General features: G+C 41.1%; 3 protein-coding genes across 4 annotated transcripts in view; 2 read left to right on the top strand and 1 right to left on the bottom strand.

The window, feature by feature from the left end:
* Nucleotides 1–9056, top strand: part of dedd (death effector domain containing) — a 14736-nt gene extending 5680 nt beyond the window's left edge. The window contains exons 3-5 of one of the 2 annotated variants that reach the window (XM_053317053.1): nucleotides 3992–4096; nucleotides 4376–4513; nucleotides 6731–9056. In XM_053317053.1, the coding sequence (XP_053173028.1) occupies nucleotides 3992–4096; nucleotides 4376–4513; nucleotides 6731–7137 (650 nt within the window). In that variant the 3' untranslated portion in view covers nucleotides 7138–9056. The remainder of the gene's footprint in view (nucleotides 1–3991; nucleotides 4097–4375; nucleotides 4514–6730) is intronic. The other variant, XM_053317054.1, reaches the window with a different exon arrangement.
* A 7802-nt stretch (nucleotides 9057–16858) lies between these two features.
* LOC128356880 (voltage-gated potassium channel subunit beta-2-like) lies at nucleotides 16859–36882 on the bottom strand. The gene is made up of 15 exons (XM_053317056.1): nucleotides 36832–36882; nucleotides 30702–31042; nucleotides 28565–28608; nucleotides 27969–28006; nucleotides 27729–27808; nucleotides 27041–27085; nucleotides 26422–26466; nucleotides 25380–25423; nucleotides 25131–25217; nucleotides 24415–24500; nucleotides 24165–24285; nucleotides 23359–23453; nucleotides 22954–23074; nucleotides 22492–22580; nucleotides 16859–16948 (listed from the first exon to the last, which is right to left on the bottom strand). Exons 1-15 carry the CDS (start codon nucleotides 36880–36882, stop codon nucleotides 16859–16861), a joined length of 1377 nt encoding a protein of 458 aa, XP_053173031.1.
* Nucleotides 36883–38593: 1711 nt separating this feature from the next.
* On the top strand, nucleotides 38594–63360 carry rtel1 (regulator of telomere elongation helicase 1). Its single transcript, XM_053317040.1, has 33 exons — nucleotides 38594–38709; nucleotides 39908–40106; nucleotides 41620–41713; nucleotides 43348–43429; nucleotides 43566–43626; nucleotides 43914–43989; nucleotides 44651–44735; nucleotides 46864–46929; nucleotides 47240–47396; nucleotides 47529–47567; nucleotides 47668–47743; nucleotides 48609–48706; nucleotides 49425–49480; nucleotides 49604–49675; nucleotides 49784–49865; nucleotides 50029–50161; nucleotides 51249–51362; nucleotides 51657–51697; nucleotides 51856–51941; nucleotides 52488–52565; nucleotides 53054–53131; nucleotides 53860–54006; nucleotides 54681–54796; nucleotides 55138–55261; nucleotides 55469–55634; nucleotides 55716–55870; nucleotides 56353–56448; nucleotides 58122–58332; nucleotides 60350–60487; nucleotides 61110–61247; nucleotides 61933–62121; nucleotides 62213–62332; nucleotides 63214–63360. The coding sequence occupies exons 1-33, from the start codon at nucleotides 38605–38607 to the stop codon at nucleotides 63270–63272; spliced, it is 3537 nt and encodes a 1178-aa protein (XP_053173015.1). The 5' UTR covers nucleotides 38594–38604; the 3' UTR covers nucleotides 63273–63360.
* Nucleotides 63361–72089: the final 8729 nt, after the last annotated feature.

Raw genomic sequence — 72089 nt, 5'->3', positions numbered from 1 at the left:
ATTCAAATCACAATGTAGAGTAAAAACTAATCAGAATCAAAGTCTTAACTTAGCTGACCACATTTTAGGTAGGAGTAGTTTGTCAAAGAATGGGGCCTATAACTTCATGATTGAGTATTGGCCTGTATACATCTTCAGACTCCTGTTAAACATGTCAAAGTTGAAAAAGATGTGATGATATTGGAAACATTACAATAGTTTCTTTTTTCATGTTCATCAAAATTTGCTGCGTTGCCACTGCAATAAGATAAGAAGTACTTTATTAATCCCTTAGAGGCGAAATTGAATGTCACCTTGTCACAAAAACAGCCAACATAGAGCAAGGAAACATACAGACTCAGGCAGTACAACATCAACCCAACAATCCACAACACTTAGCAGTCAACAGCAAAGTTCATTAAAAAAGCTCACTGCAGCAGGTATAAAGGAGCTTCTAAATCTTTGCGTAGAGCAGCTTGACATCACTAATCTGGCACTAAAGGAGCTCTTCAGTTCACTAAAAACACCAAACAATGGGTGGTCCTTATTGTGCAGGGTACTACTGAGTTTCCTGCCTCCTCTCTTCTCCATGACAACCTCTAGTGAGTCAGAAGGCAAACCAATGATGGATCCTGTCTTTTTTATTCATTTGTTGATCCTATTTCTGTCCTCTCTCTGTCCTTCAACCCCCACCCCAAGATACTTGTAGTAGGGGAACAACCTCAACAGCCACATCATTGATGAGTACAGGAGTCACTGGTGTCTTTTTCTTTCTAAAATCAATGATAAGTTCTGTTGTCTTATTTAGGTGTAAAATGAGGTGGTTTTTATCACACTACTTGACAAAGCTGTTGGTTTCCTTTTAAGTAGGATAAATGGTTGTCACCCGTGATGCAATCAACAAATGCAGAGTTGTCAGAAAATTTCTGTAAGTGGCAGTTAGAGACCAAACTTGACCTCCAGTCCGACGGTTTGCCTCATCAGGACAAAATCCACCATCCTGTACCTTAGCAGAGGTTGGGCCATAGCTTGTCATTCATTTCATGCTGTTCCATAAACTTCTTGAGTCTCCCTGCTGTAGTTTGCCCTCTACTTTATCCTTATAATTTCTCTTCCCCTGTCTGATGACATGTTTCAGGTCTTTATGTGCTGATTTGATCTCATCTTTATCACTCTTTATATGAAGGCTCTTTTCTTATTATTAATGGCAGTTTTAATTTCTTTAGTTAGCCAAGGCTTGTTATTAGGGAAGCTTTTAATTGATTTACACGGAATAATTAAATGAACACAGAAATAAATATATTCAGTGACACAATCAGCAATGGTGCTCAATGACAAATCACAAGCATAACAATGTAGCATTATGAACTGTTAGGCAGAGATTGTAATGGTGCAGCACCTGTAACTTCCTCAGACTCAATCATTGCATATAATTGACATGTCTTTGCTGCAGGTTTATGTATGAATTGCTTGTATTGTCTTCTTACTGCCTTCTTTTAAGTCTTGATAGAGACACAGATAAGGAAATCTGGGCCTGACACTACCAATCATTACCTATATTTTTTTACATTCTCACTCTTTCATGGGGAGATATGTGGATGCACCCTGAACGAGTCATCACCATAATAACAGTATGCAGTGTTCTTCACAACATCTGTGTCACCAAGAGGATCCCCTCCCCAGGCAACAGCATCAGCCAGTGCAGCAGGAAGACGTTCAGACTGTGGTCCCTGCAGTGCATGAGGACGTCAGTGGACAAACCTCATAAGTTCAGACAGTTCTCTCTTAAGCCCAATTTCCATCGGGTCCGTCAACAGCGCGGTCACTCTCCACGCCGCAGCACTATCAATCCGCAGCATTTCTATTTTTGACGGAGCTGTTTGTAACTCGCGACAAGCTCAACAGAGCAGATTGCACCAGACAGGAAGTCAGACAGAGAATCGGCATAATAAAACTTCCGTCTTTCAAAATAAAACAACCCGTGCAGCCTCCCGATCGTGTTTCAGCAACAAACAGGAATAAAACAGACAGATCTAGCTACGTAGCTACTGACACATGACATAAGCACAAAAATCAAAGAAAGTTAGTTAACAAAACCGGGCCATTTAGTTGTGCTGCTACTACAGTAATTACTGTAGACTAAAGGCACTCATTCGGATTTGCTTGGCCTGCCGTAATTACTGTATTAACAGTGCAACTTCATTTTAAAAGGCAGCTTTCTCTACCAGAGCTCTGCTGCTGTAACGGTATGAGTTAACACCGAGCAGAGGATGGAACTAAACCATAGCGCAGCTGTTCCGCGCCGCTAACGGACCCGGTGGAAATGCCCGGTTACTGTTTCAACACATCAGAGGTCTTTATAAAGAGAGAGGAGCCACAGTTTAGAGAGAGAAAGCAGCAGACTATTAGAGAAATGACTAATGACCCATCAGCTGGTCTTCATCATTTTTAGGTGCCAGGTACTATCCACAACTTTTGCCTAATGGAAAACCAAAAAAAAGTGAGTAGAGTTGAGTGGTGGAAAAGGACTTATAGTCTATGTAATGTCCCCAAAAGTGACCTAGGTCAACATGTGTGTATCTGTGTAGCTCAGCTCAGCCCTTGTGCAAACAGGCACAGAGACAGAGAGGCAAAGCTCTGACTCACTCACAGTTCCATAGTGGCATGTGGTTTGCATTCATTGTGGGTATTATGTACATTGTGAAGTATAAGCAGTGGTTCAACATTTAGGTGCAGCACTGTTGAAAGCATATCAAAATTATATGAAGGAGCCGTCTATAATCAGTACTGGTACTTGGTTTAATAAGAAGCTCTCAGACACTCTGTGCTGCTGTTGCTATTTTAGTGTCATTCCCTTCATTTGTCTAACATACCTGCTAATTATTTCTACCTCTGTGTTCAGGCTTCCTCAGCAAATTGTGAATTGCCAATCATCAGAGGGAGAGAGAGACACAATTCTCTGACAAAGTCAACATGCTGATTATCTTGACTGATTAGATGTTTACTCTTTGGTAGAGAGACAAAATTATTTAGTGAAGATAAGTTGTTTTCCCGTTTGCATCTCTTTGCTCTGTTTTAAATTAAACCATTTCTACCAAACTTTTAAAAATAAATTCCTGTGTCTTATAAAATCATAGAGAATAATAGATACTGGTGTTGGAAAACACCTAACAATATCTATCCTTAATCAAAAGAGATAAGGAACAGCTCATGAGTCAAAGTATAGCACCTCATCTGTCCAAACAGTGCTTCTGTTAGATGTATGGCTGCTAATGAACGTGACACAGTGTCATTTCACTGAGGTAAGCAGTACAGGAGCATTCAGCAAGAACTACAAAGCTAACCATACAGCCACAAAAAAAAGAGGTGGAATATGCTCTATGAATCCATTCCAGGACAAGACTAAATACAGAGAGTCCAGGACAACTCAGATCTGAAGGTGTCTGCTGTGAAGTTCTGACTGAACATCACCAGAGAACATAGAAAGTCATGCAAAGGATTTTCCTCAAAATATTAAATATTAAATACGTTTGATCCCTTAAACTTTTGACAATGTGTTCAAAGGGTGTCATCACACACACACACAGACACAGACAGACACACACACACGCACACACACACAGAGTTCTTTCTACTCAATTTAAAGCTGAAACTTTAATGTTGTATCCATTATTTTATACAGGCTGCTATTTTGGCTCTGTCTGATCAACATTTTATGCAACAATAACAATGATATAAATATACACCATACATAATAATAAACATGTTGATGTGTATTATACCAGTCATACGTTTGGACATGTTCTCATTCAAGTCAATGTGAGGGTGTGTCCAAATGTTTGCCTGGTACTGTATTTTGACTGAGGTTACATTCATGTATGACTGCTGGCAGTGCACATACACTAGCTGCTGCATCATGTGTGCTTGCTGTGTGAGGTATTCCACATGTTTGAATGTGATGATTGAAACTGGAATTGAAAGTAACATCAGACATCACCTGTCTGTTTTTCAGTGTGTCCAGACCCTGTTGACAAGTATCTGGAAGAGACATCAGTACGTTACATTTCACCCAGAGGAGCAGTACAGAGCAGGGACGCAGCGCCTCACAGAAGGACTGGTGGGTGTTTGTGTGTGTGTGTGTTTGTGCCTGTGTGTTTGTGCCTGTGTGTGTGTGTGTGTGTGTGTGTGTGTGTGTGTGTGTGTGTGTGTGTGTGTGTGTGTGTGTGTGTGTGTGTGTTTTTTCTCTAAACTAATTCTCATTTCTATAATCAGCAAGAAGAAGAATAGTAATACATGCAGCCAATTGAACATGCTCATAACTAGTTAATTGTGACGTATTGTGTGCTGTGATGCAGAAGCTTGATTAACATTTTAAATGAACGTGTCACACTTGCAGGTCCTCAGCCAGTCATTTGCTGTTCCTCGTCAGGACCTCATGTTGGCCCACCCAGAACAAAGCCAGCTACTCCTGTATCCAACCGCAAACGGAAGAGAAGTCATTCCTCAGCTGACTGCAGAGAGAAGCAAACATGTGGTAAAAAGAACAACAACATAGAGAGTAGGGATGGGCATGATTAATCGATGGTCGATAATCCATCGTTAAGAATTTTGTCGATCACGTGACCTTTTTATCGATCAAACGCTGGTTGGAGGTTGTTTTTTGCGCATCGTGAGTCTTGAAGCAATGCAATGAATTTCATTATGTGGCAGCAATGAGACATCTTACCAAGGGGGCGGGGTTGATATTTGACAGAGAAAACAGCTCAGCTACCTACCAGCTGCTGTAGATATCAAACGTAAACATGAAGAGGTCATGGCTAAGTTTGGCGTGGGACCTTTTCAAACTAAAAATGACAGAGTTCATTGTAAACCCTGCACCTTGATCAGGTTCCTCAGGCTAGCGCGACACTGCCTCTGCATCCCGGCTACTTCAGCTGCTGGACTGACTGATCCCTGAGCATGCGAACATGCTAACGTACTAATCTTCCTCAACAAGAATCAGTAGGCTGGAGTTACTTTACTTTCTTTATGAGTGGTCTGTCAGCACTGCTGCAGCCTTTAGGTGAGTCACTTGCGTATTGTTTTTGTTAAACAGTTGAACTTTAACTGCCTTATCGAAGAGGATTGTTGTTGGAATAAAGATTTAATTGAGGAGAAACACTGTATTTTGTATATTCATGGCATTTTTTATTACAAAATCGATAATTGATCATTAATTTTCCTTATGATCGATTAAAAATGTATTCAAATGCCCATCCCTAATAGAGAGTAGAGATGTCAGCGGTTAACCACAGAGGATCTTTTGAACCAGTTACACATTGATCTATAGGTTATTTGCAGCAGCTAGACAGTGCAGTATAAACCAGTTCATTTATGTATTCCCTGTAGTCAGTCAACTCCACTCCTGCTCAGAAAGTCTTCCTGTTCTCAAGGACTTTTGACTATTTATAGCACATCTGGAACATCTGACATCTGGCTTCCTGCACCGAGGACACGGAGTCCTTTCTTTGCTTGATGTCCAATTCTTTGGACACCAAAGTCCTGTTTCCATTAAGGAAGTTAAAATTTAGGAGGTGGGAACTTTACAGGGAGGTCCTCTCACTCAGTCCTCTCAGCTGTTGTGTCTCCATTGCAGAGTAGGACCTTGATAAGACCCACCAGACTCTGGAGGTGACCTAATCATTCTGCAACAGTTTAAATCGTCATGTAATCGTTGTGTGACAGTTTTGACCGTGACGTCACCGAGGCAATGCACCATAAGCATAACAATACCCAATCAGCACCAAGTCAACATCAAGCCCCACCCAGGAATTTTTTCAGGTCCACATGGAGTACATACGCCCAGACAGGGGCTCATTTTTGGTGCTTTTCCACTATACAGTTTAACACTACTCGACTCAGCTCGGTATGGTTCCAGGAACGACATTTTCATTACAAAAAATGATACCTACTCAATGTGGGCGGGGTCGTCATAGCACAGCTCCGCGAAACTGCTGTGACTTTGTAAATACGCAACACAGAATGCTTAAACAATGGACATTGAGGCAGTGGTGTACTTGCTGCTGTATGTGGCTTTCTATCACATACAAAGCGAGACAACAGAAATTAATCGCTGTAACACTGTTGCCGGTATTTAAAAATGCCGGGTTTGACTCACGTGGGACGGCTCATGACTCTTCCAGCGACAACTCTTCTGACCAATCAGTGGCCGGCAATCTGTTGATGTCACATTTAGTATTGGCTTGGCTCGCTTGGAACCTCAGCAGAGCAGGTACTAAAAACCAGGTAGCAGGTGCTATCCCTAGTGGAAACGCAAAAAAAACAGAGTCGGGCGTGCTGGAGTTGTGTAGTAGAAAAGCGTATTTTGCCCCCGTAAAAGTTCTGGGAAATTGTACTTCAGGGGCGGTTCCTGCTATGGAGACATGCGCCAACGGTCATTGCCCTGTAAAATTACCCCCAAGTTCCTGCAGTGGAAACGGGAAAAGTTGTTTTGGGACACCCAACAAAACCTTCTCTGAATTTGAGCAGGTCAAAGATTTATTATAACACTTGGAGTCATGGTTAGAGAACAGGTAGGAGGAACTAGTTCATTTCGAGCATACCTCAGGCAAGCTAAGATTGGGATGTTATTTCATAATGTAAAATGCTGTTATTTGTGGGGTGATGAGTGCCAGTTTTACTTTCTAATTCACTCTGTTTTGACTCTGTTCTGCCTCGATACTTCTGACTCTTACCTTGTGCTCCTCCTCAGATATTCGCCTACGGGTTCGTGCTGAATACTGCCAGCATGAATCTGCGCTTCAGGGCAATGTCTTCTCCAACAAGCAGGAGGCAGTGGAGCGGCAGTTCGAGCGCTTCAACCAGGCCAACACTATCCTTAAATCCCGAGACTTGGGCTCCATCATCTGTGACATCAAATTCTCCGAGCTTACCTACTTGGATGCCTTCTGGAGGGACTACATTAACGGATCATTGCTAGAGGCCCTTAAAGGGGTCTTCATTACAGATTCCCTAAAACAGGCTGTGGGCCACGAGGCTATAAAACTGTTGGTCAATGTAGACGAGGAGGACTACCAGGCGGGTCGACGCAAACTGCTCCGTAATTTGGTCACAAGTGGAGGGGCTCTCCCAGGAAGTAGCAAAGACTGTGTGTCTTAGATGCACTCTCCAGCTGATGGCATTGGGGAGGAACACTGCTGTGCTTCCCTGGCAGGGGGATAGAGTGAGATGTGGTGGTGTCGTTTGAGGTGCCTGAAGTGCGTGCCTAAAAGAAACTCAACAATTTCCAGCCAGTCCATTGATTCCTTGAGAGCTAAGATGGGAGGATATGTAGTTGTCACCCCTAAGCGTAGCATGCGAGGTGATCGGGAACTATGTCAGCAAACAGTAGGCAATGCATCTAGGTTGACGTCATTTTGAAAATGAAGCTGTTCATTTTTCTTCAAAGGAGGAAGATGCTGATCTCACGTGCATTACATTTAAAGAGGACTTTGTTATTTCTGGTATATTAGCTCATTGAAACACATTTGTTGACTCCCATGATGCTCTTTAACTCGTTGAAAAGCAGTTATTACAGAAAACGTGCTTAAAGCTGACAAGTTACTCCCAGTGGGAGCTGTACTTAATTGTCAAAATGGTTCATTTTTGGTGAAAATTTTTCAGTTTTTTCAAGGTACATTTACAGATTGATTGGATTAACCCAATCAGAAAGTGTTCTGTGTGTTATAGAAAGGCACAGACTGTAGTAAGACTTACACTTAGTTTTCTCTGTTTCTGTCATCTTATTATCCTACTTTCCCAAACATTTTAACACTTTCCTTGTCTGTAAAGATGGACCCTTTTTAGAGTATTTTTTATTGGCCCATATTTGGTCACTGGACATCATTTGCTGTGTCTGAAATCACTCCCTGTATACTAAACAGTGCACTATATTTACCTTCTGCCATTTTTTCTGAGTGTCTGAGTGTGTAGATGTATCCACAATAAATATAGTGTCCTCAAACTTTCTACAATGGAATGAAACAGTACTTTCTGCTAACAATGCCACAATGCAGTGTAGCGCATTTAATAGATGCAAACATTACTTTTGTGACCTAACAGCTGATACTAACAATGGTAAGTGTCTAATATCTCAACTTACTGCTCGATATTGAATAAATGACTGGGTGTGTTTTATAAAGGGAGGAGTGAACGAGTGATTTCTGACACAGCCGGTGTGTCTTGGCTTTCTTTTAACAAAATCTCACGAAAGTCTCTAATTACCTTTTGTTGGGCGATATATTGTCCCAGAAATAATCGCGGTAAACAATATTATTGTCATTTTAAGACCATTTTATGCCACAGTTGCAGTTAACTTGGTAACACTTGTTTGAAATGCCATATGTACCCCCCTACCTTCACTTACAGCATACCTGCAGCCTGCCTACATATCGCACACACCCCATTATTTTTGGGTTTCTAGAATTGTCAGGATATCAGGTTTTTATTTGTCGGGGCGAGTGTCATGCTCACACCAAAAAAAAAGAAAAAAAGGGATTTTATGAGTTAAATGTAAACACACCTGAGTCCTTTTCTGTTTTGTCTTAAAAAAAAAAGAAAGAGACAGATTTCCAACCACCACATTAGTATTGTTCAGATTGTACATTTCACGTGCTGTTATGCTCTTCTCTTGTCAGTAGGTGGTAGTGTTTAGCCGTGATTCCTCGAGGGACCGGAGTTTGAGGGTCCTGTTCCAAATCCTAAAGCAAACACAACATATTCCTTCTCACTACTGTTTACAACTTTTTCCAGGTTTGTAGGGATGCATAGTCTCTCAGAAATCAACATGAAACAATTTAGTCATGTTCCCTCAGAGTACAATGATGTTTTGTTAAATGATATTAATTAAAAACAAGCAGTGAATTGCCCGTCTCATGTATCCTAAGGTGCCATCTATGTACTGGGTTTTTTCCTCAGCTGTGGTTAGATTATCCTCCTGTAAACATACACGCATTTAAACACAATGGGCAATATAGAGGTTGGCAAAAATGATGGAGGTCCATATTTCATCCAGTAAATTGATAATGTAATGATTGTGACAGGCCTAATCTCAAATGTTAACAGCTGTGATTCTGGTCAGATTTTAATTTCAGTTGTCCAGTTACTGCCAATATTTCAAACTATGTGGATCTTTTTCAATGTGTTGAGTTTTTTTCAATCAAACATGAAGTCAATCACTGTGTCACTTCCCGGTGTTTGAGATTAGTTTGGATGGTAAATCAGTGCTAGTTTCATTGTCAGCCTGTATCTCTGAACCTCTGCTCACTTCACCTCAAAACCCCTGTTCACTCATTATATAAGACTGTTACAAGACTGAAGTTTTATTTCTTTTTTTTATTTGAAAGGACCTGGTGAAAATCACAGCCAGAATGGGTTTGATTGATTGTAGTTGTCATGACAGTAAGACTACAGAACAGAAATAATCCAGATAGAAAACACTCCACGGGTTTTTGGGAAGTTAAAGATACTTTAACCATGTGTAGTTGACGTGGCAGGTAAACCTTCAGCTGCCTGCACTGCACTGATGATGAGGTCATTGAGTCCACAAGCTCAAAAGGAGGTATGAGCAGGTGTTGCAATCACTTCCTCACCCAATCTCCAGATCAGACATCTCCACATGCATTCACAAAGCCAAACTACTAAGGCATAAGGTCCATCCTCTTCAGTGTAGTGTGTGGAATGATGTAGATGAACAGGGGGCATTAGGTTGGCTGGGTGCCTGTGACAAGCATGTGTTAACAGTATTATCACTCTCATTTTAAGCAGATACACCTGAACAGTACTGTTAGTACTCTATTTAGATGGTTTTGTCCAGTCCTACAAGATTTCAATAAGGCTGCTAAATTCAATCCATGTTTTCAGAAGATCAGTGTGTTGGTGTCACAATGTCAGAAATTGTGCACATGAAATGTTCCCGACAACAGCAGAGAGAGTTCTGTTGAGGCCTGTGTGTACTTGATGCAGTTTAAAAGGTGTCAGTCAAAGAGCTTTCTGTCTGTTAAACTCAGTCTAACATTTAGTTCAGTTTATCTTGTTTTTTCCACTGCTCTGTTTTCTTCACAACATGACAGGCTGACACTTGAAGTGCAAATCTCTCCATCCACTCACTTTGTTATTCTCTGTATACTGAGCATAAGTGTCTCATCAGATTAAGGACGGACAGTGGGGGTGAAGATGGTGGGCTGCTTTTTTTTTTCTTTTCTTTTTTTTATGTTCATCTTTTCATGACACTTCGTGAATTAGGAGTACAGACTGCTTCCGTCTGGATGTGAGTCAAACCTACCACCAGACAAAAATGTCAGTAGCAAAACCTCCAGAGCACATTTAATGGCAACATATTGAAAAGTGTTGCTTCTTTAGTATCTCATCGTGGTATCTATGGTATAGTTGCCGTATTTAGAGAAAGATTGCTGTTACGTTTAATTTAAAAAAAGAAAATGTCAGTTGGACACCTGCGCTGAACATTGGCGTATGACCTAAACTTGTTGAGGCAATCTCAATTGACATCAATCAATCTTTATTTATATAGCGTCAAATCACAACAGAAGTCATCTCAAGGCACTTTACACATTGAGCAGGTCTAGACTGTACTCTTTAATTTAATTTAAAGAGACTCAACATGGACACAGTTTCGATGGGCTGCTTTCATCATACATTCTCATACATCATGGCTTTAAAAAAAAAGGAAAGACGTAGCAGGATTGACTTTAACTCAATGCAAACTATAATCAGAAAATGAACAAAACCACTGATCTCTATCAAAGACATGGCAGTATAAAGCAGTTTTGTGATGAGATTATTTGAATCCTGTAACAGAGGTAGATTAGAGACTGACTGTTATTGTAGTAGGAACTGACTGAGTCTCTAATGCCAACATGTTACTTTTCTGTTAAGTGCACATAGCCAAACTGCTGACATAACAAATTCTACTAGTGAGCTCACACTCTCAAACAGTGTAGCTCCAAATGTGTACTTAGTCAGCAAATTATGGTTTGATTCAGTTTTTCAAAATAAATAACAGGCTCCTGAAGCAGGATTGTGAAACTAAAGCTTCTATGTATCATATTAATTAAGGACGCCCAACGAAACTCGGCTCTGAATTGGAGCATCAGTGTTTTGATTTCCCCATCCTGAATATGTGTCCTTGTTGCATTATCATTCTTTTTTTTTTGCCAAATTTTTTGTAATCAGATTCTGCCTGTTTTAGTTAAGTGTGAGCTGAAATTCAGCATTTTATTTTGACGTATCATATTCAAAAATTTAATGTATGATTTAACTATATATACATTTCCTGCTAAAAGAAAAAAAAAGCCCTTTCTTATCTGTGTTGTCATAACATCCATGGGTACATATCAAAACACACGAGTCATGATTGGAAGGCCACTAATACTGTGAATTCTATAAAGTAGGCCTACATTTTATATTTTTACCCCCAGTGGAATTTCATATAAGGTTGAAAGTTAGTATCTATTATATAGGTTGGTGTATGTTCTGTTGATTGTATGTTCTGTTCTGTTAGTTGTTAAATGCAGCTGTCTTTTACGCAAAAATTGCATGTAACCTTCATGATCTGATCCCCACAACTGTCATAGACACTCACAGTGCTAACATTTTGTAAATAACTTTATTGGATGTCAGGAGTTTTTTTCTTACATTTGCATTTCTTTTCCAAAAAAACAGACACATAGGACTGTTAATAAATGAAGTGGATGGGTTTTATTTTGAAGTCCCAATCCTAATTTTTTTATGTCACATGGCACATATTTAAAAAAAAAAAAGAAAAAAAAAAGAATCTTGTTGGTGGAAAATAATGTACAAATTCCAGATCTGACTGTAAAAGAAAAATATAGAAGACATATTTAAACAAAACGCTTCCTGATAGATCTAATGCTTCTGAGTTGTGGAATAATCATCACATGTAAATGTTTCAACTGTGTACCAACATTTCCATCAGACTGGGCCTTGTGCATCTCACGTCTCTCATACACGTGTCCTCATTCCTTTCACTCGTCTCTCGCTTTCTCAAATCCGGGGCGACACTCTTTTTTTTTGACAAACTAGGCAACAACGAGTTTTGTTTGAGCTATGAATGTTCTCGCAGAGACTTGAATGTAATGTATGTCAGTATGAACCAAACACTCTACCGGTTATGATGGTATGGCTTTCAACACATGTAAGTGAAATGATAAGAAAAGTTGGTGGTTAGTTCTGTGTAACTTTTGACCAATAAAAATAAGCCTTGCCATTTTCTGTATGCCATGGATACTCCGCAATCAGTTAATTTATTGATCATCAAACTTTGAGCTTTGACTAACCGCCGTGACAGCAGGTCTGCTAGCTGTCAGTCAGTATGATCCAACTTTGTACAAAATAGATTAAACAAATTTCTGAAAATACGTCGGCTAGTCCTGTGTTCTTGTTTACATACAGTGTTTCCATAGAGAGACTGAAATCAGTGATGTCATTCATAATGTGATCTACCATCCAGACAGAAAGTATGCGGAGAGTTACACATGTTTTGGATGTTTGGATACTACATTAAAGACGAAGTCTCAGTTTGAATTTTAAGTTTACATCCATATAGAAAGAATGATGTCTTCCTTATCTTCATCATCCTCCACTTCATCAAGAAGAGAGAAAAAGCAAAGACGGGGGGAAAAGAGAAGAAAAGGAAAGATAGATGCTTTGTAAGGAGAGGTAAGTAGATTCTAAAAACCTGTTTATCCCCACTAAGTAACTGCAAATACATACCATAAGTGTGTGTTCAGCATCTATTCTTGATCTATGTATAGGCTACCTCTTGGTCCAAAAAATGACATTTCTGTGTTTAATGGATGAGTGAGTGCTCTGTCTGTGTCTGTATGTAAGCATGTTTAGTAGAGCAGCAGGTAAAGGTAAAGTATGAAGAACTCCTAAAAGAGAGAGAGAGAGAGCAAAAGATGAAGCTCTTCATCATGAAGTATGGGTTTTTCTTTTTCCAAAGCAGGAAGAAACTACACTATGTGTCATAATGTCATACAATGTTATCTAAGGTCAGGTTTTGTTTTGCAATTCAGCAAATGTTGGTTGTTAATTGTTGGAAAAATAACATGAGCAGTTGTGGTGATTGTTTAAAGAATACTGATACTGCTCATATCTGAATATATCAGGCTGTACATTTAGAAAAGTGTTTAATTTTGCAACATGTAAATGTTTTAGTTAGCATTATTGTAATACATCTTTGGTCACTTTTAAGCATCATTTGAATGTAGACTGCTTTCCAATGTATTAGTCTATATGAAAAATAATGTATACATCCATCCATCCATTCATCCTCTTCCGCTTATCCGGGGTCGGGTCGCGGGAGCAGCAGCCTAAGCAGGGAAGCCCAGACTTCCCTCTCCCCAGCCACTTCGTCCAGCTCTTCCCGGGGGATCCCGAGGCGTTCCCAGGCCAGCCGAGAGACATAGTCTCTCCAGCGTGTCCTGGGTCTCCTACCGGTGGGACAGGCCCTGAACACCTCACCAGGTAGGCATCCTGACTAGATGCCCGAGCCACCTCATCTGGCTCCTCTCGACGCGGAGGAGCAGCGGGTCTACTCCGAGCTCCCTCCGGATAACTGAGCTTCTCACCCTATCTCTAAGGGAGAGCCCAGCCACCCTACGGATTTGGAGGTGCTGATTCTCATCCCGGCCGCTTCACACTCGGCTGCGAACCGATCCAGTGAGAGCTGGAGGTCACGGTCTGATGAAGCCAACAGGACCACATCATCTGCAAAAAGCAGTGACCCGATCCTGAGGTCACCAAACCGGACCCCCTCCACACCCTGGCTGCGCCTAGAAATCCTGTCCATAAAAATTATGAACAGGATCGGTGACAAAGGGCAGCCCTGGCGGAGTCCAACCCTTATTGCCGGCAATGCGGACCAAGCTCTGACACCGGTCATACAGGGAACGGACGGCCCTTATCAGGGGGTCCGATACCCCGTATTCCCGGAGAACCCCCCACAGGATTCCCCGAGGGACACGGTCGAATGCCTTCTCCAAGTCCACAAAACACATGTGGACTGGTTGGGCAAACTCCCATGCACCCTCAAGGATCCTGCAGAGGGTATAGAGCTGGTTCACTGTTCCACGGCCCGGACGAAAACCACACTGCTCCTCCTGAATCCGAGGTTCGACTATCCGACGGACCCTCCTCTCCAGCACCCCCGAATAGACCTTACCAGGGAGGCTGAGGAGTGTGATTCCCCTGTAATTGGAACACACCCTCCAGTCCCCCTTTTTAAAAAGAGGGACCACCACCCCAGTCTGCCAATCCAGAGGCACTGCCCCCGATGTCCACGCGATGCTGCAGAGTCGTGTCAACCATGGCAGACCCACAACATCCAGGGCCTTGAGGAACTCAGGGCGGATCTCATCCACCCCCGGGGCCCTCCCACCGAGGAGCTTTTTAACCTCCTCGGCGACCTCCACCCCAGAGATAGGAGAGCCCACACCCGAGTCCCCTGACCCTGCTTCCTTACCGAAAGGCGTGTCGGTGGGATTGAGGAGGTCTTCGAAGTATTCCTTCCACCGATCCACAACGTCCTGAGCCGAGGTCAGCAGCACACCGTCCCCACCGTACACAGTGTTTACGGCACACTGCTTCCCCCTCCTGAGACGCCGGATGGTGGTCCAGAATCTCTTCGAAGCCGTCCGGAAGTCTTTTTCCATGGCCTCACCGAACTCCTCCCATGTCCGGGTTTTTGCCTCAGCGACCGCCCTAGCTGCGCTCCGCTTGGTCTGCCGGTACCTGTCTGCTGCCTCCAGATTCCTACAGGCCAAAAGGGCCCTATAGCCCTTCAGCTTGACGGCATCCCTCACCGCCGGTGTCCACCAGCGGGTTCGGGGATTGCCGCCCCGACAGGCACCGACCACCTTGCGGCCACAGCTCACAATGGAGGCACGGAACATGGCCCACTCGGACTCAATGTCCCCCGCCTCCCCCAGTATGTGGTCGAAGCTCTCCCGGAGGTGTGAGTTGAAACTCTCTCTGACAGGGGACTCTGCCAGACGTTCCCAGCAGACTCTCACAATGCGTTTGGGCCTGCCAGGTCTGACCGGCATCCTCCCCCACCATCGGAGCCAACTCACCACCAGGTGGTGATCAGTTGACAGCTCCGCCCCTCTCTTCACCCGAGTGTCCAAGACATGCGGACGCAAGTCCGACGACGCGACTACAAAGTCAATCATCGAACTGCGGCCTAGGGTGTCCTGGTGCCAAGTGCACATATGGACACCCTTATGCTTGAACATGGTGTTCGTTATGGACAATCTGTGACAAGCACAGAAGTCCAATAACAGAACACCGCTCGGGTTCAGATCGGGGGGGCCATTCCTCCCAATCACACCCTTCCAGGTCTTACTGTCGCTACCAACATGGGCGTTGAAGTCCCCCAGCAGAACGAGGGAATCCCCAGAGGGAGTGTTTTCCAGCACCCCCTCCAAGGAGTCCAAAAAGGCTGGATACTCTGAGCTGCTGTTTGGACCATAGGCACAAACAACAGTCAGGATCCGTCCCCCCACCCGAAGGCGGAGGGAGGCCACCCTCTCGTCTACCGGGGTAAACTCCAACATACAGGCACCAAGCCGGGGGGCAATAAGTATTGCCACCCCTGCCCGGCGCCTCTCACCAGTGGCAACTCTGGAAGACTGGTTCCAGAGCCCTTGCTGTGCGTCGAGGTGAGGCCGACTATATCTAGCCGGAACTTCTCAACCTCACGCACCAGCTCAGGCTCCTTCCCCACCAGGGAGGTGACGTTCCACGTCCCTAGAGCTAGCTTCTGCAGCCGAGGATCGGACCGCCGAGGATCGGACCGCCAAGGTCCCCGCCTTCGGCTGCCGCCCAGCTCACACTGCACCCGACCCCTTTGGCCCCTCTCACTGGTGGTGGGTCTGTGGGAGTGGGGTCCCATGTCCCTTCTTCGGGCTGTGCCCGCCCAGGCCCCATCAGTGAAGGCCCGGCCACCAGGCGCTCGCCTTCGAGCCCCACCCCCAGGCCTGGCTCCAGGGGGGGGCCCCAGTGACCCGCGTCCGGGCAAGGGACACGAAATTCCAATTATGTTGCTCGTCATTGGGGTTTTCTGAGCTACCTTTTATCTGGCCCCTCCCCCCGGACCTGTTTGCCATGGGAGACCCTACCAGGGGCATAAAGCCCCGACAACTGAGCTCCTGGGGTCATTGGGACACGCAAACCCCTCCACCATGGTAAGGTAGTAGCTCAGGGAGGGGATAATGTATACAGTTACATCCTTTGTTGTGTGTTTTGTATCTAAAGTTGAAACATATGATTAATGAGCATATAGAGAATATATTTCATTTTTGTTCATATATGCTTTATAAACCATTTATTAAGGAATGATAAAGTTAATTCTAAATGTATAATGGTCATCCAAATCATGTCTATAGATGCACCACACCATATTTATTAACCTTTTACAACATATTATAAACATCAGTTTCAATGTTACAATAACCATTCATATAATGTTTCTATTAAACACATTTTCAACATGTGTTTAATAGCATACAGTTGCTAACATGTTGTAGGTTACACAGTGAAGAACACCTGCAGTAGTTACATTAGTGCATCAGTGGCTCAGCTGATTAGAAAAGTGTTTCTGCTTGTCTTCAGGGTGATTTGTTCCAACTACTACAAAAGTATTTGCATATTGTAGAACTTTATTACCGAGTGACTAAAAGTGCAACAGTGATCTTGTAAATGGCTGCATGTTACGTAAGTGTGTGGTTGTGTCTCATTCATCAGAAGCCTTTTGAAGAGCAGATAGTTTGACAGTTCAGGGGATGTGACAGCGCTGGTTTTAGGATCTGGGGTCTTTTTTATTGTACGGCTTGTTCCCCAAGATGCTTTCAACCTCAGCCAAAATGGACAGTGATAACTTTGGAAGAACCTGTGGAAGAAGAGAGAAAGGATTACTGTATATTCTCAAATGTGTCTGTTCTGAAAGCTGTGATTTTAATTCTGATGGGAATTCTTTGTTCTTTAGGATGTGTGAAAATACACACAACTTTGCACCCATGTTTGAAGTATTAAGTATTTCAGTTTGACAAAAACTCATGAAACGTTACACATGCTTCACTGGTGGCATCACTCCCCAGAATACTTCCCTTCTGTTGTTCTAGTCAGCTGTTCTGGCAGCAGTCTGAATGCATCACTGCCAACATACTGTAAGTTCAAGGAGTATTTAATTCCCAAATAATAGTATTTTGCATTTCCTGCAGTTTGTTTCTAAATATGTAGCTGCCAAACCTTTATACTAAATATAAGAGCCTTTTTTCTATGATACAGGAACGTGAGTTTGCTGGCACACTGATGTGTGATCATATTTCAACAGCATCAGAATCATGGTAGATTAACACCAGAGTGACTGGTCCATTATTATACCTAAATATGACACACAAGAAACTTTCACGAGAATGAATTTGTTCATTAACTGTTAAACTGTGGCCAGACCTTTTGAAAAGCATATAGGTTATCAATAACAATAATAATTGTGTTGCCTTTATGGCTTAAGTTTGTATATGCTTTAATTTTGAAATGTATTTTATTTTGAAATGGGTTTTCTCTACGGAGGGAGTTGCATGTGTACAATTCGCTTCCTGTTAGTAGTGAAGAAGCTAGCTGAATCAACCCTCCTGTGTTTCTGTGTTCATCCAAACATGCTGTAAACGCCACAGAGGCAATGTCGTAAGTAGATAATTTCATGTTTGAATATAAATAATTGTTAAAAAGGAGGACAACAAAGTGAAAAGACAGTGAAAAGCTGGTGTTGTACATCGTGGTAAGATGGATGGGAAACAAAATGACAAGATTTCAGTGGCTGGCAGGAGTGCACGGTCATCTGCATCATCAAGTGGCTCATTAATACGTGCACGTGCCAAAGCAGAAGCAGCTAAAGCACGCCTTGCATTTGCTGAACAAGAAGCTAAAGCTAAGATAGAAAGAGCAGCTAAGGAGGCTGAACAAAAGAAAGAAATAGCTGATAGAGAAGCTGAGTATCAGAAGATAAAGGCTGATAAAGACGCTGCATATCAGTTTGAGAAAGTAAAAAGGGATGCTGAGCTTGAAGAACTTGCTATACGCCGAGAAGCGGCAGCAGCAGAGGCTGAAGCAGCTGTGTGGGAATCAGCGGATGCCCAGGCATATCCGTTGTTGCTAGATGAGGTAGGCCTCACCTCTCATTTTGACCCACAATCACATAAAAGCTGTCCTTTAACTGACTCCCCAGATCAAGAAGCCATCAAAGCTCACTCACCAAAAAGTCAGCCCCCAGCAAATGAGACACTGTTTAGCCCTCGCAATCCCTTTAATCCACAACATCAGACCCCTGCATTTGCAAATGAAACATCATATGCTAATGTCACCAGCCACCATGACTTTTTTGACTATGTGTATGCCCCGCCAGTAGTTAAAATGGAAAATCAGGCTACGCACAGAGCATCTGACCAACAGAGGGATTCAAAAGAGTGTCAGTCCAACCTGAACAAGTCAGCACAGCTCTTCTATCCCATGTCTACATGCCTACAGCTTCCTACAGTACACCCACAACTGAACACCTGGCGCAGTACCTGGCTCGGCGTGATCTGGTGAATTCAAGTTTATATCAGTTTGATGATAAGCCTGAACACTTTCGTGCTTGGCAGTCTTCATACATAAATGTCACACAAGGGCTAGGCCTCACACCTACTGAGGAGTTGGACTTGATGATAAAATGGCTCGGTAGAGAATCCAGCAATCATGTGAAACGTATACGGTCAGTGCACATAACAAACCCAGTCACAGCACTTAAGAAGGCCTGACTGGGGATTTCCACTGGGTCCGTCAGTGTATGTACCACGTACATACACTGCAGCTTCTCTCGCCAAGGCAGTGCATGTAGAGCTGTGCGTATTTGCTGATGCATCTACCAAAGCCATTGGTGCTGTAGCATACCTGAAAGCTGTGCAAGAAGATGGTGAGACCCATGTTGGATTCGTCATGGGAAAGGCCAAACTTGCACCCCAGTCGGAACCAACTATTCCAAGGTTGGAACTTTGCGCAGCAGTCCTAGCTGTGGAAATGGCAGACCTAATTCATGACGAATTGGATGTGAGGCTGGATTCCACAAAGTTCTTTACTGATAGCAAAGTGGTTCTGGGTTATATCTTCAATGAATCTAGACGCTTCTATGTCTATGTACATAATAGAGTACAGCGCATTCGCCAAACCACTAAGCCTGATCAATGGCACTACGTGCGCACAGAAGATAATCCTGCGGACTACGCATCGAGGTCTGTTCCTGCCTCACTCCTGGCGCAGACAACATGGTTCACAGGACCCGACTTTCTACTTAACCCTCCGAACGAACCAGAAGCAGTCCAGTCCTTTGACTTAGTGAAACCTGAGCTGGACCCAGATATCCGTCCACCAGTGAGGAGCTATGCAACACACCTTCAAGAGAAAGGTCTCAGTACAGAACGCTTTCAAAGGTTCTCCAGTTTCAACTCTCTTGTTCGAGCTATAGCACTGCTAATTCACATCGCAAGGGCTTACAACCTTTCCAATCACAGGGAAAAATGTAAAGGATGGCATAAGTGTGATCTATCTCGTACTCCAGAAGAACTATCTCAAGCTGAGAAAGTCATCATCTCAGCTGTTCAGAAGAGAGCATTCCCAAAGGACTTTGAAGCCTTGACATTGAACAAGCCAGTCCCTCTAAGCAGCAGTCTTCATTGTCTTAGTCCAACCTTGCAGAACAATCTCATCTGTCTCGGAGGTCGCTTGAAAAATGCTAGCCTGGAAATTGGAGAGAAGAATCCAATAATCCTCCCAAAAGATGATCATGTGTCTTTGTTGCTTGTCAGGCACCATCATGCTCAAGTTAAACATCAAGGCCGTCATCTGACAGAAGGAGCTGTCAGAGCGGCAGGATTATGGCTCCTAGGAGGAAAAAGGCTCATCAACTCTGTCTTGCACAAATGTGTAACATGCCATAAGCTTAGGGGAAAAATGCAGGAACAACGCATGGCGGATTTGCCACCCCAGCGTCTCCAGACCTGCCCTCCTTTCACGTATGTGGGGTTGGATGTCTTTGGACCCTGGCTCATCACCACTAGACGCACAAGGGGAGGACAGGCTGAAAGCAAGCGGTGGGCGATACTGTTCTGTTGCATGAGCTCTCGAGCCGTTCACATCGAGGTCATTGATTCAATGGACACCTCAAGCTGTATCAACGCTTTAAGGCGTTTCTTTGCCATAAGAGGACCTGCAAAACAACTCATGTCTGATTGCGGCACCAACTTCATGGGAGCATGCAAGGAGCTTGGAATAAGTAAAAACCAACCAGACCCAACCGTGCAGAGGTACCTAAACCAACAAGGATGTTCATGGGAGTTCAACCCCCCGCATGCTTCGCATATGGGCGGGTCTTGGGAACGTCTTATTGGCATGGCCAGAAGAATTCTGGACTCAGTGCTTCTTGAACAGCACAGTCGCTTAACCCATGACGTTTTATGCACGCTAATGGCAGAAGTGACCGCCATTATCAATGCAAGGCCTCTAATCCCAGTCTCAAATGACACTGAGGATCCATTCATTCTGTCACCGTCAATGCTTTTGACTCAAAAAGTGGGAGTCCCATCTCCACTTGGAGACTTCACAGACAAAGACCTCCTCACCAAGCAATGGACACAAGTACAAGCTCTTGCCAATAAATTTTGGAGCCGTTGGAGTCGACAGTATTTGCCAACTTTGCAGCACAGGAGGAAATGGAACAAATCACACCCAAACCTACAAGAAGGAGACCTCGTTCTTCTCAAAGACAGTCAAGCTGCCCGCAACAACTGGCCAATGGCTATGATCACAAAGACTTTCTCTGGAAGTGATGGAAAAGTGAGAAAGGTGGAATTGAAGACCACAGACCAAGGGCATTCAAAGACGTTCTTCCGACCAGTCTCAGAAGTTGTTTTACTTCTTGTTAAAAGTGATGTTCAGATACATGTTTAGTTCATGTGGTAATTAGTTAGTGACCTCACAGAGGCCAGGCGGGGAGTGTGTTGCCTTTATGGCTTAAGTTTGTATATGCTTTAATTTTGAAATGTATTTTATTTTGAAATGGGTTTTCTCTACGGAGGGAGTTGCATGTGTACAATTTGCTTCCTGTTAGTAGTGAAGAAGCTAGCTGAATCAACCCTCCTGTGTTTCTGTGTTCATCCAAACATGCTGTAAACGCCACAGAGGCAATGTCGTAAGTAGATAATTTCATGTTTGAATATAAATAATTGTTAAAAAAGGATATATTATTTACACGAAAAAGGATTTGATTGGTTGTTTTAAAATATTTAATTTATATGTATTTACAATGAGAAAATCACATGTTGAAAAGTAAAATGCAGATTTTTGTATTTTTATGTTACAGTTTTCACTCTGCCCTGTATAATGATACAAAAGAGGAACAGTAAACAGCAAAGAAAAGCTCACTATGCCTCAAGTCAATCATTTGCAGAGAAGAGTTTAGCTAGTTGGATAGCTGCTGCAGTTGCTACACTGTAGTGAGGACAACATAATAATAATAATAATGATAATAGGGTTAGGGTTAGGTTAGCTATTCCATCATTTTGGAGCATAATTAAAGAATGATGTGCTTCCTCTTTTCTTATGGGTGTAATTGTGTATATTTAAAAACCAGGTTGTGGATGACCTATACAGATATAGAAACTATAGAGACTTGCAGTGATAAGTCCCCAAGAAATCTCAGTATACCCAAATAAACGTAAATGGACTGTACTTATATAACACTTTTCTAGTCATTATGACCACTCAAAGTGCTTTTACACTACATGTCACATTCACCCATTCACACACATTCATACACTGATGACAGGAGCTACCACGCAGCGTGCCAACCTGCTCATCAGGAGGAAACTAACCATTCATACACCATTGGTACAGCAACAGGAGCAATTTGGGGTTAAGCGTCTTGACCAAGGACACATTGACATGTGGACTGGAGGAGCCGGGAATCGAACGACGACCATTCTACATCCTGAATCACAGCCGCAAAACATTTGTTTCTATGCCTTTTGATTTGACTTGAACATGAAGACAAACCAGAACTAAAAGGCAACCGATTTATTTAGTGTGTACTGAGTAAAGGTAACAAACCAGATATGATAATGACCCAAAACATTCCAAACAATACGGCAAGACAGTTTGATATTGTTAAATGTTGGTTGTGGTTACTGCAGGCATGTCCAAACTATTCCATAAAGGGCTGGATGCCTTCCCATTTTTGTTCCAAGCAAACGAGTGCAGTGTGTGTTCAACCAATCAACTGTCTGAGATCAGCTGATTAAATGAGTCAAGTCTGGTGTGCTTCTGCTTGGTTGGAATGAAAACCTGCAGCTACATGAACCTTTATGGAACAGTTTGAACACCTCCAAGTGTTTGTCTGACCTGTATCGCTCTGATATTTTCCATAAGCTGCTCAATTCTTGAAGCTCCCAGCAGGACAGAGTTCACACCTTCATTCTTCAGACACCAGGCTGTGGGAACAGAAAGAGAAGAGGCTGTAGATGTCTGGATGACAGATTCATAGCCTGGACATATTCTCCCGTCCGGGTTCTACTAATGTCAATGCTGATTTATTTTGTTTTCTCTCTCCTATCCTTTTCTCTATCTTTAGAGAATGATTGATTGATTGATTGATTGATTGATTGATTGATTGATCCTTCAGCAACCTTCGTGTTACATGGAGGTAAACAGTGAAGACATCTGGACCACAGAGCAGGTAAGGGAATTATAACAGACTGTATTTGTGCTGTGGACAACAATTTCACTAAAGCTGTTCTGACAGACTGTACAGTACACAGTCAGATCTGATGGATTGAAGGACAGAGAATTCAAGTTTTGTTGTACCGATAGCCAGTTGGGGCAGAGTACAGCCCAGCTGCTCAGCAACTGCCAGCAGCTCTTTCAGCTTCATCTGCTGACGGTGACCCTCCTCACTCAGGATCTGGTCCTTCATCCACTGATAACCCTGTTACACACAGCACAGTACACACCTCAGTGCTAAAAGACAACACAGGGATCCTGGTTTTGTACTTAACAATTAATACTACAAGAGATGATGATAGGCTAGAGAAGAAACATCTAATATTAATTAACATTGACTGCTGGAGACTCTGTACAGTAGTGATCTAGGTAGGAGACCAGTACAAAACAGATCACTCTATATATTGTAGAAAGGGAGGTTTCCATTCCTTTTTTTGATATTAAAGCAGGTCTAGGTGCTACATGAATATTAGTAAGTAAGAGTCTTACTTTAAGCGAGGCACGTGAACAGGGAGGGATCCCTCTGTCATACTTTCCTGAGATGATCCCACAGGCCAGTGGAGACCATGTCAGAGCTCCAACACCTGCACACAATAAACAGGAAGTGAGATGGACCAAATCACAGTTTCACAGTATGAGAGAGGCCAGGAGAGACAAAAACTACAATGTACAGTGAAAGGCAGCTCAACACTACTATTTCCCAACAAAGAGAAATGATATGATCATATGGCTGATTCAGTACCTAACAAACAAAATAGCTTTCTAATGAAAGGAGTGAGATCTTCATTATGGTTATTATTAACCCTCCTGTTGTCCTCGAGTCAAGGAAGGAAGGAGGGGAGGAAGAAGGGAAGGAAGGAAAGGAGGGAGGAAGGGAGGAAAGGAAGGAAGGAAGGAAGGAAGGTAGGTAGGAGGGAGGGAGAAAGGAAAAGAGGAAGGAAGGAAAGAAGGACAGAGCAAAGAAGGAAGGGAGGGGGCAGGAAAGAAAGAGAGAAGGAGGGAGGGAGGAAAGAAGGAAGGAAGGAAGGAGGGAAGGAAAGAAGGAGGGAGGGAGGGAGGAAGGAAGGACAGAAGGAAAGAAGAAACGGGGATGGAAGGAAGGACAGAAGGAAGGAAGAAAGGGGGATGGAGGAAGGAAAGAAGGAAGGGAGAAAAAAGAGAGGAAGGAAAGAAGGAAGGGAGGAAGGACAGATGGAAGGAAGGAAGGGAGGAAAGAAGGAACAGTCAAAACAGACAGGGTTAATTTGACCCGGGAGGAAGAACAGGAAGGTTATGACAGATTGTGTGATGTGTACCTATCTTGTGGTAGAGTTGAGGGAGTTGCACTTCCACCTTCTCCCTCTGGAACATGTGGTACTCTGCCTGTTCACAGATGGGTGGGATCTGGTTGAACTGTCGTGCCACCGAGTACGCTTCCTGTCACAAGCACAGGGAGCATTTCAGTGTTCAGTTCACCACGGAAATATTCACACACGAAACATTTTGGAACCATACAAAAACTGTCCCATACTGGGTTGAGTCTCTTTAATCTTTACAAGAACTCACCATGATCTCCATGGAGCTCCACCGTGATGTCCCCCAGTACATAGCCATCCCCTGATTGATCACATGAGTCATTGCCCTCACCGTCTCTAGCAAAACAGTCACAATCAGTTCAGTTACAAGAGTTCAACAGTGGCGGGCAACATATCCATCATTTCCATTTTGGATGGCGTTATTTAAAGGTGCAGTGTGTAGAATTTATAGGCATCTAATAGTCTGTAATAGAACGAACTTGGCATAAATGGAATATAACATCCATAAGTATATTTTAATTAGTGTACAATTAAAATAAGAGTTGTTTTGTTTTATTTACAAAATTCACAAAATTCTACACACTGGTCCTTTAAAACAAGTATACATCACTGGACACAATTTTCACACACACACAAATCATGTATAATTATGTATTCTTTCTAATCCAATCCCACCTTTTGTCATGTGGATGTTTGTTTTATAGAGCCCTGAAGGTTTCACTGAGATTACTGTAACCATCCTCTGACAGAGCAGTGTAACCTCTACTTACACTCCTGTACTTTTTTAGATTCCATAAAATTTCATGTTAATATATCTCATAAAATATTACAATGTAAACTGGATAAACAGCATTCACAAAACAGATTTGACCAGGCTGAACTCAAGTTAGTAAGACAGAGTATAATTGGCCTCTCACAGAAAGTAAAGGAACTAACCCTCCTCTGTTGGAGGATAAGCACACCCACCTTCTATAGGTGTGTTAGGATCGGGTCGATTAGCAAAAACCACGTCCACATACTCCAGCTGAAGTCTGTCTAGTGATGCTCTTAGACCTGTTTCATAAATGACATAATGATTGTATTATCATATACTATCATATCACATACTATGTTAAGTGAACAACTTGATTGTGCTTGTTCTCAAACCATAAAAAGTACTTTGGTTATAACAAAGTTCTATCCTTACTTATACATAGTGGTGGCTAACCATCTTACCTTCAATGATGTGTTTTCTAGACAATCCTCTTTCCATTTCTGCCCTGAAAAAACAAACATCTTTTCATTTTAGAACTTAAGATTTTAAATAGAGTGGTCATTTATAGTGGTCATTGTTATATTGAACACATGTATGCACAAAACCTAGAACCAAATAAAACAGTAAGTGAATGTCATCACATCTGGGGCTGTACTCACTAACACTCTCAGAGAGCTCCTAAACATTGCTAGTAAGCAGTCCTGGTTTAGAAGAGCGACTCTGAGTGAGGAAGGCCCAGAAACTGAGGAGGTGTGATTGAGTCTGTAGCTGGATACAACTCATACAGCTCATTCTTTTAAAATGTGTGATTGGTTCATCAAAAAAGAAGAAGAAAAAAGAAATAATAAAAAATGCACTCCTAATGATACTGGATACAGAATGGACAGCGTAATTAATGGTCCTAATCATAGAATTTAGCCTCTACTATTTTAAAAAACTATTTTATGTAATGAACATTAAGATATTTCCTTATGGGTAAAAGTCTTGTATCCCAAGTTTTTACTTGCGTAGAGAAAATGTTGTATTTTAATGCTGGTCCAGATAGTGAAACTCATTTTCATGAACAGGTATTTCATAGCCCATATTAAATTATCTTTTATGTTTTATCACAAAACATTTGTCAAACTATACCTATAAATATAAAGTAGAATAGAATAGAATAGAATATTTTGGACTATCCTGTCTGCAGCTGTGCATGCTTGTTTCATGGCATGAAAGTACATCTCACATATGTGATATCAGGCATTCCTCAGCAGGTTCACAAAAAACTTGTAGTGAGTGGAAGGGGCAATGCATTTATCATTAGATGTTTTTTAATGATTCCACTTGTTCAACTTGAACTTTGTAGTTCTGATAACAGTCTATGAGGTAGTTCTGTTTCCCATTTGACTGTGTACATCTTTCTTATAGTATCTTATGGCTTGTAGGGAAGCTATTCCATTCATTGCAATCATAGAAAGAGAGAAAGAAGGAGAGAGAAAGAAAAAGAGAATATATACATACTTTCCTCCCCAGAAGATTTTGGTGGTGATGACTAAACTGGAACGCCTGCATGTGACAACACATGAAAAAAATAGAAATGTTTCCCTCACAGAAATATGATACCTGGAAACTGTGTATATGAATGGCAATATTCGAGCACATGACCTAATTCAACAGAGATCAACATATTTAATATTATCTTATTGTTTTTCTGTTGGTAGTCAAAGATCTGTGGTCTCTAGAAACATGACACATAATGGGAATGTAGCATTTTCACTTGTCATATTGATTCCAACAACACAAGCAATACATAAAATAACTACATGAATAAATAATGACAGTTTAATGACACAGCTGTGGACAGAGCAGCACACATTACAGCCTAACTTCATTTAAAGACTGTTTATACAACTATTGGAACTCATTTGTTAAAATGTCCTGTAATCTGTAAATCTCTGAATACCTTATGGCAAATATAATAATGAATAATAATAATGAAATTTAATTATTTTTATTATTTTTATTTATTTAAATAAAGTAATGGATATTATTTGTAAATTAAGCTTCTTATATGATATTACTAGTTTTAAGACTAGTATGGAAAGTATGCACAAAAAAGCATACGATGTAAACGCTGTACCTCCATCCTTTCTTCTTTATGATATTTCCCAAAACAACTTCTGCCCTGCGAGACAACACAGAGACATTTGTGATGTTTCTTTAATAAATAAAAACAAACTTTTTAAGCAATTTAACAAATGACACAGAGTTACACTTTGAGGCACAAGATGAGTTAACCTTTACTAACTCCCATGTTTAAATGAATATATCTCAATATATCTCTGCATTTTTTCCTCTGATTTACACTCATAACTATAGTCATTGTGTATTGGACTCTGCACAAACAAATAGCATGTGAATGGGTGCATGGAAACACTGTGGGGCACTAGGAGGTGCTGTATTACCAGTGTATGAATGTGTGTCTGAATGAATGAATGTTGGAATCATTTGTAAAGTGCTTTGAGTGGTTGATAAGAATAGAAAACTGCTATAAATGCATTCTATTTACCAAATGCTATCCATTTATGAATGGACACTTGGTTACTGCTGTAACTCTGGTTCTTTGGGAGCTCTGTTTACCTAATGTCAAAAAGTTTCCAAAATGTCAGTCATTAATATTTGGGGAACTTTTTGACATTCAAGGAACCTGCCCTAGATAAGTTACCAAATTTAAAAAATGAATCATTTGGATACCAGGATGGCGTTGCCCAGTGCCTGCCCCAGAGATGCATTAATGTGGATAAACATACATGAGGAGCCATACTTACTTTCCAGCGTGATACACTTCAGCTGTGTCGAACAGATTGATGCCATTCTCATATGCCAAAGTCACCAGCTCCTCTGCAACCTTCAACACAACATTTTCAGATAAAGAATAGAAACTAACGTAGAAACTAATATATTTTCTTTCCCTCTGATTTGAATCCAATTTTCTTATTGTTATTCTTTGTTTAACTTGAGCTGTGATGTCATGAGACTGTACAGATGTTTAGGCAACACTGTCCTACCTCATCTGTTATCTGGCCTCCAAAGGTAACCCATGTGCCTGTACAGACAGATAAAACCAAATGGTTACACTGTGTGTGTGTGTGTGTGTGTGTGTGTGTGTGTGTGTGTGTGTGTGTGTGTGTGTGTGTGTGTGTGTGTGGTGTGTTTTTATCTTTATTTGTGTGGCAAAATCTTCTCATACTTCATTTTGTGTACTTCAGGATAATCTCCTATGTTTCTGATTTGTTATGTCATATGTGGAACAAATGCAGTAAAAAAATAAAAACATACATTGTTTATTGATTTGTAGCTGGAGGTTTGGTCTTTGTTGAGTTTGATCAGAACGGAAATGAGGGTGTTGTTTATTTGCAGTGATCTTTTTTCTTGATAATTTCAATATGTTAACCATTTTGATAGAGAGGAGAAATATATGAGTTGCTTAAACTGCTCTAAACCAGGTGATTTATTGTGAAGATACCTCTTACAATCTCAAGTGTTTATAACTTGCCAGAATAGCTGGACATAATACAATCAGCAGAACTTGCTCCTATAAATCTGCTGCACCAGAATAAAAAATGTTGACATGCATGCATACACACATAAAAGCCTCACTCACCTAAACCAAGACAGGAGACCCTCAGTCCAGATTTACCCAGATTTCTGTTGATGAGAAAATCATAATCCAGTGAGAACAGCTAATTATAAACTATATATCATATTATTAGTATATTATAATATCCTCATTAAAGTGCACTGAGAGAGCAATCATGTTTGACTTAAATGCATCTACCTCCTGAGTCTATACTGTATAAATCAAGACTTTTTCACAGCAAACATTTTGACTTAGTTGGAAAAATTACTTCAACTTTCAGCTTTTACTATCCTGAAGGAAACTTGGTTTGCAGGCAGGTATAACATGCAGGCGTCAAGATCATTAAAGTCTGTGTAAAGTAAGAATAAATACATGTTCTGAGTTTGACATACCACAGAAAGGTGTGTTGTTAACCACCCTGCCAAATTTGAATGATTAAAAAAATCGCCAAATAATATGAAATTAGGCTTCAAAGTTTTGTAAAAATCAGTCTCTTTCTCTGCTCCCAAATGCTGTGGGCGTGTCCACCGAGTTCACTAAAACTCCACCCCCTACCAAGTGTCACCTGTCAATCAAAGTCACCACCTCTACCAGAAACATGGACGCTACGTCTGAGAGCTTTCGGCTGCTAACTCAGCTGCTAGCTCGGTGGCTAATTTGGCAGCTAGCTCGGCGGCTAACTCAGCTAACTGTATTTAACTGTATTTTGCTGAATGTATTTATACCTCTACAGCAGCAGACTCTTTCAGACCCACCCACTAAATCCTGAACACAGAAATGTTGAAACAGTTTGTGAAGCCTAGCTCCACAATTCAAATCTAAGTGGTTGAAATGCTTTTTACACCTTTTTTAGAAATACATTTATGACCTATTTAATGTGTTTAGAAGAAAATGTCTGAATTCACTTTACACTGTCTTTAACCTTTACATGCTCTCTGGGCCATATTTGCCCAAATGTCATTTTCTTTTACTTTAATTTGATGGCTTTTCCTAAAGTGGCCCAAAATGCACAAGAATGAAAATATTTTAGAATTATATACTTTTGTATAGGTGCTACACATTTTGAAGATCTTGTGTGGTGAGCAATAAATATACAGTAATTCCTAAAGAAGACAGTTTGGGCTATTTATTTCACTAGACACATGAAATACGCTGTTTAAGGCAGATGACTGTGTTACTATGCTACCCTGAGGCACTTTCAGTTTAGGCTTGCCATTCTACTTTCAAAAGTGGAGCATCTTAAAATCCCCAATGATTCAGGAACTGGTGAGGCAGATCATTTGTTATTTTTAAAATACTGCAGTGTTACATAATGGTAGTTGAAAGCAGCAGGTAATCAGCTGGTACAAGTTATAACACTGTGTTTTGTGCTGGTGTCCCACTGCACTATAACAACAACAAATCCCATTTCTACCATCACCCATTTGAGCATATCTGAAAATATGTCACCTATTGTTCTTAAAGATGTTCCTTTTTGTTTTGATTATTATAGAGATATTCTAAGGCAGGGGTGTCAAACTCATTTTAGTTCAAGGGCCACATACAGCCAAATTTGATTTCATATAGGCCAATAAAAAGATGGAAAGATGAAAAGAAGGAAGGAAGGAAGGAAAAGGGAATATGAAGGAAAGGAAATGGGACAGGAAGAAAGGAAAAGAAGACAAGGAAGGATGGCCCATGGGCCGCATGTTTGACTTCCCTGTTCTAAGTTCTAAATCCTGCTGTTTGTTGAGAAGTTTGTGCTTGAGTACTCTGCTACTGGGAATGTTTGATGTTCTTAAGCAATTGTTAATGGCTGGCTGAAGACTTATACTAGCCACTTTCTCTACCATATTTTCCCACCATATACCAAAATGCTGCAGCCAGGCTTTTAACAGCTACTAAGAAAAGCGACCACATTACCCAGCTGTGGAACTCCCTGCCTGGAGATCTCTGGCAGGCAAACTCAGTGCCATCTTTTAAATATCTACTTAAGACTCACTTTTATCGTATGGCTTTTTCTTAACTGCTGATATTTGTTGTTTTATTTAATTTATTGTATATTGTCGATATCTTTGTTTTGGATCTTTTACTTGCATTCATCTGTTTTTATGATTTTTTGTAAAGCACTATTATTATTATCATTATTGTTATATTTGCACCATATCTGGAATCACCTTACCTGTAAATCATACCAGTGGCATAAGACATGGTCTCCTTGAGTGAAACGTGGTTCATTCTAAGGAAATCCTCCAGGTTTTTGTGCTGAGCAGCTGCACGCACCTCTCTGAGGCGCTGGAACTCTGCTAACTGGCTGCTGCGCTGCTGCCTCTCTTCCTGCTCCAGTGCTTGCTCAGACAGGAAGCAGCTCAGGCCACTGCGGACACTCTCGTTCATGGAGGACAGGGACATTATCTTGCCTCCAGATCCGCTACATCCACTGCTGACGCTACTGCTTCGACATATGCTGGCGGTGTCTCGAGTCCCGGGTGGCACCCCTCCACCGCCCCCAGGTTTGGGCATCTAGGAGGTGATGATGAAACAAAATGTGGTGTCAAACCAAGCAGGAATGTAATAAAGCCATGTCTACAAGTAACCCCATACATACTGTCAAAAGACCAGGTAGTGTCAATCATCAGGATATGACTCAACTCTCCATACTGCTCTGTGTATCATGGCTTGTAATGTAATCACAGCTGTTTTTCATGGTGTCTACTATTTCCATTATAAATTACAAACACTGAATCATTTATTGGTGAGGGATGTGTAGGACTGATGAAAACATAAACATGCACACATGCTCATGACAACGCTTTTTGAAACTGTGCAGTATCCTTACTCACATACTCGGTGCCTCGGTAGACATCTGTGGAATTGTGTCATGCAGGAAGATAATTAACTGTGGAGAGACAGCGCTGTTAATTGAAGGAACAACTGGAAGACAAGATGACCGTTTGAAAACTGACAGCTTATTTTTGGCTGATTGCCATCAGGTGTTTGACTTGTTCACAGTATAGCATGGAACATCTGGCCATATTCGTGCAGATGACCACACGGTCGGTGCAATGACAATTTAAAAGGGGGGCAATATGTGTTGAGTACAAATGAAACCTGCAATATTTTTAAAAGTATTACACAGAGGTAACGGCAAGCTCAATTCAATTTAAGTCCAATCACAATCTGAACGAAATACAAGAGGCCTCCACAGGTCATTGCATGATAATACACAACCTACACAGTTAACCCAGTCCACATCCCTAAAATACAGCAGGTACAAATGTAGGCATTAATACTTCTCCATATCCCATCAAGATACTGAAAAAACAACTGGTAGGGCTGGGTATCAGTACTTGATACCTTTTAAGGTAAATAAATCTTGCTCACAGCCAATCGAGCATTCAATTCAATGCATGTACTCAATTGGTATCACTTTAAGGGTACTTGGATTGGTACTGGTATCATCATTTAATACACACAGCCCTACATATTGGTATTAAATCGCCAAACTTACCTTTTAGAAGAGCTGAATTTGATGATTCTAGGAACTAAATCTCCTCATAATTGTCTCCCTTAACTCTTTAATAACTTTGGGCTTAGATACTAGCTGCACCAGTTGGTCCTATTCGGGTGTGAAGCGTGGCATGTCTTTGGTCCTTGAAAACATTCTTCAGTGTTGAAAAGGAATTTTCACATGTGGCAAGAGAGGCACTGAATGTTAAAATGTGTTTCAGTGCTGTCATCAAACTTGGCTTGGCCTCTGTGTTGTGCTGTGTTGACAGCATTTTTTGAAGTGTCCACTTTTCTTCTGTTGCCTGGTCCATCTTGCCAACTGAGGCACAAGAAACTGGGTGGCAGCCGAAAACGGGGACCTTGGCGGTCCGATCCTCGGCTGCAGAACTAGAACTCTAGGGACGTGGAATGTCACCTCTCTGGTGGGGAAGGAGCCTGAACTGGTGCGCGAGGTTGAGAAGTTCCGGCTAGATATAGTCGACCTCACCTCAACGCACAGCAAGGGCTCTGGAACCAGTCTCCTCGAGAGGGGTTGGACTCTCTTCCACTCTGGAGTTGCGACTGGTGAGAGGCGCTGGGCAGGGGTGGCAATACTTATTGCCCCCCAGCTTGGTGCCTGTATGTTGGAGTTTACCCTGGTAGACAAGAGGGTAGCCTCCCTCCGCCCTCACGTTGGCAGCGACAGTGAGACCTGGAGGGGTGTGATTGGGAGGAACGGCCCACCTGATCTGAACCCGAGCAGTGTTCTGTTATTGGACTTCTGTGCTTGCCACAGATTGTCCATAACGAACACCATGTTCAAGCATAAGGGTGTCCATATGTGCACTTGGCACCAGGACACCCTAGGCCGCAGTTCGATGATTGACTGTAGTCATGTCGTCGGACTTGCAGCCGCATGTCTTGGACACTCGGGTGAAGAGAGGGGCGGAGCTGTCAACTGATCACCACCTGGTGGTGAGTTGGCTACAATGGTGGGGGAGGATGCCGGTCAGACCTGGCAGACCCAAACGTATTGTGTCTGCTGGGAATGTCTGGCAGAGTCTCCTGTCAGAGAGAGTTTCAACTCCCACCTCCGGGAGAGCTTCGACCATGTACCGGGGGAGGCGGGGAACATTGAGTCCGAGTGGGCCATGTTCCGTGCCTCCATTGTTAAGGCGGCCGACCAGAGCTGTGGTTGCAAGGTGGTCGGTGCCTGCCGTGGCAGCAATCCCCGAACCCGCTGGTGGACATCGGTGATGAGGGATGCCGTCAAGCTGAAGGAGTCCTATAGGGCCTTTTTGGCCTGTGGGACTCCGGAGGCAGCAGGCAGGTACCGGCAGGCCAAGCGGAGTGCAACTGTGGCGGTCGCTGAGGCAAAAACCTGGGCATGGGAGGAGTTCGGCGAGGCCATGGAAAAAGACTTCCGGATGGCTTCGAAGAGATTCTGGACCACCATCTGGCGTCTCAGGAGCGGGAAGCAGTGCGCAACACTGTGTATGGTGGGGATGGTGCGCTGCTGACCTCGACTCGGGACATTGTGGATCGGTGGAAGGAATACTTCGATTACCTCCTCAATCCCACCAACACGTCTTCCGGTAAGGAAGCAGGGCCTGGGGGCTCGGATGTGGGCTCTCCTATTTCTGGGGCTGAGGTCGCCGAAGTGGTCAAAAAGCTCCTCGGTGGAGGATGTTGTGGGGCTGTCATGGTTGACACGACTGCAGCATCGCGTGGACATCGGGGGCAGTGCCTCTGGATTGGCAGACAGGGGTGGTGGTCCCTCTTTTTAAGAAGGGGGACCTGAGGGTGTGTTCCAACTATGGGGGGATCACACTCCTCAGCCTCCCTGGTAAGGTCAATTCGGGGGTGCTGGAGAGGAGGGTCCGTCGGATAGTCGAACCTCGGATTCAGGAGGAGCAGTGTGGTTTTCATCCAGGCCGTGGAACTGTGGACCAGCTCTACACCCTCTGCAGGATCCTTGAGGGTGTATGGGAGTTTGCCCAACCAGTCCACATGTGTTTTGTGGACTTGGAGAAGGCATTCGACCATGTCCCTCGGGGGACATGGTGATGAGATCCTGCCCCAAGTGGAGGAGTTCAAGTACCTCGGGGTCTTCTTCACGAGTGAGGGAAGGATGGAGCGTGAGATCGACAGGCGGATCGGTGCGGCGTCTGCAGTAATGCGGACTCTGCACAGATCCGTCATGGTGAAGAGAGAGCTGAGCCGAAAGGCAAAGCTCTCGATTTACCAGTCGATCTTCGTTCCTACCCTCACCTATGGTCTTGAGCTTTGGGTAGTGACCGAAAGAACAAGATCGCGGGTACAAGCGGCCGAAATGAGTTTCCTCCGGAAATCTAATTAGGATGCCTCCCGGACGCCTCCCTGGTGAGGTGTTCAGGGCACTTCCCACCGGTAGGAGACCCCGGGGAAGACCCAGGACACGCTGGAGAGACTATCTCTCTCGGCTGGCCTGGGAACGCCTCGGGATCCCCCGGGAAGAGCTGGACGAAGTGGCTGGGGAGAGGGAAGTCTGGGCTTCCCTGCTTAGGCTGCTGCCCCCACGAGCCAACCCCGGATAAGCGGAAGAGGACGGTAACGGTATATACGAGAAATTCATCTTATTTGTTTGCATATCAATCAATATATGAAACAACTGTGAAGTAACATTTCTTAACTGATGAAGTGTGAACTGATCACATCACAAGTCAGAGTGACTTGATCATTTGTTAATAGTGAACATTCATGATACATCCTGCATTAATTCATGCATTAAATCATCATGATTCATGCATTAGTTACTTGATTTGTACCCTTATTGTGAAAGGTTACCAAAAAACATCAGGCGCAGTGCGTCAGCGTTTACCTTCACAGTGAGCATCACAACAAGACATGACTCGAAGGAGTGCGATGCCATTTTCCTTGAGGCATGTTTTGAATTCACATGCAATAGTACGCTTGTCATTCACAATGTACTCTGGAATCCTATGATATTTGAGAATTTCACAACATATCTTGAGAGTGAATGTCTGTCATTTCATTCTTTTTTATCTAGCTTCATTTGATTTTCATATGAAATCTTTTTAATTCTATATGTTGTGAGCATCTTTTTCTCATGTGTTTGTTGAGTGTATGGAGAGCAGCAAAGTAAACATTTTATTGCATTGTCTGAACCTCTGTCTTTTTAATATGTATATGACAATAAACTTCTTGAATCTAGAATCTTGAATGATTCTCTGACCAGCTATAATCTCAATCAGATCAATATTAGGGCTGGGAGATATGGACAAATTCAAGTATCACAATATATTTGACCAAATACCTCGATATCGATATTGCAACGATAATGTAGAGATGATTCTCGATGCTTTCACAAAATATTTACACAATTAAATATTTGATAAATAATCATAGGTAATGTGGATATAATGACAAAGTGGGTAAAAAGTAAATAATAGAACAGCTAGAACAGTCTGTTAAGTTCAGAAAATTACATATTTTTACAGTAATGCAACATTTAAAAGCAGGAAAAGACAACACTGATGACATATCACGATATGCTAAATCTAAGACGATATCTAGGTCTCATATCACAATATCGATATAATATCTTTATATTGCCCAGCCCTAATCAATATGTTCAATGAATTAATTTCTTCACACAGGCTGCTTTCATACACCTGTTGAGCCCTGTAGATTCACAGTCACCGTTTGCTGTGTGGGTTTATTTCATAGAGTTAACACTGTACCACTGTAACACTGTACTGCAGTTCAAAATAATGTCATTAACCAGTGAAGCAGAGCTGTGCAGTTGACAAGGCAAGATATGACTAAACTAATTACCATATCTTTAATTACTCTATACTTCTCTCTAATTACCTTCTCTGCTTCTTAGTTAAATTCTGCACCACCATACTTTAGTTGACAGTCTTTGCTTTACCTTCACTATTACCTGATATCTGTGTATCATGTTTTAACAGCAATGTGCAGTACTACCTTCCAGTGGTGGTGAACTCACTTTTGATAGTTTGATAAGCTTCATCACACTAACTCATCTGTCTTTATGATTATGTGTCTTTATGTTATACATTTGTATAGGTGCTACAAATTGTGTCTATTGAGGCTATCTATTGACATGTGTTTTAGTGAAATGAATAGTTAATAGTTTTAATAAGACTGATGGCTCTAATGGTTCTACAATAAACCCCACACTTCCATAAAGTTCTTGTCATTTTCACTTTACACTTTAATCCTTATTGCTACGTTATATTTTCGTGTAGAATATGAACAGGATTAAAAACAGTAGGACTGCAGTTTTGTTGTCCACTTTCCAATCTTGACTGGTGGTTTGAACTTTGGTTTGTTTTACTGCCTCAGGAAGCTTGTGATCTCTGTCCTGTCTGCAACTATTATTATTTCCAATACTGCAAAGATATTCAAACACCCACATATAATAAATCTAACTAAATAACTTGAAGTTTCTATCAAATGTAACCTTTATCTTGTCCTCAATCTGCTGTCTACACAGTGCTATGCCATGAAATCCCAGTCATTCAATAATTTAAAAACCTCTTTCCACATCCTGATGACGATGGCGGAACATTTCCTCTCTTTACTTTCACTGACGCTGAACAAGAGAACAGCAGTGTCTCAAGTAAAAGAAGAACAAAAGAAAGATATTGGAGAAACAGATCTATCTTGGGCTACAACAATCTTCCTATTTTCACTAAGAGATATTTGTCCCATCCTACTCCAAACATGGGCTGCACATCCACGCGACATCTATCCCATTACCCATCAATCTATCCTAAAAATGTAGTGCTACTCACCCGAGCGGTTGGAGTTCGGCCGATGTACGGGTTCTGGACCACACTGCTCATGATGGAGGTTGGTGATGGACAGATACAGCACTGTGTAGCAGAACTGCTCCTGGATTGCTTTAAATGTGGTGGATGGATGGAGTGAATATGGCTTCCACTCCCTCCTGCTTGGTCACACGGCACACAGAGAGCCCTATCAGCAACGTGGTCTGCACTGCAGAGGCCAAAACATCATCTCACAAGTAAATTATTTATCTTGCACTACAACTGGCATCAGCACTAAAAGCTTGTGATTGTCCACAACAGCAGTGAGCATGCTAAAAGCCTGTCATCTCCCCTCAAACTCTCTGTATCCATCTATTAGATAATAGACTTGGCCTGCAGCACCACATAAACACAGGTACGGATTTGTGCATGACTGTTAGGGATTTGTTCCAACCAATAACAAAGTGTTGCTAACTTGCCCTTCCCAAAATAATTAAAAACTTATAAGATCTTTCTTCATTATAACTCCTCACTGGGTTAACTGTAGTGTGAGAGCAAGATGTGGAGGATATCCGACTGATGATCTGTCAACTAACATCAGTCAGTTCATACATCATTTAAATACATCTAATTTCTCCCAGTCAGAATACATAATAAAATGTGGTGTGAGATGTGGGGAAAAGTATATCCTGGATTTAGTGTATAATGGAATCTTCTGGAAGAAATGCTAAATCATTAAAATCATATACTCACAGGATTAAAGTGAGAACAACAAACAATAGGCAAACACTGGTATTTAAAAAACAACAACAACAAAATATTGTATATTTGATAGATCTGTCTGTGCAGTGTCCCAAAATCCCAAGCTTTAACATCCTAAGTCTTAAATGTTTGAGCCAGACTTGATTGTTGCTTGTGATTTGTCTGTCTTGTTTTTACATGTGACTATGTTTTTGATAGTTGTCTATTTTTTTTTTTTAAACCTGTCTGCAAGTGTTTCCCTTAGGGGACAATAAAAGCAACGGAACTGAACTAAATGTTTGAGCTTCCCAATTTCCCCCTTCAATTTCCAAAGAGAAATAATGTGTTATGGTCACTCTGCTGCACATGAACAGGCAATAAAATATATAAATACTGTTGCATTAATTTATGATCCATGAACCAACAGAATATTTGAAAAAAACATTGTTATTGTCATTGTGGGTCATAAAATATTATGATGTAGGCCTATTAGAGCATAATAAATTATTATTCAATTATATTAATCAATAATTAAAGGTCTGTCTGTCTAGCCAATGAGAAGCAGGGGGGCGCTGAAGGCTCACCAACCAGTGGATACAAGAAATCGAGCTGAATTGATTTGTTTTTGTTTGTTTTTTGCCTAGAATTTAAAAAAAACGAAAAACTACCGGTTTCTGTCTGTCTGTGTCAGTTGTACCCATAGACTGTATATAAGAAAGGTTGTACCGAACGAACAAACGGTTAAATCGTACCTTTTACAATTCTTCTAATACCTGCCAGTCTTGTTTTTGTTCTCATTCTGAGTGAGAGCACTTGAAGGCAGCAGAGCTACGTTGTTGGTACAATGCGCATGAGCGGAACAGTGGCGCCAAACGGACAGCAGTATAGTAGAGCAGGTCTGTGGTGACTGAAGCTAAAGCTTGTCAGTGCTAACTGCTAATTGTACTACTTGTGAACTTTTCGTAAGTGTATGACAGTTAACCTGGAGCTAAGAGACAGGTTGTCAAAGTGCGTCATTGTGAACAGTGAAGTCAGTTAGCGCTGTTGTTGAGACACATGATGCATTCACTGTCCCTGAATGGAGTGACGGTGAATTTCCCCTTCCCTCCGTATGACTGTCAGAAAGACTACATGCAAAAAGTGATTGAATGTCTTCAGAAGGTAGGTGTTGACATGTGAAGCTGCTTTAAACTACACTAGCTGCCGTGTCTGTTCAACTGCAATGTTTCTCAACTTGGAATCATTAGCTCAAACTGAGTACAACTGTTACTGGAAAATAAACAACTTCATTCTGGCTTTAAGAATAACGATAAAGGATAAACTTTATTGTCCCTTGTGGGACATTTGTTGTAGACAGCAGTACTACGGGGCTGCAAACACAGACACAAAACACCAACAAAGAACATGATCAGAAAATACAACAACAAAGGAAAGTGTACTAAGTCATTCCTGATCTACACAGTAATGCACTTGCAGTTTATCATCATTTTCACCAAGAAGAAGGAGAACAGAAGTGAGCAAGTATTAAAATGCCAAATGTAAGAAAAAAATATATGTTGAGCAAATAGATCATAAAAAACAGTGCATATCAATTAACAATAAGTAATACGAGCAGAATAAAATAAAATAAATAAAATCATGATAGTAGGATGTACGTCTACAATAAAAGCAAAAACAAAGTTAAAAGTTAAATGAATACTATCCAGATAAAAACCAAAGAGTGAAGGCTGGGCTCATATAAGAGCAGTTTAACATTAAGTGACTGATTTGTTGAGAAGAGAGATGAACGTAGGGAGGAAGGAGAGCTTATAGCGATTAGTTTTATGATCATTTTTTGTGCTTGCTTTATAACGACTCTCTCAAAAACGGTCTGAAGAGATGAGTAGTTTTTTTTGTCCAATCACCGTCATTGCAGATGTCACCAGTTTCTCAATCTTTGATTTGTTCTAGGTAGAAAGTGTTCCAAACCAGACTGCAAGTCCGTACCTGATTACTGTCAAATACAGAATTATAGAAAATCAACATAATTTTATGGCTGACACCAAACAGTCTGAGCCTTTGGAGAAAGTGCAGTTTTTGGGACAGTCTTTATTTGGAATGACACTCATATTTTACAATCAGTAACATTTCTATACATCCCATCCATGTTGCTACGTATTCCAATCAAGACTGGTTCAGTAAAAAAAAAAAAGGTTATCCCACTAATATCATTCTACCAAAACTACACATTACATCATCTTCCTTGTTATGTCAGGAGTTAATGTCCATTAATAAGAAAGAAATCCTCATAACATGAGACTTTTTTAAATGGAGTTTGACAGAAGCTCTCACCTTGTACTTGTCTTCCTGTTTGTTCCAGAGAGTGAATGGCGTTCTGGAGAGTCCCACAGGTACTGGTAAAACCCTGTGCCTGCTGTGCTCCACCCTGGCCTGGAGGGAGCACTTCAAGGACACCATCTCTGCCCGCAAGATAGCACAGAAGCTGGGAGGGGAGGAGATGTTCCCTGACACCCCCCTGTCTTCCTGGGGGACGGCTGCTACTGATGGGGACAAGCCAGGTATGTTCATATCATGGACCAAACAGCTCTGTGTAGTGACTGGTGTTTCAGCGGCTGTGGTGTCCTGGTTTTTTGTGCTTATGTGTACACTCATTTCTGCATATAGAGTCTAATTGAGGCCTTTCTTCTGTGCCTGAGCATTGTACAGATATAATCATAGGTGCAATGATCCCCAAATAACAGAAACACAAACTCGCTCTATATGAGTGTAATAGTCGACAGACTAGCAGTGCAGAAGATGCTTATTTGGGTTTCATTTGGAAAGCAAGGTGATCATGTCTCTCATAGTGAAATCAGACCTTTAATGCCTCGTTTTTCATTTAATTTCTGTCTGTGTTTCATAGAAGATATATTCAGGATCTGTTATTGACATTCTCATACATATTCACCTGTGGCTTCAATCACATTCCCCCTCTCTTATATAGCTATGAAATGCATAATGATTGGCCTCGTGGCTGATTGTCAGGCTGTGGAACCAGCTGCAGCTCTTCAGTTGTGATGAATCTCACCAGCTCCCTCGGCTCAACATTCTTGGATCTCTTTTTAGTCTCACTCAGATAACTACAACCAATAAACAGGAGGCTCATTCTTGGTGGCCATCATTGTCATATGTGAATCCTCAGTGGAAGTCTTGAATCTACAAGGAATACTATCACTTATAACCCTTACAAGCAGTTTATATTCTGAGCCTTCACAGTATAATTAGTCTCTATACCACACATCACTCTTGAATACCTCATGAAGCTTTCAGAGAACAGTTAGAGTATATTTAGTTTTACATTATGTTGTTACATAGCACACAATAACAATGATTTCAGTGAATTATATTAAATGTGAAGAATGCAGCAGTGTGTTTTTTTTTTTGTTTTTTTGGGGGTTTTTTTACATTTTTGAATAAATATAGCTCGTTCAAACACTCTACAAAAACATGTACCAGCTGCACATAAAAGTTTTTAAAAGTTGAAACATTTTCAATTAGTGTATTCTTGGTGACTGTAGGAGACGTCATCACATTTCTGGCTACAAGAAAACCCTGAACAGTATGTAAGGGTTACATTTCCTCTTGTTGCATTATTATGATCATCTTTTATACAGCTAAACCTGGATACTCAGGAGCTTTATTCTTCACAATTTTGTACATGAAATTTGAAAAGTATGTTGATAATGTATTTGGCTCCTTTGGCAGCCTGAAGCTTATTTTGAATGAGTTGTAGAAAGCTGATGTACCAGCAGGTGGCAGCACACTCAAAGTGATGTTGAACTAAAACCTCAGCCAGATGTTTTAATGTTGCAACATCTAGCAGAGCTGCTGACTGACTAAGAAAGCCATAGAGTAAAACAGCAATACTCAGTATAATATATATACGCAGTATATGGCAGTTATTTCTGACTAAAGTCATACTAAACTTACATCTGAATGATAAACATACTTTTAACATACAACTATGATATCTTGCTTCATCTAACTTTATGAAATGTAATTGAATGATTGTGTGTTCTTACTGTGTTCCAGCCTACTACACTGACATTCCCAAGATCATATATGCATCGAGGACACACTCCCAGCTCACCCAGGTGGTCAACGAGTTAAAGAACACGTCATACAGGTCAACTATGTTATTATTCAACAGTACACACTGCCAGGTGTGATGAATGTTGACATGCAGGATTAAATATGTTTATGGATTTTTTGTCAATATCTTCCTACTGATGCACCTACTACTTTGATAATACATTTACTGCAGTTTCATGGTGTTAATATTGTAGATAATGTGATGTGTGGCCCAGCTTACTGACATAAATATGTGGAACTAGGATCCAGTTTAGATAGATAGATTGATAGATAGATGCTCACTTTATTAATCCCAATAGTAAATGCAGGTTTCCAGCAGCTCAATATAAGCATACAAGTGATAAAGCAACAAACAATAAACAGAGGTGTAAGGCTAAAACCAAAGCCAACAGTCAATAGAGCTGATTATAAAGTGCAGGATAAAAACCATATGTAATGTCTAAAAATAGATAAGGATACTAAATAAACACATGAACTAATGAAGACCAAGTAAAAAAAAATAAAGCATTTTAGTGACAGCCCCCCCCCCCTCTCCAACATTGGAGTTGTACAGTTTGATGGCTCGGGGAACAAAAGAGTGTCTGAGTGTGTTTGTGCTGCATTTGGGAAGCGGCAGCCTGTCTCTGAACAAGCTACTCTGTTTGATGATGACGGGGCACAGAGGGGGGCTGTCAGCAATTTGGCCGGCAGTTTGTTCAGTGTTCACCATCAGCTAGTCCAGCTCCATGCTGACCACATAGCCAGCCTCTAACTGTCCCTCTTTGTTATGCAGGAGGTCTATATGTGGATGTTCAGGTCACATGAGGAATATCATGAATATTAACTGATGAAGACGTGAAGTACAAGTGTTTTCTCTGTACTGGAGATTATATTGATTGATTTTTTTGCCTTTTAGCCTGATTACTTTACACTTCTAATCAGCTGTAAATGGATGTAGGGCATATAAACTGCTCTATACTGCACAGCGTGACCATATTATTGATTTAATGGCTGGCTCTGTCACAGAGGTGTGCAGATGTAATCATGTCCAAACCTTCCTGTGTGATGTCCGCATGGTTTCATGTCTGTAATGAGCTGTTGAGTAACATTGAATGAATGATTGTATGATCAATAATAACAATCATCAGTGGGCACATGTTTGGATCTATCATACAGACATGATGCTATTTTGGGCTCCACATAAATTTGACACAAGACTTAACCCATTCTCTTGATATTGATAATTATGGTCAAAATCCTAGTATGTCCAAAATGAAATATGGAGGTAAAAGGTTTCCACCCAACAACAATGTTATCCAACTGGAATAAAAGAAAAGTTGTACTGTTTTTATTTGTCAATTTGACGGTTGGCAGAGCTGATTGGTTAGCAGGTCACAACACACTGTGGTTAGGTTGTATTAATGAGTATGTGAGGGAAAAATGATCAACTGGTCAAAAAATAGATAGGACTGACAAACCAAAAACCCAGAAGCGCTGACAAAAGAAATGAAGAGGAAGAGAAAGAAGCTACTGCAATAAAAATGTGTTGCAAAAATATAAAGTAAAACCTTTTTAAAATGCTAAAAATAAAGAGGAGGTTGGAAAATAAATGAATAATCTTTGAAATGTTCAAAGTGATGTTAAGTGTTATTAAATACTAAAAATGTGTCACTCCTCCTCTGGATTCAGACCTAAGGTGTGTGTGTTGGGATCAAGAGAGCAGCTGTGTATCAACCCAGAAGTGATGCGTCAGGAGAGCAATCATATCAAGGTGAGACTGCTGTCGATTTGTTCATGCCACACAACCAAAAGTTGTGCTTTTGGTTTAGGAGATTTAAAAAAAAAAAAAAAAAAAAGTGGAACAGATATGTGTAGATTTTTATTGAAGCTGCTGTTTAATGTTCCAGGTCCACATGTGCAGAGCCAAGGTCTCCACCAGGTCATGTGTCTTCTACAATAATGTTGACGGTAATGATTTAACACTATGCAATACAGACATCAGTGACTTCAACACAAGTTCATTTATAGACAATAAATTGACTTGATTTAGCAAACAGGAAAAATGACATTTAGCTCCACATGTTAAAAAGGCTACACATATGTTTTAATAGTGACCACAGTGATTTGTATGGATTTACTGTATAATTAGTGGTGGAAAACAGCTGTTTTTCAAGTGTCAGTGTTTGAATTGTTTGTTAATTGCTACTTGTATTCCCTTTTTGTATGTAGTAATCAGTTTTTCATATCTTCTTTAGAGAAAAGCACTGACAAAGAACTGGTGAATTCTATCCTGGACATGGAAGATCTGGTCAAGTTCGGCAATAAACAAAAGTGAGATTCGTATATTTATCATCATTATATCTGTTTCACTAACAGATCTCTGTCTCGCTTTAGTAGAAGTGTGGGAACATTTAAAGTGACAGCAGGAAAAGCCCATAACTTGTACATAAAACACCAGTAGCAGATCTGTTCTATACAGCCTCACCTGTTGATAGCAGCTTCACAGATATATTAATATCAGCACATATTTGGAAGTACAGATAAACCAAAGATTATTTGGCTGTAATTAGATATGTCTCTATCACATAACCCTCCTGTTGGCTTCCTGTCGACCGTACAACTTTAGTCCTCCTGAGGAGACATTGCATCATAAATTGTGTTATTTAGTGGGAATATAGAATGGAGAAAAGTACTTCAGGGGTCAGCCTCCTCTCACACTTGGCAACCCTTTCTTCAAGGACCATACCAGTGATTTTTATATGTTTATCCCAAATAAATACACCTTTCACCTTCCATAAATGCCAGTCACATTTAATTATATATAAAATATATATTTTGCAGATTTAGTAGATTGGACAGATGACAGTTCCATACAGAGCTTCTCATCATCATGTTTGCTGCCTGACATGTTTTTTTGTCTCCATGTGTTGTCACAGAAAAGTGATGTGCAAGTTTCCAACATATAATTCATAATGTAATGTTTTTTCTTCAGGGCCTGTCCTTACTACCTCTCTCGTTCCATGAAAACTCAGGCAGATGTGATTTTCATGCCGTATAACTACCTGCTGGATCCAAAGGTAAGCTGACTCACATATGTTCTGTTAGTGCTCCAGCCTAAGATGACTTCATGCTTCTCCATGTGCTCTGCCGTTAGGACTGTGTGTGTGAGACAGTGTAGGATTTTACCTGATAACTGAAATAGTCCCACCACAATACTATATGGACATGTTGTACTTTATTAGACCATGTTGTGCATTTATTATTGATGTACCCAGAGTAATGGTGTTCTTCATTCTTTCAGTCCCTTGGTAGTATACAGTAAGACAACAAAGATAGAGTTACCTTGTCTCATTAGTGATAGGAGACCTATCCATCTATCTTTGTGTCTACAGATACTATTCTAAAATGAAAATCAGGAAATGAAAAACAAGGCTTTTTATTTGTCACAATATTTTCAAATTGAAATGGAGCATTTTTCCATTTAATTTTGTCCTGAAAATGTTCTTATTACGGCTTTTCACATAGTGAGTCAAACACAGTCAGTTTCCATTATTGCAAAATGTGAAATTAGGGTGATTTTAAACTATCTCTGTTATCAAAAAGTGCACTGGAAGCATTCATTATTGGTATTTTTAGCTGTGATTTTTAAGGAAAGCAAAGGAAATCTGTGTACTGTACCTCCATACATCCATACTGTACCAATACAGTATTTATAGTATAAGGTACATGATGCATAATAATAATAATGATAATACTAATAATAATAATAATAATAATAATAATAATAATAATAGTAGTAGTCGTAGTAGTCGTAGTAGTAGTAGTAGTAGTAGTAGTAATAATAATAATAATAATAAAAATAATTTATTTTTATTATTTAATTTATTTTTGGATAGGGACAGTGCATATTGATGAACATTGATATTAGACATCTCTGTAAATATGCCGGATTATGGCAAATTTGCGTCTGTAGTCCCTAGTGAGTAAAATAAATATAAAAAAGAATACAAGTCGAAGAGACAGCAAATAAATAGATAGGATACAAATAAAACACACACAGCACAATACAATACACAATTAAAAGGATATCAGATCCAGACAATACAGCAATGTAATAAAAAGTTCAGTCAATGGTAAGTCCAGTTAGTGGTCGCATTTTTGATTCGATTTGAGCCAATGTTTTAGTTGTCCTTTTAAAAGAAGAGTATGTAGGGCATTCCCTTATTGTGGAGGGAAGACTATTCCAGATGTCCCCCCCCCCCCCCCCACAACAGACAATACATTCCTCCCATATGTGGTGCGTCTGTGGGGAATCTCACAGTTCCCTCTATCACAAGCCCTGGTGCTCAAACCTCCCGCAGTCCTTTTTCTTATGAACTCATTCAGCGGTGGTGGAGCAAGACCATGGAGACATTTGTATACAAAACAAGCAAATCTGAAAGTGCATGCTTTAGATGTAGTGCTGACCCAGATTGGCATGGCCCTCTTTGTAGTACTACATAATAAATAACATATAAATAATGATGATAATAACAGAGTGTGAAGTGGCTTGAATGGGAGTCAAATATAAGGTCATGGTGCTCTGCTGGAAAAAGGTTGGGAGAGAGGTGAGTTACTGCCCCAAGTGGGGGAGTGTAAGATCCATTACTAAGGGTAAGATGAAGTATGAGGTTAACAGGTGGATCAGTACAGCATCAACAGTAATGCAGGTGTCCAAACAAGAATGGGTTTCCCCACCTTTTTCAACTTTTTGAAAACTTTTGGTGTGGTGTTCTGTTAAATGTTAAATTTTGCCGTGTTTTGTCCAATATTGTAGCGTTTTGCACCACAGGGCCACTGTAACTGTCCCATCAACATTTACATAACCCTGCTCTGCTTCACAAAACAACTACAGGAGTCAGTGATACAAATTCAATACGTGTCACATGCCACTACAAATACATTAGTATATAGTGAGGGAATATCTGAATACAAATACATTGACTATTACAAAAAATGCCATAAATATCATTGAAGTGGGGTATGATTATCACCTTATGTGAACCAGACTATAAACATAGAAGAGACCTAATAGTGCTTTTGGTCAGCATTGACACAGACACTGAAGTGTGTGTGCTTAAACATGATGTGTGATGGTGTGATCTCTTGTTATTCGTTGTATAAGTTGCCATAAGTTGTGGTAATCTGTTCTTCTCTGCTCCACAGAGCCGCAGGGCACACAACATTGAGCTGAATGGAGCTGTGGTTATCTTTGATGAGGCTCATAACGTGGTAAGACTCTCTGGACTATCACCATCTGTGAATGTCACAAAGCAATAAATGCTATACAAGCATCTAAAAAGCACCAGTATTAGATTATATCTACTAGTATTAAATGAATAATGGATCCTAGGAGGATCAATAAAGATACCTTATCTTTCCTTTTATATTTTGTCAACCTGACTAACATACATCATACCAACCAGTGTGGAGGTACAAGCCAGACTCTTTAGAACATACAGGACTACATTAAAGATAATCTATTTGGACATGACTGTGGTGTCTCTGTGGTTCACCAGTTTATTTCTTGTGTTGTCTGCAGGAGAAGACGTGTGAAGAGTCGACATCATTCGACCTCACTCCCTATGATTTAGCCTCAGCTATTAGTGCTGTGGACAAACTGCTGGTGGAGCAGGCTAAAGAAGCTAGCAGCAAAGACTCTGTCACTCCCGACTTCAACGTAGAATCTCTCAACTCTGGTCAGAATGTTTGTTTGTCTCAAATATTAAGGTTGCACACATAAAGCTGGGATTTCTGTCATTTGATTGACACAAAATTGAAGATAATTGAACACAGTAAATGTGCTTATATGTCTGTTGGTTTTGTTTCAGGTTTAAAAATAGAAATAGACACTATTGCAAAAATCAAGCGTAAGTTTTCTTTATGGTTTTAAATAAGATAAATAAGCTTATTCAAGCATTCATCAGTGCTCTGTGGGACTGTTTCATATGGCTGCTGTCTGTTGTGCAGAGATACTGCTGGATCTGGAAGCTGCTATCGATTCCTATGATGTTCCAAGTGACAAAGGCATCACAAAACCTGGAATGTAAGAGAGAATGTGGTAGTACATATACACAGACATTCAAACACAAATGCTCTGCTTATAATTTGTTATAATATAATCAGAACACTTGTATAGTTCCTGTTATCTCATCCACCTGCATGATGATTTATAGTGTAGTTGCGAGGTGATTTTCTACATTCACTGATGCAGAGGCTGCCAGAACAGCTTCATCTGCTGATTCTTTTCTCAATTCATTGATAAAACTTTTGGTCAGAAAATAGTCAAGAAATGCCCATTACACTTTCCCAAAGCCAACTTAGCATATTCAAATAGCTGGTCTGAACTCAAATGTCATAGAAGACTAAAAACAATGAAAATAGTACATTTTTGGCATTTTTGCTTTTTAAAAACTTACTTACTTTCTGTAGATTGACTTAGCATATCATTGTTGCAGCTCTAGTACAAATATACTCTGTGTTTCACACACTGAGCTCTGCCAAAAGGAGCAGCATTTCTTTTCTATGAATTCAACATTATTTACAGTTCACATGGTTTTGCTCTGTATCATTGACTGAAGCCAGAGTGTGCATACATGTCCTTAACTCCTTCTCACCTGTATCGTTTATTACATTGTGAGGTATTGTATTGACACTAATAGCTGGACATTTTAAATGATACCCAGCCCTGTGTAACAGTATGATATAAATGACCCAGAGAGGTTTGAATGCTTCAAAACACTGCTGTATTTGTACTTGTAAAACTAATGAAACCTCTTTAATGAGCTGAGAAACTGAGTTTACTCTTACAAATGCAGTGAAACCAAATGTAAGTACATATTCCCCTTGTGTTTGGTAAGATATATGAAGTGGATTTTGAAATGAAGTGTTTGTCTGTGTGTGTGTCTCAGCTTCATCTATGAGCTGTTAGAGAGAGCCCACCTGACCTACAGAAGTAAGACGGCTGTCTGTGAAGCTCTGGATCAGATCACTGGATACTTAGCAGGACGTCAGTATGACTTGTTTTCCTCTCTCCTGCATTTAACATAGCTGCTTTTTTTATACAACAGCACACCACATTTTTCCTTTTTTAAAAGAATTACTCAGTCATTCAGTAATCAGAATAGTTGCTGATTCATTTTCTGTCAGCTAATTGTTGCAGTCATTCATTCAAAGTCTGTTACATTTGTATTCTTGTATAGTTTACAGATAGAACAGTTCTGCTTAGTTCTACTTTTATACAGTTTTTGTTGACATTGTCAGAAAGGTGATAATTCTACCTTATGTTAATAATTGATTAATTATCGTGGTGGGATGTTATAGTGTACTGGAGTACATTATACTTAATGGTGTTTCTAATACTTGTGCACTCTGTTAACATACATGAGAGGAGCAAAATATTAGGATCACCATTCAGTATTCTGTACTCCAGTACATCATCACCCACTACTACCTCAATAATAAACACAAAGTAGAATTATCACCTCAGCAAAAACTAAAGATGTATACACTTTGTATATGTAGACTTTATGGCACAGCTGTTATATTGGATTTCACAAGTGTTCTTAATGAAGTGGCCACTGAGTGTATATTTTATTAGTAAGAACTGTATGTACACCAGTAGCGGTATGTGCTGTGTTAGTCCTAGTCGCTGTAACTTAAAAACACTGCTACAATATAAAATCATATGCAACGTAATGAACTGTGTGACACATATTTCTCATCAGAGCCAGGAATATTCCTCAATACAAGTGGACTGCAGAAGCTGAATGATATCATACAGGTGTGCCACAGTGTAAAATGAAAGGATTGGTTGATGATTTTCTATATATTTCTTATCGTCAACAAATCTCATGTGTAGACAAAGCAAATGTTCACCACAGCAACAACTTTCCCCTTCCTGCAGCTGGTGTTCTGTGGTGAACCATCAGAGAAGGACAGACAGCAGCAGATGCAGGCCAACACCATTCATTTTAAGGTGTGTGTCCATTCAAAGCTAAGACCAGCCATATGGAAAGGATTGCACACACTTGTTTGCCATGCATATACAGTACAGTGATATTACATAATCATTTGTTTGGCACAGGTTCATATTCATCAAGACACCAGCACTAACAAGAAAAAACAGAACACAGATGTATGGGCGCAATCCACATCTAAGAAACAAGGTAAATCAGCCTGTGATATGCAGACATGTTACAGGTGTGCCACTTATTGAGCTGCATCTCACTTGTCTGGGTCATCCATAGAGGTGACACCAAGGAGAACAAAATGTATCGCTGACATTGTTACTTTAAATGTGCCTTTTATGTGTTTGTTTGCACCTTGCAGGCAACATTCTGAGTTACTGGTGCTTCTCTCCTGGCTTCAGCATGCAAGACCTGGTCAATCAAGGTGTCCGCTCTATCATTCTGACCAGTGGAACGCTGTCTCCTCTGTCCTCCTTCACCTCTGAGATGAGGATGTAAGTTTGTTTGTGCTCACCTGCCCCTCATCAAGTCTTACTTTATCTTTTTATAGGTGTGCTATAACATTTCTTCAGCAGTGACTTGAATACCAAGCACTCCACTAAAGAGTAAATAAACTCAGAATTAAATCAAAAATGAAACCCAGAGGTGAGCTCCTCATACATAGTGAGATAGAGTGAGCTGTTATCTGAAGGGAGCCAGAAGCCAGTGCACCAATCACCTATTCACACCTATTCACACACATGCACACACCCATACAGGGTCTATACCTGATGCACACATTTATAGGCCTGTCACAATAATTACGTTACTGACTCATCGTACAATACAATAATTATCATCATCATCATGTCTGTATATGGACTTACCATATGATACATGGACATGACTTTGATCATTTTTTGACCTCAATATTGCCACACTTCACATTAGCAGCTAAGAGGCTATTCATGTCACATTGTCTAAACAAGTAGTGTCCTCCATTCCTCACTGTGTAGGTCCTGAGTGGAGACTGTAGAAGAAGGTAAATAACTCCTCAACCATAAATGAAGTGTAGCACCCACTCTCCAATCCCACCCCTCTTACATTATTATGCAATTATATTATCATTATATCAGTGGAATAAAATGATCTTCAAATGATAATAATATCGTTTATCATGATTATTTCTGAGACTATATATCGTCCAATAAAAGGCCTACACATTTACAATAAAGGAAAGAAACACATAAATCTACAACAAAGTTCAACCACAATTTTAACAAAGACTGGTATTGGTATTTTAATGCATATGACAATATAAGCATTAACACCTGATCAAGCTTAATGTAATGTAAAACAAAATTAGTTGCACCTTATTTCAAAATCCTGAGCAAATTTATGCAACAAAGACTCCCTACCACACATGAACCAGAAACATGGTGGTTCATGGTCAACACACTAACTTCACTAGCGTCACTTCAAAATAAAATAAAAACTCAAACACTACATCAATGAAACCCTTGTCATCATTGTTTTTTGTTGCATAAATTGTGATCTTGACCCCAGTGTGTTTTTTATCGTTGGTATCCTTGGTTTCTATAGAAAATTCCCAGTGTGTCTGGAGAACAGTCACGTGATCGAGCGGGACCAGATCTTTGTCAGCGTTGTGGAACGAGGTCCAGACGGAGTGTACTTAAGTTCAGCATTTGATAGAAGGTTAGTACTTTGTCTCTGCGCTCTACACATGCACCTCAGCAGTCACAGACACAAGCTCCCACACGCTGGAAAAGAGGAGAGAAGTCACAGCACATGACCAGCACATGACTTTAGAATCGGTCATGTTGTACATTTAACATTCTGGTGTAGAAGCTCAGATAGCAATTCTTTTGACATGTTTTGCTGTACATTTTCTTTCCTTGTAGACTAAACATGTGTTGGGGTTGTTTTGTTAGATTCTTACAATTTACTGATGCCTGTAAATAAAAATCATCATCTTTGTTTATGTGACAGGTTTGTTCCTGAAAACATGTCATCTTTAGGCAACACTGTTGGTAAGATCACACCATATCTACAAACATGTTTAAACTTTATTATGTTTGTGAAGGCATATTCAAAGTTGTATTCATTATTTTAGTTATACCAGAGGTGTGATATTTTATAACACTGATCATTTCTATGATTGAGCTGCATGTCTGTGTTCTCTCCTCAGCCAACCTGAGCCGTGTGGTCCCTCATGGTCTCTTAGTGTTTTTCTCCTCTTTCACCTTAATGGATAAAAACCTGGAGTTCTGGAGAGTAAGTGGATGTTTCAAACTCATTTTGAATTGAATGGTGAATGACTTTTAAATTAGACAAGAGTAAACACAAAGTACAGATTTTCCATGAGGATTTGATAAATTGAAAGAAAGAAGGTATCCATTACCTGAATCACCCATGTGAAACAGTAACTGCCTCTCTAAAGTATCAGGATTCATTTTGCTGTTTGGATATTTTGGCATACTCTTCTTAGCAGGAGAGGAGAGCCACATGTACACTGAACTGCTGGAGTCTTCACTTCATATTGTTTCTTAGCTGTTCAGAGGTGGTCTTAATAATGGCTCTGACTGTGATTGGCTGGATTTCCAGAAACTTGGAAAGGATCCTTTTTAGACTGATATATTTCAGTAACTTAAATTAACTTTTTTTCTTTCAATAAATTAAATTATCATTTAAAAACTGTATTTTGTGATTATTCATATTGTATTTATGTTATTTTAAAGTTGGTTTGAAGAAATCAGGAAAGAAGCAAATCCTTTTTTTATGGCACCGTAAAATATTGCTGTGTATGTGTTTTCTCCCCAGGCTAATGGACACGCAGATCGCATTGAGAACATAAAGCCAATATTTGTTGAACCTAAAGGAAAGAGCAACTTTAATGAGGTGAGTGTGGTCGTATTGAATATGTAGATGTATCTCTTAACTGTCCGATCCTGTGAACATACATCTGGTTATCACACATCTGCAGTGAGTGTGGAAAACCCTAAACTTTGTATTTCTATGGCTACATAGTGGCATTAAGAATTATTAATATGATAATTTGAAGATCTGCCGACAACCTAATCACTAATACTGATGTACTAACCTAAAGCTAATGTTCTTATTTAATTATATTATGTATTGTTCCATCAGATCTAATCAGACTCCTCTGATGGTTTTGCCTAATGGATAGATAGATAGATGGATAGATCGATAGATAGATAGATAGATAGATACTTTATTGTCCCCAAAGGGAAATTTGTGCTGATACCGCTGCCGCCATAGTTAAGAGAACAAAGAAAATAAAAGTGAAGTTGCACAGTTGCACAACAATAATACAATAAAAATGACAGAATTGTCAGTGTGAGAGCTGTCTCTGTGTCTGTTCTCAGGTGATTGATGGTTACTACAACAAAGTCAATGATCCAGCATCTAAAGGAGGAAGCTTCTTTGCTGTGTGTCGAGGGAAGGTGAGGATACTCCCTCTAAAATATACTGGTTTTACCCTGATCTTTGTAGTGTTTGAATTACATCATGGCTTTCAGGAGGTATCTGTTTTGCATGGTTTAGCATGCTAACATTAGCTAATTAGCGGCCAACACTTATTAGTTTCGAAGGCTTTGCTTATAAACCAAAACAAGTCATCAGTTTTATTTTAAGTTCAACCTGTGATGAAGGTGCGTACTAAACTTCAAGGTAATCCATCCACCAATATCATATTTCACTAAAAAACACAAATGAGGAACTACAGGAAAAGTCAGGAGATGACCAATGTCATAAGAATTTAATTTCAATCCATCCAATAGCTGTAGATATTTCAGTCTAGATCAAAGTGATGGATTCACAAACACACAGAGAGAAAGACATTAGCATCCTTCTTGCCACAGTGATATATAGCTTATACATACAATTTACTTTAATTTCTAAACTATAGTTCATTCCATTGTCAGTTTAGTGTTTTAAGGTGTGGAGAGATGAGGAGAGAGAGAGAGATGCTGACTCTGCCTTTGATACCAAATATCAGAAAAAAAATATAACACAATCACACCACTCAATAAAAGTTATAATCCAGTAAAAGTGGTTAAGTGGTCTCTAAAATGTAATGCTTATTATCACATGTATTTTTCTTCACATCACCTGTAAGATTAAATAAATGCATCCATCTCACAGCATCTCCTGACATGTCTTCCTGTATCAGGCTAGTGAAGGTCTGGATTTTGCAAACACTTACGGTCGTGGTGTTATTATTACTGGCCTCCCCTTCCCCCCGAAGATGGACCCTCGAGTCATCTTGAAAATGCAGTTCTTGGATGAGATGAACCGGAAGAAAAACACGGAAGTAAAGGTGAGCTTCACCTCATGATTGAATTCTAACCTGTGGCTGTCCATATCTCAATAACTGTTTGATGGATTCCAACAATAATGATCATGAAGTTAGGGTTAGGGTATCATGTCTCAGTGTGTGGGAAGCTTCTGATCGAATCTTGGTGTGCGTGCTATAGTAGTATGAAGGACAACAGGTGTCTTTTCTCCTAAACTTAACTCCAAAATGTCACATCAGTCAGTGCATTCTGAGTCATTTCATATTTTATTCTGATTGGTTGGTTTGTAGTCATTGGTGGTAACAGCAGTCACATTGTGAGTATGTGGACCTAACATTCTGACACTGTTCAAATCTAAAGCATGGCTGCAGACTCTTCATTAATGACCCATCTCCATAGTTCATACTAATTCTTCACAGTATGTACATACTAATTGTCATAGTATTCTGCTTTAGCAATAACTATACAAAAAAATCATCACACTTGAACAGTTTATACTAACATGATGCAGTATGTATAGCATTGTTATTGCCAATTAATAGTTATCACAATCTTTTTCTCAGATTTGATACTTTTTGTTTTGTTGTTGGTTGTTCAGCTTTCTGGAGCTCCTGCTTAGAGTTAGTGTGCAGTCTGTAATAGTCCACTAACCTTTAGTTGTGTGTGCGTGTGTGTGTGCGTGTGCGTGTGTGTGTAGTACCTGTCTGGGCAGGAGTGGTACAGACAGCAGGCGTTCAGAGCTGTTAACCAGGCCATCGGCAGAGTCATTCGCCACAAGGACGACTATGGAGCCATCTTCCTGTGTGATCAGAGGTCAGGAATGGTGAATGATGCTGTCAGCCATCATGACAACTTCCTGTTACTGCTGTGCAGCTCAGGTGGTGCTGCAGTACTGCCAGCATCACTTTGACCTAATGTCCTACCTGCACTCTGCAGGCTTATGGAATTTTCCAATTCTGAGAAATCACCAATAGTGAAATACTGAAGTCAAATTTTAGCTCCTATCTCATCATTCAGAATTTGTGGATCAGTGTAGTGCTGTTTGATTTTATGTCATCTAATCTTATAATAACGTCATAATAATGTGATCTGATTTAATATGATATTTACAATGTAGTACTGCAATAACAGACAAACATGTGACTCCTCCACAGGTTTAAAAGTCAATCTGCTCAAGCTAATCTGCCATCATGGGTCAGGCCTTACGTGCGTGTGTATGACGGCTTTGGGAACATAGTCCGGGATGTCTCTCAGTTCTTCAGGGTTGCACAGAAAATGGTAGGATAATAGTGTTTGATATGTGATACCAAAAGCAAAATACATTCCATCCCTGAAATCACAATATTTATATTTATTATTTTTCAGTGTAATGTATTATAGAGCTCTTTTACAGTTAAGTAATCTGGAAAACAGCAGTTAGCGTTATATTAAGGCAGAAGAATAGAATTTGGCACTGACTGCTGCTGTTGTGTGTGAATGTATCAGAGGCCTGTGGTGGAGAAGAAGGCTCCTCCAGAGAGCTGTGGGACAGTGTGTTCATCAGACACTCAGTCCTCTGGCTTCACCACCTGCTCCTCCTCTCAAAGCTCCCGCGCACAGAAGGCCAAAGTGCTGGACACCCACCTCCCCAGTCTGAAGAGGAGGAGACTCAGTTAGTATAAAGAGAGGGTCTCCTGAAACATTTCACAGGGGGAAAAGTAAGTCCTTCATTGATGTGTTTACCTGTTGTCAGATGATATCACTGGAGCTCACGGGATCAACAAGATTTGTATTGAGTATGAGTCTGAGGTGCATGAGAGTCAGAGGAGACCAGTCAACCTGCTGGATGCTCTGGAGCAAGGTGACCATCGCAACGGAGGAGAAGATGATGCTGCAGGAGAGGAGAAGGTACACTGATTCCTGTGAGCCAGCTTGTTCAATGTGGGAGGGAGGGGGGGGGGGGGTTGTTTAAAAATATAATTGATGAATTCAACTTTTTCTTTTAGGACTGTATCCAACAACAAATTTATCCCCATTAGTAAGTAAAGTATAATTAATTTAAGGCAACTAATATTAATAAAAATTTGGCAAAATGACCAACAGCAGTTCTGATGTGAACTATGAAAGTGAAAGTTGAGCTTTTTTCAGGGGCCAAATATTTTTGCCGGAGGGCCAGATTTAGCCCATGGGCCACTGTTTGCCTACCACTGATCTAATGACTCTGTGGAAAAATAAGACCTGTGCCATATTTCATATAAGAGCAAATGTAGTGTGATTCCTGCTGTACATTACAGTGGGTTAGTACAGTTATTACTGATTACACTGTATTATCTTCGAGCAATAATAGTCATTTTTATTTCATTTGTTCAATTGTGCATTTTCTTTTATAGGCCCACCGTCTGTCCACAATGTCTCTTCAGCATGATAAGAGGCTGGATGATGAGCTCCGGGGAGGAAAACGAAAAATCAAATTGGTCCAAGAACAGGTACATGATCTGCTAAACAACAGAATTCCTGTTCATTTATATTTTTTATGATATGTGGTTTAGATTTTTGATATCATTTCATGTCCACAGCATCAGTCTGTGTTGTGTTCCAGCTCTGCCATCTTTACATGTGTGGGCTGTTTAATTGCCATGCCAGCTCACATCTCTGAAATGTGAATTTGACATGGAATATGACCCCCTATCCTTTTCAATGATGTCATCATCAGACCAACATTTCCACTTCTACATAAGAAATATTAAATAGACACTTTACAGTGTAAACAAAACAAAATATCTGCTGTGTAAAGTTTACACAGCAGGAAAAACACAGATGTAAATAATCACAGTGGTTCCATTCCATTAATTGTCCCAGTAAGTCATGTCAGTGAGTGAGTACACACCTTACCTGGAACCTGGACTGTCTCATCTGACTCATAATTAGTGTCCACACCAATTCATATTCATACATTCCTCATCAGTCATTAATAAATATTTGATTAATCCTTAATGAGGCTGCATTAATGAGCAAGCAGAGTTTATTCAATGTGTCTATAGAAAAAAAGACATTCACAATCAATGTTTTATGATCCTGGAGAACATTTTATAGAATATGATGAATACAGCTGATTTTGGTACATTTTACATAAATCAAAATGTGTATCAGCTTTTTCAGATCTTTAAAAAGTTGCATTTTATTTCCATTAGGAACATTAGGATTCCACATTAGGAACAGTCTGGCTAAAATAAATGTGTATAGGGTGTTTTTACAAATTTGACACAGAACAGTATGTAAGATTTAATGCATCATTCATGTTATTAATCCCACCTATGCTTTTCCTGCTTTGGCAAGTCACATGTCTGCTGTATAAATGCTGCTGTATTCTGAGCACAATTCTGATCAATCAATTCTAAATATCAGCCGCAGTTTTAAAGTAATAACTGGATTGACTGGATTTACCCAACACTTAACAGCTGGCCAGTCATAGCTGTATGGGTTGGATGTGTTTCATTTTTATATTTATGTTAACACATACAGCTGATAATGAGCTGAGGCAAGCACATTAAAATGAGTAGTGTTCACTTTAAAATTTAGTTCAATAATCAAATAATCATTTTTATATAATTGTTTTATTTTTTGCCTGTTGAAGGGGAACGCCACCAAATTTCCACATAAAGTAAAGGTCAGTTCAAAGGTGATGAGTGAACTCTGCTGGTGTTTTTTTTGCACAAATCTAATTTCCTCTAGAATCCACAGTGAAATGCTTTCTGTGTATCACAAAGGATTTCAACTTTTCAGGCTTCCTCTATACACAATTAAAAGAGAAAGGCCACGGTTAACACAATGAGTCTACATCATCATCATCATCTGTCAATCTGTGTCTGAAGAGTTAAGTCAACCAACTGCTAATAAGCAACCATAGTTTCTTTCATTTGGTGTAATTCAGATTCACATAGACTGATGATGACCACATGCATATTTTCTCTTCTATTTCATTCATAACACCTGCAGGTTTAAAGGGCAGAACCACCTAAATACACAGTGCATGCTGAAATGTGTTAGTCTTGTTCAAATTCCTTTATCCTTACATTCTGTGATGAGCTCATGTAAATGCTACTTTAGATATCTTATTTTGCTGATGTACATTGTGTGTTTTTCTCCCTCCTCACTGAAGAAAGTGAGTGTGTCAGAGGTTGTCTCTGAGGAAAATAAAGCCAGCAAGGCTAAGAAGTTCCTGGCAGAGATGAAGAAGTCACTGAGCCAGGTCAACTTTGAGCGAATCGTCCAGGCTCTGCAGACCTACAAGAAGAATGACGACCTGGATGCTCTGCTGGCTGAGACAATGGTGCTAGCTGAAGACACTAATACACATAGTCTGCTCTGGGGTAAGTCAACTTCTACATATACTGGGTGTTTCCACCTTAGGAACTTTCCCAAATGACCAAGAACCTTTTGAGGAAGTGAGGGACTAAGCCTGCATTTAGACTGAAGGAACCAGGGACTAAATGTAGGACAGTTCCAGATAGGCATGGGCCGGTTACCGGTTTCAAGGTATACCACGGTATGAAAAAGTCACGGTTTCAAAACCACTAAAATGTTCCGTCACACCGTCACTGCGGTATGAGTAGAGTTTTTTTTTTTTAATGTGACGTCTGGTCAGAGAGAGAGTGGAGGTCGCTCAGGTCGTGTGCAGCTGCAGCGTAAAGTTCCCCTCCTCCCGTACTCCTCCAGTTGCTGTTACAAGCAGGTAGCTCTGCAGACTGTATGATGGCTGAAGGAGGCTAGCTTTCCCCTCGTCTAAAAGGACCAAGTTGGCTGTATAGGAATACTTCAGCTACCGTAAAAAGATGGCCGAAGAAGGCCCCGACATGCAAAACGTGCTTGTGGTCAGTGGCATCGCGAGGAGGCAATACATCCAGAAACTGTTGAGATTCAGTTTTAAGCTCCTGCCTGCATTTATTTATTTATATTTATCTTAGAAGTGTTTTTACTTTTTTCAATTATTTATGTTCTGATCTTGAGCCACAGGTTAAGTGATTGCATTTATTTGCATTTCTTGTTGTTTTTTTTCACTAAAAATAATTCATTCATGTCGTGACTTGAGTTGCAGGTTTAGTCTCAGTTAAAGGACTGCACTTATTTTTTTGAATTATTTTTTATTTAGAAAGAAGTCAGTTATTTGTTATTATTATTTATTTTAAATACATATTTACTAATGCTCCATCATGTTCTATATATGTTTAAAAATAAAAGACTGTTCAATGGAATTTTTTTCCTTTTTTTGTTTTTTTTTAAATACAGACATTTCAAAATATCACATTTTATAGCTGTAATCATAATACCGTGAAACCATGATATTTTTACCTAAGGTTGTCATACCGTCAGAATCTCATACCGGCCCATGCCTAGTTCCAGATGTGAGGGAGGTTTTACTCTGCAAAGCTACAGAACCATAAGGAGCAGGGTTTGCAAGGACGACTGTCGCTGCTGTCCCGACTTCCTGACTACCTACTGTCAAATGAGCAAGAGAAAAAAGAGAGAGATCACAAGTGAAAGATAGAGGAGTGGTGTCAAAAAGAAGGAAGGTTTTTTAATATTGTTTGAATAGCATTTATGTTCTAAAGTAGAAATGAATAACACCTTTTCATTCATTTAAACAGGACAACTACTGAAACACAAACAGGACTGCACTAGTTCCTAGTTTAGTTCTTGAGATGAGTTCCTCTGGTTCCATAATTCCTGGAAACGTTTGACTCTAAAGGGCTTTTACAGTGTGATTCCTCTGCTGTCAGTGAGCTCTATATCTATACTGTCATGCTTTGATTCACCACCTGTGCCTGTAACAGAGAGCAACCAAAACAATTAGAAACTCCTTAACAATATAATGCAATGCAGTACAACAGACCTGCAATAATGTTCCATCCATCCTGCTGTATGCTCCTGTAGTTGGATGTGTGGAGGTTTTAAGAAATCACTGTTTTATCTGTCATTCACAAATATCGAGCAGCAATAATATTTGAAACTGCACCCTGCCTCAAAATGACCACACATAAAATAAACTACCTTTGTGACCAATCACAAAAAGGACTGTTGGATCAAATTCATTTCAGTGTGTTTTTCCCATCTGTGTCTTCACCCATCAGCACAGGAAGGCTGGATTACTGACCAGGCAAAGCAGCTCTCAGAAGCTTAACGTTCACTGCTGATAATTAGTCGCACATCATTTGATTACTTGCAAATTGTACTTAATGTTGTGGTAGTAGTGTTTTGTTTTATTTACTCGCTCCAACTTTTATACTCTAACCTCTAGTGAAATATGAAGAAGAGAGGGTTAATAAAGTAATAAAGTAACAAAGTAATTCCATGTCAAGTTTGTCACTGGTTGATTCATTTGTGTCACAGGTTTCTATCAGTTTGTACGACCACACCACAAAAAAAGGTTTGATGAGAAGTGCCAAGAGCTGACTGGGAGAGGCTGTGGATACGTACCAGATCACTCTCTGTCCAAGGATGAGAAGAAAGCACTGATGCTGCACACTGGTACGTCAACACTCCAACACTGCACTGTTTAAACAAAAACATCATATTACACATACAGTACTGTGAAAAGGTTTAAGGCACTAAAAGTAAAGTGACGATGTTTTCAAAAATAATGTCATGAACAGTTTTTAGCAAATAAAGTTTGGTTGTTCCTTCTTCTTGGAGAAGTTGCCACTTCTGTCTTTTCATGTAGGGTAGGGTAACTTTATTGATCCCTCTAGGGGGAAATTCAAATTGACACAACAGCATTCTCAAATTCAAAAATAAAATAAAATACTATATACAATAAAACAATCTCCACATACTATATACAACAAACAATAAATGTACAATACATTAGTGGGAGTGGGAGGTACTGGGAATTGTGATGTCCCCCCAATCAGATGGCTGATGGTATGATGTTGAGATCAGGACTCTGTGGGGGGCAGAATCCATCTGCTGCAGGACTCTGCCTTCTTGTTGTTGATGTAGATAGTTCTGAAGGCTCTGGATGGATGTTTTAGCTCATTTTCATGTCACATAATACATTTGGGACCAATCAGACGCCTCCCTGATGGTGTCGCATGAGAGAGCTATGGATCAGAACAGCATAGCAGTGTGTAAATATCTTCTTTTCTTAAAGCAAAAGATGGACAGCACAGTGCGGTTCTATCCTCCTCCAGTTCCAGTGGAGCGTCTGCCTGCAATCAGCTGAACACGCAGCAGCTCAATAAAGGAGGACATCACCTAAGCCATCAAGGTCTAAGAGAAACTCAGACTGGTAGGACTCATTCCTTTACACTGCACACAATACTGTCATCGTTTTACCTCTGCCATCTCCAGACGCAATGACCACAATATACTGACTAAATTATTTTATTAACCACACTCCAAATTATATGTGACACTATCTCACAGGCCATAGTTTCATTTACAACATTGCTGTTTTTAATTTTTTGAAATCAATATATTTTTATATTTAGTAAATAAATCATGACGTGGGTTTATTTGGAGCTTAAATGGAGTCACAGTAACAATTAAGCTCATGTCACACTTTTGACTTTTCTCATCAAATATCTTTATTTTATATTCCAAAATCTACATGAACTAATGAATACATTTTAAATGAGAGATACATCTTCTTTATAAGAAATGATCTCTCTTATAAATCATGTCAGTATCCATGAAAAACAGCTGAACTTAGATTTTGGTGCTTAATGAGTTTCACTAAAATTAGAAAAATCATCAAATGTAATAAGTTATATGACTTTGATGAAGTCATTGAAATAGTTACATTACTTATTATATTTTAAATAGAGTAACTAGTAAACTGTAATCTATTACATTTCCATTACATGGTTGAAAGAAAATGCAGTTTTGTTTGGTGGTATATCTAGACAAAGTGTATTAGGAATGTGTTGACTTCATTTCCATTAAACATAGAACTCTCCTGTCATGTTAACCAGGTTCTGCTTCAAAGAATGAAGTCCACAGTACCTTTCTGGCTGATGTGAGAAAAACCCTGGGAACAGAAAGATCAGCTCAGCTGTTTCAGGCCATTCGTAGCTACAAGACAACAGACAACTATGAAAACCTGGTGACCACAGTGGTGAGCCTACTCACTGAGAAAGAGGAAGACTTCAACCTTCTCATCAGTAAGTTCTGTCTCATCACCGCATTAATGTTTCTCTGTCAGTGGTTCAAACCATTCATTTGATCATTTTACCATCTCTTCTTGTCTTGAAGGATTTGGTGTGTTTATTCGCTCTCATCATAAGAAGCAGTACAAAGAGATATTGGCTTCTTTGACAGGACAGTCTTTGACAGACAGTGATGTTGCTGTGAGTGAAGACCAGCAAACAGGAGGTAAAGGACAACTCACTGTATTATAGTATAATAGAAACAAGTGTTTGTATACTTGATATCCTTCCTCTAGTGCTAGATAGGTACTCAAAGTTCACTGACATCATTAGGAATTATCCTCATTTGGAGTGTCATTTTCAGTTAAATTTGCTTTCAACAGACAGACAACCATCAAGCAGTGACTAGTCTCTTCTTTTTAGAACAATTGTAATGTTGCTTGCCTGGTTAGTTTGACTTTTAGCCCATCTTTCTCCACTTCAGTCTTTTCAATGCAGTAGCTCTTGATGGCATAATTCCCTTGGGCTTGAGGTACCTCCACACACTGATATCAGCATATCGGTCTTTCAGAACATACAACACCATAAACACACCATGGTGCTGTTAAACCAGAGCCACCGCAGCTACACCTTATTTTTATACAGGCTAGCCAAGCCAAATAGCTTCTAACTGCAGTCTGACATCCCATACTCACTACTAGATAGTGATTCTAACTTAAGATACTCCTCTCTAAAAATGACTTATAAATATATAGACTTAATTATTCAAAAAGGTTCAGTTATTTTCCTTAACAGCTGGTCACTGTAGTTTTTATCAAACGTTGCTGAATCGGCAGGGAAGAGTTCATTTGTTAGGGACTATTTTCCGCAGCGGATGAATCCACATTTAGTAGTAGGACAGTGTGTGTGGGGGATTGAGTCAAAATAAACTACAGAAAAATGTTGTGTGTTCTTCTCAGTGTTATTGGATCTTATGGTGTTATTACCTACAGAACAAAACTGTCTATTATATGACTATTAAATATAATTCTACATATTATATATTAATATATAAGACTTCTGACAACACTGAGTCCTTACAACTCCTTGTCTGTGTGTTTTTTGCAGCTTCATCGTCAAGTTGTTTGAAGACACAAAGCAAGATTTCCAGTTTTTTCTCAAGCTGACGAAGACAGTAGGATCTGACTTACAGGAACATTATGAGCATACCTGCTGCTGTTAACAAAACCATGAACTGACCAGAGTAAACTGGTAACACCAAATAAAGCCTGCCCCTGTTTTTTATTACTGTCATATGTGGGAACATCATGTATGAATTAAATTATTTTTAAGCTAATTAAATTCATGAAGTTATTCCAAGTATGTAGATTTCTGTTCTTGTATAGAAGAATGATCCTATCTTTATTCAAGAGCGTAGATTTTCAGTTTGAGAGCATGATTTTATTCCTTTTCAGTGACACAGCTCCTTCTCATGCTCACATTTATTCTCCTCATGCTCACATTTTGTGCTCGCACTGAGTACATGAGCGAGCACATTGTTATTATTAATAAGATTTGATGTTTTTATGTTATTGTTATAAAATAAAAATATTGTTAATTGTTGCACGTTGTCTATTCCATTTAGTATTTACAACTTAAGTACAATTTATAACAGGGTTAGCAAACGGCATAAAGTGCTACTGTTCAGGAAGAACAAGGGATTTAATGTTTTCTTTTATTATATCAAGGGATGAAATATAACTAAGGTCTTAACATTTAACTATTTACAAAATTACATCAGAAATAACTACAGATTATTATTAGAAAATGATGTACAATTTACAACTATTATCAAAAACATTTATTATTAAATACAATATTACTACAATTCCAAATTATTTACAGTAATAAGCTGAGCAGGACTCCCTGGCAGTGCTGCTGGGCTGGATGGGATGCCACAATAAAGACCTTGTCTTCTGTGGTCAGTGGGACATCATCTGGGCTGGTATTCAGGATGTTTGAGGTCTGGTCTCCACTGTCCACCACATCGTCCATCAAGTGGGTTGGCTGACTTGGTCAACGGCTGCCATGTCACTAACAATGTTTAAGAAAGAGGCAAGAATTGTAATCTAATAATAATAATAATTGATTGATTGATTGATTTGATTTAATGACCACACAGCCAGGCTGGTGGAATTTGTTTTCAGTACAGCTCTTGGTACAGGTTCCAACATTACATTAAACATATAGTACATACAAACAGACACAAACTTACATCACACATAAATACATAAATACATAAGGGTTATACTTAATCCATAACAACAACAGTCCTCAGCGTTTGGAGTTCAGAATGGTTATTGCTATGGGAATGAAACTATTTTTGAAGCGGGTTGTTCTGGAAGAGATTGTCCTGTAACGCCTCCCAGAGGGCAGGAGATGGAAGGCGTAGTGTGCAGGGTGGGTGATGTCAGAAGTGATCTTGTGCGCCCTGCGTAGTGTCCGTTTGAGATGGAGTGATTCAAGGGATGGTAGGGGTGAACCAATGACTTTGGATGCTCTGTTGATGATGCGCTGTAGTTTCTTCCGGGAGAGTGTGTCAAGACTGCCGAACCAGACTGTGATGGATGTGGTGAGGATGCTTTCAATGATGGCTGTGAAGAAGCGGAGCAGGAGATGAGACCTTACTCTGAATTTCTTGAGCTGTCGGAGATGGAAGAGTCTTTGCTGGGCTTTTTTGTAGATGTGGTCTGAGTTGGTTTTCCATTTGAGGTTGTTGCTGATGTGGGTGCCAAGGAATTTGAATGTGTCAGTGATGGAGATGGGTTCACCTTCAATGAACACAGGAGTTTTGGGAGATGGCTGGCGTCTGAGGTCGACAATGAGTTCTTTTGTTTTTGATGTGTTGAGTAGGAGGTTGTGGTCTGTGCACCAGGTCACTGCTTGGTTGATCTGTCCACGGTATTCAGTTTCTTGGTTGTTGGTGATGAGTCCTATGATGGTTGTATCGTCCGCATATTTGTACAGGTTGACAGAACTGTGGTGTGATGTGAGCTGGTTGGTGTAGAGGGAGAATAGCCAGGGTGAAAGTACACAGCCTTGGGGTGCGCCTGTGCTGAGGGACAGAGGGGAGGATATGTTGTTGTTGATCTTCACCTTCTGTTGCCTGTTCCAGAGAAAACTGTGAATCCAGTGACAGATGCATGGGTCGATGTTCATGTCCAGTAATATATTGAGCAGTTTTTCCAGGTTTATTGTATTGAATGCAGAACTGAAGTCCATGAACAGGATGCAGGCATATGTGTTTGTGGACTCAAGGTGGTTCAGTATGTGATGAATTGCTAAGTTGACAGTGTCCTCAACTGATCTGTTGGCTCTGTATGCAAATTGGTATGTGTCCATGAGGGGGTTGGTGACGGTATTTAGGTGATTGGGTATGATGCGCTCAAATGATTTCATGACTGCTGATGTCAAGGCAATGGGTCTGTAGTCATTGAGGCAGGAGATGTTATTGGTCTTGGGAACCGGGATGATGATGGATTCTTTGAAGCACTTGGGTACTGAGATTTGACAAAGGGAGGTATTGAAGATGTCGGCAAAGACCTCAGCAACAATAATAACAACAACAATAATTAAATTATTATAACAAACAAAACTATCTACAAAACACTTTAAAACAGGAATAATGGCTTTAAAATGATGTTACTTGCCAACTAAAGATAGATGTGGTCAGGTATAACCTCCTCAAATGTTGTGCAGGACGGCACATGCTGTTATGACCTGCAATGTAAAAAACGTATTCATTAATTGTGATTCACTACAGTAGCCTACTCAAAGGTAAAGTAGAATCCTGTTGTGTGATGGTTGAGGCACAAAGGTGTGGTGCACCTCCAGCGCTTGAAGGAAGATGGCCCGGAACCTGGTCTTCATCATGCCAAAGGCACGCTCAATGATAGAGCGTGCCCTGGAATGATGGCCATTAAAGCGCTGGGGTCCCACACCTTGCAACGGTCGCTTGTAGGCAGTGATGAGGGGGAGTGGATGCTGGAGGCACGGGTACCCGCCGTCTCTTCTCTGATTGCTTTAATGGGGAGGTACCTGAGAGGGGATGATAAATTAGTAATCCAAATGTATGCAATGGCCATACAATTATTTGGCACAAATAAAAAGAATATGAAACACACATACGCATGGTTATCAATCATGTGAGCCACCAGTATGTTAACCATCTGCCGTCTTGCAGCATCTTACAGCTTCAAATCAACTAATAAAAAAAACAAAACCACAAGAATGTCAAACATGGTTATTAACTTTTCTGGAGACTGAAAAATGCAAAAATGTTAAACTCATTAGAATCAAGTGAACCTCTTTAGCAGACGCTGCATTTGTATCCTCAAATTGTTGTCTCTTCCTTGGGACCTCATCCATGTTTATAGTTGATGCACTTGAGCTGTAACAAGCAGTTAGCTAATTAAGCTAAAGTTACCGTATCTTGCTAGCTCACCACATGTGGACAAATTTGCTGTTCAGTCCTGGCAACAAACAAGGCTTTGAAAAGTATATATTCGATGTATTATTGTATACTGCAGTTCACACCATCAATTCATAATCGTTTTAGTAAGTTTTAACTAAATTTCACTTTCTGTGTTCGACATGCATGAGAGGAGGAAAATGGCACTGACTCTCTTCTCTCAAACTGAAGAAGTGAAGTGCAGGGAGCAAAGGCGGAGCTTAATTACGTCTTTGCAGAGTTAAACTAACACTGATCTGATCAACTCTGAAATAACTCTGGACACCATTTAAATCCAAATGTGTTAAATTTACACTTTGGGAGTTAAAATCAACTCCCAGATGTTTAACCATGACATTTTAACTCTCCAATTTTTGCTGTGTATTGTGGCACCCCATCCATGTCTCCGATCCTGGTGGAGAAGGTTCAGCAGCACTGCCAGGGACTCTCTGCTCAGCCTGAAATCCTGCCTGGTCTTTCGTCTGTTGGTCTGTTTCCTCTTTCTCGTCTTATGGGCGGGAACAACTGGTGACGCAGCTGATGATGCAACCAGGAAATGCTTCGAAGGCTAGACCATCCTTCGAAGGCCGCAAAGGCAGCGTCCTTCGAAGGATGCAGCCTCTGAATTGGGACATAGCTCAGGTGTCAGTTCTGGTCCTGTTGGATCTCAGTGCTGCGTTTGACACTGTGGATCACAGTATACTGTTGAACAGGTTGGAAACTTGGGCAGGACTCAGCAGAACAGTCCTAGACTGGTTCAGGTCCTACTTGGAAGAGCGGAGTTATTTTGTGACTGTTGCGTCCCCTAGGTCACGAGTGAGTAAGTGGGAGTCACAGGTGATTAACACAGGTGAACAAGAGGGAGGTTCGCTGTTCACTTACCTGATTGAAGTGCGGGCCAGTAAACAGGTGAAACGTAGACAGGTAATGAACGAGCACGGGCTATAAGCGGGAGCGAGCACTAGTTTTGGCATGTTGTCTCATCAGGAGAGATGCGCCACCGGTAAGCTGCTGTTTCCATTCATTGAGCTGCGGTTTAAGTTTGTTTGCTTGTGCTGCCACTGTCACGGTGTATGTGCCCGATTTATATGCTTGAGAACTTACTTTGGTCACATTGATAAACATTGTCTGCGGTCCAATGTCTAACGTTGCCGGTTTCATGATATCCGTGGCTAATGTTTGAATTGTAGCGCTTTCACAGTCACATGGATGAAGAGGTCATCGCATCTGCAGACCAAATCGATGCAAAGACAACTGAGTGTGAGAATAAGTTCCTAGAGGTGAAGAAGGCCACTCAGGAAACCTTTTGGACCAGCTACGCAGAGGAGACGTTCTTCAAGCAGGCCAAAACCGCTGATTCAGCCATCACTCAGGCAGAGGAAGAGGAAGTTAGCCCTCTGAAGTCAATCAAGGACCGCAGGCTCAGGAATAGAGGTCTTGAAAGAGAGGTCGCCGAACTCGGAGAAATGCTGGTAGAGTGGAAGGAGTTGGTTCCTGGCTCGAAGGTGATTGATCTGCAGGCACGCCACAAGGCGCTAAAGAAGAGGGTCTTGGCATTGACAGATAAGCTGGAGGAGGATGAGTCAGACCAAGTAGAGGGTAGAGGAAGAAACTTGGGAGATGATGGCAGTGCAGTTGATGATCCACTGAAAGATTCTTCTTTCCTCTCTCTCCCTGACATGTCTGCCAGTCTTAAGCTGAAGTCCAAGACAGACACGGGAGGATCGAACATGAACACCCGGCCCCCCTCACAGCAAAGCAGCAGCCCAGGGATGGCCCAAGGAAACTCCAATCTCAAGCCTCAAATCAGCCTTGAAAGAGCGCGGCTACCTACTTTCTCTGGTGATATAAGGGACTATTATCGCTGGAAGACTGAGTGGGAGGACCTACAAGAATTGGGTAACCCACATGGTGCAGAATGCATAAAAAGGTTTCACTTATTGAATAGTCTCCATGAAAAGGTGAAGAAGGACCTCGTCCTAACCAGCTGCGAATCCGCTGATGATATGTTCAAGCTGCTGGACAGCAAATTCGGGAACAAAGCAAAAATAGTCCTGTTGATCACCAATGAGGTCCAGTCTCTTCCCCCTGTTAAAGGAAACAACCCCAGAAGAACCATTGAATTGATCCAGGCGGTGGAAAGGGCACTGTACAACCTCCAGATTCTTGGTGAAGAGGACGCTGTAAAGAACCGTGTTGTTGCTCAATCCATCGAAAGCAAGCTTCCCAGCTCTCTCAAGAAAGAGTGGATTATGCATAAGACTGACCCGGAAAACAGGTTCTCTCCACTGGACCACTTTGATTGCCTCCTGAACTTCCTAAAGAAACAGGAGGAGATTCTTGAGGAGTTGGACCAGCTGGAGCCAAACCCTGCAGATAAAGGCCCTGTGGAAAAGGCTGCTGCAGACTATCCAGATAAGAGAGGGAGGAAGGCTTTCACTAAGTCCACAGCAGGTCAGCAGGACAACCATCCAAGCTGTACTGTCTGTGGAGATGACTCCCATGCCGACAAGCTATTTGCATGCAAGGTCTTCAGAGAGCAAGATCTCTCAAGTAAAAGAGCCCATTTGAAGAAGCTAGGGTTGTGCTCCAAGTGTTTGTGGCTCCACCCCAAGGATGGTAAAGGATGCACACCCAGGTACCTCTGCCCAAAAGCGGACTGTCGGAAAGGGAGGGTGTCGGACCACAATTATCTTCTGTGTCCTAAGCCACCGCCTCCAAAGAAGGACCGCAGCAGTGAGGAGCAGAGCACTGTAAAAGTTGGAGGAAAGAAACTTGGCCTAACCAGCCAACAAGAGGAGTTTCTTTCAGAGCTTACTCCAGAGCAAAGAGAGAAATACAAGATCGCATTCTCAAACAAAACATCTTCAACTGTATGTGCAAAGGCTGGAGACGGACTGCAAGAACATCCAGTGGTGATGATGCTGATGCAAGTGACGACGAATTCGGGCAACCTTATTGGCACCCTAATCGACCTTGCATCTGACACCAATTATATCACCAACAAAGCAGCTGATCGCCTTGGACTATACGGTGAGAACATCAGGCTTATTGTCCATGGAGTTGGGGGGATGAAGAAAACTGTCTTGACCAAAAGATATTCCCTCCGGCTGAAGGTCAAGACATCTAAGGGAAAGGTGGCGGAGCATCGAATTCTCTGCTATGGCCTGGAAAACATCGCAGAGGTGACCCAATCAGTCACGGCCGAGCAATTAAAGAGGTTCTTCCCCAATGTACCCAGAGATGAACTGGTCCGACCTACAAAGATTGACCTCCTCATCAGTCACCGGGAAGGTCGTCTTGTTCCCCAGCCAACCAAGATTGTGGGAGACCTCGTCCTCTGGGACGGCCCGCTGGGAAAGACTGTCGGGGGAACCCATCCTGATCTCATGGAGACAGTTGACCTGGCCGTGTACCGCTCTGAAACTCACCTCGCGAGGACCATGAGATCAGCCTCCATGGCGTATAAGGAGACCATCATACCTCAAGAAGAGGAAGAAAGTGCGCTTGTCCGGAGCACCGCAACCACTAACAAAGAGGTCTTCGAGTGGTTCAGGTGGGACAGCATCGGAGCTGCATGCAGTCCTCAATGTGGCGGTTGCAAGTGTGGCAGTTGCCCCCCTGGAGGAAAAGAGATGACCCTCAAGGAGGAGCGGGACCTGGAAAAGATAAAAGGATGCCTAACCTACGTGCTGACGGACAAACACAGCAACTCTCCCCATTGGGACGCAGCCTATCCCTGGAAGGCGGACCTCACCATGCTGCCAGACAATTGGCAGGCAGTGGAGGCAACCTTCAGAAACACTGAGAGACGTCTGGAGAAGGAACCTGCATGGAAGGCTGCATACAAAGAGCAAATCCATGAAATGGTTTCCAGGGGAGCTGCTGCAAAACTCACAAGGGAGGAAATTAACAGCTGGAAAGGACCTAAATGGTACATCAGCCATTTAGTTGCACCGAACCCTCACTCCTCCTCAACCCCTGTGAGAATTGTGTGGAACGGTAGCCAAGAGTTCCGAGGCATTAGTCTAAATGATCTCCTCCACAAGGGCCCCGATGTCCTCAATCCCATCAGAGGCGTCCTCCTGAGGTTTAGAAGTGGACTCCATGCCGCACTGGGTGATGTAAAAAAGATGTATAACTCAGTGTGGCTGAAAGATGCTGAAGTCCACCTCCACCGCTTTCTCTGGAGAGACAACCCTGGGGATGACATTGAAGTGTTTGCAGTTGTCCGAGTCAATATTGGAGATAAACCCGCAGGATGTATCGCCCAAGTCGCTATGAAGGAGACGGCCAACCTTCCTCAGTTTGCTGATATGGTTGAAGAACGGCGAGCTCTGACCGAGGATAGCTATGTGGACGACATCCTGACCTCCCACAACGACCTTAAGGCGCTGGAGAGGATTACCAAAGGCGTGGAGGAGATTTTGAAAGCAGGAGGCTTCTTCCTCAAACCGTGGGTCCTGTCACGCCAAAGTGGGAGGAGTAGAGCCCCTGCTGAAACAACCGCCGACTCCAGCACAGAAGCAACTGTACCCAGGACTCTAGTACTGCCCAACCAAATGCATGATGGAGAGAATAAAGCACTCGGGGTTGGCTATGAACCTGAGACAGATACGCTTTGGTTGCTGACATCTATCAACTTCTCCAAGAAAAGAGGGAAAATGAGGACAGGACTGAATCTGAGTATGGAGGATGTCAGGGAAAGAACACCAAATCCCCTTACCCGACGCATACTTCTCAGCCAGATTGCCGCCTTGTATGACCCGATTGGTCTCGCCTCACCAGCCAAACAGAAGGGTGTGATGTTGGTAAGAGAATCATTCCAGGAAGCTGGCAAGGACAAAGACAAGGCATCTAAAGACACATGGGATGCCCCTCTCTCACCGAAACTTCGAGAGGCAGCAATCACGCTCTTTGAAGAATATGTGAGACTTAGCCAGGTCAGGTTTGAGAGAAGCCTCACACCACCTAGAGCCATAGGCCCACCAACAGGGATCACATTCTCAGATGGGAGTGAGTCCTCCTACGGAGCTGTGCTCTACCTGCGGTGGGAAACACAAGACAAAGTTGTTGTGAAGTTGGTGGAATCCAAGGCCAAACTCACCCCTCTTGACCAAAAGGGAGATGTGATCAAGGCGGAACTGTGTGGTGCGGTCTTCGCTACCCGCCTAAAAAAGTACTTTGAGAAGCACTGCCACATTAAGGTCAAGCAATGGATTCACTTTGTGGACAGCCAAACAATCCTGGCAGCCATCCAAAAGGACAGCTACGGCTACCAAACCTTTTTCGCTAATCGAATTGGCGAGATTCAGAAAGATGGACAAGTCGAAGCTTGGAGGTGGATTGAAGGCAAACGAAACATTGCTGATATACTTACCAGAGGTGCAACTCCTGAGGAGCTCAATGAAGGGTCAGAGTGGCAGCAAGGCCCTGAGTTCCTGAAGTTGCCTGAGACCGACTGGCCTATGAAGATGGCCAGCGAGATTACACC

Source organism: Scomber japonicus, chromosome 4, assembly GCF_027409825.1.
Source record: "Scomber japonicus isolate fScoJap1 chromosome 4, fScoJap1.pri, whole genome shotgun sequence".
NCBI classification, from domain to species: domain Eukaryota; kingdom Metazoa; phylum Chordata; class Actinopteri; order Scombriformes; family Scombridae; genus Scomber; species Scomber japonicus.
The sequence above is the reverse complement of the archived record's forward strand: the minus strand, read 5'-3'. Positions and strand labels throughout refer to the sequence as shown.

Bases quoted from the DNA above. Each gene is read 5' to 3' on its own strand.
- LOC128356880 (XM_053317056.1), bottom strand. From the start codon at position 36,882: ATGAGCAGTGTGGTCCAGAACCCGTACATCGGCCGAACTCCAACCGCT. The intron at 31,043-36,831 runs GTGAGTAGCACT...ATCACCTCCTAG, and splicing joins GCCGAACTCCAACCGCTCGG to ATGCCCAAACCTGGGGGCGG. The intron at 23,075-23,358 runs GTAAGACTCTTA...TGTGTGTAACAG, and splicing joins GTTCACGTGCCTCGCTTAAA to GGTTATCAGTGGATGAAGGA.
- rtel1 (XM_053317040.1), top strand. From the start codon at position 38,605: ATGATGCATTCACTGTCCCTGAATGGAGTGACGGTGAATTTCCCCTTC. The intron at 55,871-56,352 runs GTACACTGATTC...TTTCTTTTATAG, and splicing joins ATGCTGCAGGAGAGGAGAAG to GCCCACCGTCTGTCCACAAT. The intron at 58,333-60,349 runs GTAAGTCAACTT...TTTGTGTCACAG, and splicing joins TACACATAGTCTGCTCTGGG to GTTTCTATCAGTTTGTACGA.